The sequence below is a fragment of the Poecilia mexicana genome, unplaced genomic scaffold (genome assembly GCF_051168715.1).
Source record: "Poecilia mexicana isolate PSO_F unplaced genomic scaffold, ASM5116871v1 scaffold_10, whole genome shotgun sequence".
NCBI lineage: Eukaryota > Metazoa > Chordata > Actinopteri > Cyprinodontiformes > Poeciliidae > Poecilia > Poecilia mexicana.
The window spans coordinates 5,388,111-5,460,199 of record NW_028263379.1 but is presented as its reverse complement, the minus strand read 5'-3'; the positions used below and the strand labels follow the sequence as shown (position 1 = coordinate 5,460,199).

The 72,089-nt window shown below is 38.2% G+C and overlaps 1 long non-coding RNA gene across 1 annotated transcript; it reads right to left on the bottom strand.

Moving 5' to 3' along the window:
• Positions 1-39,835: 39,835 nt before the first annotated feature.
• LOC106924985 (uncharacterized) lies at positions 39,836-70,879 on the bottom strand. The gene is made up of 3 exons (XR_001419756.2): positions 70,535-70,879; positions 69,210-69,337; positions 39,836-42,089 (listed from the first exon to the last, which is right to left on the bottom strand). It is a non-coding gene; the product is annotated as an uncharacterized LOC106924985 (long non-coding RNA).
• Positions 70,880-72,089: the final 1,210 nt, after the last annotated feature.

Sequence of the window (72,089 nt, the reverse complement as noted above, 5' to 3'; positions counted from 1 at the left end):
TGGTGTTGGTCACCACTGGAATATCAATTTACATCGAGTTAAATCCCAAGAAATGAAGCTAACAATTTATTCACATCAATCCATTTAATCATAAATTTATAACCAAATACAGTCCAAGCACATTTGATTCAGTTAGTCACTGATTATTTTAGTGTGTATAAATTACCTACCGATAAACCTTTAAATTCAAATCCATTCCTGAATTTAAACAGGAATGAACTGGTTAACAGGTCAGCAACAGTGAAGAGAAAAACGTACTGTTAGCAGAAACTGAGTTTAGAAAAAGACTGTTTCACATTCTTGTTTTCAGTTTTTAACTACATTTTACAAACAGTAATTTTGGAATTGGACATTATTTATTTATTTGAAATAACTGTTTCCTGTTTCTCTAGGAAAGCTGAGGTTTATAAGCAGGTCAGCTACTTGAAAATTCAGTAAACTTCTGCATGAATTCACAGAAGCTGCTTTGGTCAGAATAACACTAGACTGAAATCCACTGTACAGAAATATGAGAGGAAAAAAAGAAAAAGCACCTTGGGCAAATGAGAAAAAAAGCATGCATACCTTCAGCACCTTTCTTTGGGATTTACCTGGAATATGAAAGGATTGAAGCTACAGCTGGCTTTACAGACACTGTGTTACTTTATTAAAGCTCATGTGCCAACTTTGGCACTGTATTAAAAACTGAAAGAGAGGTAGTGAGAACCTGATTCCTCAGGAAAGAAGGAGAGAAATCCCTGGTTGAAGCACCTCGGTCTTTGGCTTCCTGCCTGCAGCTCCTACTGAAGCCCAGCAGGCTCTACTGATATTTAGATGATGCTGCTTTAGTTAGACAGGCATTCACTTTAAAAGGTATTGATTTTAAGTTCAATAAAACATGTATAAGCAGAAGGAGCTAAATCTTCCTTTGGAAGACACTATCTTAAGTTTAAGAATCTCATGCTGATGGCGGTACGTATGTAGATTATTAAAAGAATCCATGATGAAAATTAGGTACAACTGAGGTCAATTTGTCTACAGCCAAAATGTCAAATGGGAAAAATAATATGCACAAACAAATATGATTTTTTATTTATTCTATAAGAAAACACAGCATTGGTCCATTAACACAGCTAAAATGATCAAATGATCAAAAATATAAACAGGGCAAGGGACAAATGCATGTATTTCAGTTCAGCCGGAGCAGCAATTACGAAATAAGCAATAAGCTTTTTTTTTTCAAACCCCTCCTTAACAGGAAGAAACCTCCAGCAGAACCAGAACCGGGCTCAGTGTGGGTGAGTGGTCACCTTATACTGCTGACTGAGAAGACGGAGCGTACACTGAAAAGAGAAACAGATGCACTGATCCAGGAGAACTTTTTATGTTAGAGAAAAGTAAAATAGCAGGCGGAGGAGAACATTATGTTGCTGGCAGCATTATCTTGGCCAGTGCCTTCAGGAAGGTGTCACAGCTAAACCGAACGCCAGACCAGACGCACAAGAAAAACACAACTGAGAGAAAAGTTGGAACAACAGCAAAGAGAATGAACAGAGCGGTCAGCTTATCGTCCAGCAGCCTGAGCACACAGCAGGATAACTACATATAATGTATTGTATTACATGTTAAAATAATAAATACTCATCATAAAAAAATACATGAATTTCACACTTAAAACCACAGATTTTAAAATATCGGGAATAAACCTGTTTTTTAAATGAAGTTCTGCGATCTTTCATCGTCTTCGCTTCATTGGACCCAAAAAATGTGAGAAAATCACAAACAAAAAGTTTCTTTATCCACAAGACAATAGCTTACTTTGTATTTTTATATTTTTAATTTTCAAAACCTGCAGCTTCCAAAAACTAACAGCAAAATGTCTAATATTCACATTACTCATTTCCTTGTGTTTATTTTATTGAAGGTTTCTGCAGCAGGATGGGCAGATCTGAGCTGCAGCTTTTTTGTTTGTCTGTAGTAAATTATCTGTGCGTGTTTGTATGTGTAATAGGTTTCCTCTTACAGCACAAAAAATGCATTCTAAGTGGGATTGTCATTGAGCTTAGGTGTGAATGTGTTTGCTTCATTTTGGTTTTACGTCGGTAAACAGACGACATACAGTTAGAAAGCTGTTATAATACAAAGCAAATCATAAAAGCAGATATTATTTAAATGCAAAACAGAGAAGCTTTCAGTATGAGGATGATTTAAGTCCTGACCAAACAGATTTTCTGTTCATTTTTCACATTAATATCACAAAAATAATAGTTCTAAATCAAACACATCGCCTGAGACTGTTGCATAATGTTTGTACGGAGTTGCAGTCTGTTATAGTCAAAGCCATCAAATAAAAACATAAAGTTGTTTTTTACTGAGATTTAGCAGAAAAGTGAAAACTGTTTTATCCAGCTATTGAAGATTCTTTCATCTCATTTGAAACTTTTGGTTTCTGCTCCTGAATGCCTGAAGCAGCTCCATTTCCTCTCCTCTGTTCCCACTCTGGATTTTTCCCAATAACTTTATTTTAAATAAGGAATGTACAGGAACAAAATAAAAACATGGAGAGTAGAGAGCAATATATAAACATATAGGCAGTAAATTATAATGTCAAAATTAAATTGGTGCTTGATGGCAATAATCTTTGGAGCGCAGATATAATTTGAAGAGAATTTGGCTATTTACCTTTGGCGATTTAGCGTAAGCTTCCACTAAGTACTGTGTGTGTGTGTGTGTGTGTGCGTTTGTTTGTAATACCTTGTGGGGATGATTTTCCTGACATATGCTACGTTGTGGCGACTAATTGCTCCTTGTGGGGACCAAAGCCTGGTCCCCACGAGGGGAAACCCTGTTTTTGGGTCCGGGGTCAGAGTTAGGGCTAAGGTATGAATTGAGTTTTGGTTGGTTAGGGTTAGGTATGTGATGGTTAGGGTTAGGAAAAGGGTAAAGGTCAGGTTTAGGCTGTAGAAATGAATGGAAGTCAATGGAAAGTCCCCACAAAGATAGCGAAACAAACATGCGTGTGTGTGTGTGTGTGTGTGTGTGTGTGCGTGTGTGTGTGTGTGTGTGTGGGTGTGTGTGCGTGTGTGTGTAGTTCTTTGGCAATAGCAGAACTAATGTTTCTGATTAGTGCACTAGGGTTAGCACAGGTAACTTTTTAGTTTGTGGTGTCTGTCACTGATTTCTGTTTATCTCAAAGAAACAACCGTTACTGTTGTATTTTTGTTATGTTTGGATTTGTGTGACATTGAAATGTCTTTGCTAAGTTTTTATCGTTTATAAAGCACAAAAACATTACAGTAGGGAAAATAACTGCATGCTCCATCATCCATAATGCAAGGCAGGTTTGTGAAAACTTTGAGCTCTTCCTCCAGCTCTTAAAGAACACAAGGAGGATCAGCACAAATCAAGCAAATGAGGAGATTCAGCCTGGCAGAAGGTTTTTTTCTGTCTCTGAAGGTGATGCTGACAGAGGGGAAGGAGAGTGAGAGTCCCTCCATCGGCCTCCTTTCTCTGATTCACTTCATTTCCTTCTTTTTCCTCACTCCATCATTCTCTGCCTGGTTCCCTCCATCACGGTCGTCTCTTTTTTGCTCTTCTCACTCCCCGTTTTCCCTCCCCATTAAAGACGTTGTATCTTACAAACTATACATTCACCATATGAGAAACAAATCTGGGTTGGGTAACAGTGATGCATTGAGTAAATGAAGTTAAAAAAACCACCATACAACACACTTGTCTCCATGTAGAGTCTGACTATTCCCAGATGCTGCTGGTTGTTTCTACACAAAGAGGACACACACATGAAATCCCTGTGGGTTTGAAGCGACACCGTCTTTTCAGCGGGTGCCAGCAGAGCTTTCACTCTTTATGACTGACTGTACTTTAACATCAGAGGGAGTAGAGCAGAGAGACTCCCTCCCAATGAACAGTTAGATGGAAAATCCATTTAAACAAGCTGAGTCATGGATGGAGGGAAAAAACTGCTTTCAGAATGAATTATTGAAGAATCTACCAAGTAAGGATGGAAATGTGGACGCCTAGTCTGGAGATAAAACCTAAATCTGTCACAACTTTGCAGACTCTCAACTTGTTTGCATTAGGTGGCAAACAAGATGAAGGATAAAAAAAAAGTTAATATGTAGGGAAAAAAGCTCTTTTGGGTTTCCAGGATAATAAATAAGCCGACAATATTTGTCATTTGAAACAGCAGCGACTGGGTGAAAAACTTAAATGAAACTAGAGCTGCAAAACATGTCAAATTGCAATCAGTGTGCTGCAATATTGATGTGCATAAAGTTCTCCTTGAATGCAATATTTTCTAGGCTTTTTTGTTTCACACATAATGCATTGATGCTTTTCATGCAGTGGAATTAACTTTCACTGTCCTGTATGGATCCTGTATGGATCCTGTATGGATCTTAGTGGAGCTCTCACCCAAAAACCAGTGGACGTAGGCACCCAGCAAGATTTCAAGCTCCATTTTTCCTGCTTGGCGCCATGGCGATTGCTAGGAATGAAATCTAAAGACACTTCCGGTTTTGACAGCCGACAGAGGGTCCGTCTACATCAACAAAGTAGATTTCGTCCTTCGAAGGACAGAGTCAGTCAGCTTTTCACCGTGGTAACTGCCTTTGTTGTTAGTGAAGAGTTTGGGTCACAGTTCCACGCTGTTTTCACACAGTTTTCTATTTTCTATTTGAAAACCGCATGATGGCCAAGAATAAAGAACACCAAGTTCTGCCATGTCTTCAGGAATCTGTGACCGGTGACTGGCTCTGAATAGTGCAGTGGGACCTTTGGTGACAATTCTATCATGAAGGCATTGCCTCATTTTTTTATATTTGTAGGTCAATATCAATGGGTCACCTGAGAATGAAATTAAAATGTTCTATGAATGCAGCCAAGTTGTAAAATACATTTTAGGTGAATTAACCAAAAGGTAGATCATGGAGTCAGTTTCACTTTCAGTTTTTAGCAACCCACATGGCAGGTGAGTAAATCACCAGCAGACTGCTTATTGCCAGGTTTATTATTGGTTTATGTATTATTGAGTCACTGGGGATATTTAAGTTACAGTTGTATTAATTCTGTGGCAGATGCATGCATCTATCTGCAACATTTTTGCAGCTTTTTTTTAAATAGTGATACAGATTTCAGAAATATAATAGTAAAAATAACACAGGAAGGGTTACGAACCCCAAAGTATTCACAGCCAATGTTCAGATCCAGTTATGAAAAGAAAATGGGGTAAGCAGCAGTTGAGAAGAAACAATTTTAAGGTTGAGCTCAAGCTTTGATGTTCACCACAGGACTGCGACAACATCTAATAAGAATCAGATGAATATGAAATGCAAAACATATTTGTCATCTCTGTTGAGCTGGAAAGGCAAACCACTGGAGATCATGAGTTTTTAGAGTGAGTTTGTTGCTTGATGAATATTACAAACCCACTGCTAATAAAAGCCAAAGTGTTTCTCTCTCCATGTGTCTTCAGTTCAACATTCTCAGGCGTTCCTAAACAATGAACCTTCTGCAGAACCACTGACGTCTCCAATTATCCAGTTTTTGAACTATTTTACTGGCATCCAAGAAAATAAAAAAAACTGCAAAACAACAAGCAAAGACAACTAACAATATTGATAAATCGTTCAAGCTGCATCTGATGTGAACCATTTCACCTTGTTTCTGTTTTAATGATATGAGACAGAAATGGAGGCCATATTGAAATATTTTGTTTCATTTTCCTCCATGTTTATAACTGTTTTGCAGATTACTAATAAATACATTGGAGAGGTTATTTTAACACAAATACTGTAATATATTAGCCCTTTCTAAACTCAAAACCATAAAATTTATACACATTTTATTTTTTCAGAGAAGTATGTTTTCCATGATTGTCAAAGAAAGATCTGATGAAATTTCCTTTTAATGGGTGGAAAAACAAGATTATTTATGGTGTTGTTTTTGTTTATGTATTTCCATAATTAAAGCATATTGGCTTCCAAAGGCAATAAAGGAAACAAATTGCTTTGGCATAGCTGTGGCAGTTGGAGGACAGACTCTGCGTATTGGCAGATAAAATGAGATGGGATTTGGAGTCTTTGAAACTACATTTGTGCTTCAGTCGATGTTAATAAGGCCTAGCAGAAAGATATCACCACTCCCAAATATTTAGTCTGTCATTTTGTGGTTATACTTTATGTACATGTGTATAAACTTAAAGTTTTTTTTTTCTTTTTTAATTTTGTGGTTAATTATTTTGGGATGAAAAAAAACAACTGATATAATAATTGTTGTATTTTAATCATAGTTACCTCTGGGATACCTCATTATTGGGTTATGTAAAAGTTTCTGTTTTGTTTTTTTTTCAGGAAAGAAATTAGAGATATTGTCTTTTTAAAAACATTAGTTAAGTTTAATCCATGTTTTTATCTAATGTGTAGCATGTACATGTGTCCTGTGCAGTGGTGTGAAAAACATGTGTGTGAGCTCCATAAAACATGGTTTCAATAGTCTGACTGTGACAGTTTGAACTGGGACCCGAAGGAGAAACCACAAAACAAGCCTTCCTCAAATAACAGCAAGGGGTGGCGATGCACTGCGGAGATAATGGCCTCTTTGAAAACAATCAGGCTTTCCCCTCCTGTATTTTGGAGGGAACACATGTTTGCCTGTCTCTACTTCTGTCAACACCCACCACTACAGTGGCAGAGACCAAAGAGAGCTCTGCTCCTCATGTGCCGAAGGCGGGAGAGTTCCCCTGTCATGGATGGCTGATATAACGACTCATTTCACAGAGATGCATCTGTGCGGTAAACACGGTCAGGCAGGAAGCAGTGAGCTCAAAAACTAGGCAGACAGGCAGAAGTAAATATAAAGAAATGCTGAAGGGCTGAGATTCTGCCTCTGAATTGGATAAAGTTCCTATTTGGTGAACCAAACTCTAATTCCTGACCTCTTCTTGCCCTCTAACTATGAATCTACCCCTTTCTATTCTTCTAGGAGTGAATAGTGGAACCAGATGTTTTTAACAGATAACAAATGTCAGAAGCAATAGCTGCCTGAGCACCTGGTACAGTACAGACAAAGAGCTCTGGACATTTGAGAACAGATTCCTTTTACTGCATATTCTACAAATTGCATCACTTTAGTTTAATGCAAGATACAAAACCATCTAGCTTTTTTTATTATTAATAATAGAACAATGTTTTCCCGCCTGCTTTATTAACAGTGACTGTTGAGAATTTGCCTTTGCCATTATCAGAGGATGATGACTGGCACATCATCCTGATTTTTATAACCGCCTCAGCTGTCATAAAAAATAAAATCAGTAAAACAGTATGAATATATGACTGTTATTAGGCTCTATAAATGTTACTTCTGAGTGATCACATTCGATTGTTTTTGATCAAATTGATGAGAGATTTGTGAAGTGAATAGCTTGGTAAGCGTCGCCACATTCACTTGTTATAGGTGTTTATTTTTATGTCTCTGCTGTAATTTTTGAATACATTCAGATGAAATGTCCTCTCTTTATATAAATAAGATCTTACATTTAACTGGTTTGCGTTAAATAAATGGCGTCATTAAACGGCCATAAACTCACGAGGTGAGGCAGGCAGTACCTCTGCCTCTCTGAAGAGGGCAGTCTTGAGTAAACAGCTTTGCATGTTTTTTCTTCTTTGTAGAGACCAAAACACTCACTATAAATCATTCAGCTTAAAAGTAACAAAACTGGACCTTTAACGTAAAGATGAAGTGAAAATGTTGGTCCCTCCGTTCAGCCCGAGTGAAACACCTGAACCCTCAGAAAGACGAAGCGGAGCGAACTGAGCATCTGAGCCAGCAGCTCTGCTGCTCCTCACAAAGTAAGCCATTAAAAAGAGAAGGGTTTGATCTGAGTGCTGCAATAAAAAGTAAAATGAAAACAAGCCCAACCGTGACTCCACTATGAAGCAAACGTACATCTGTGTAACTAATCCTTAAAACTAACAATCTATCACAACATCACTGAGGTGAATTTTAATGATGTATTTAAAAATCAACTTGAAGCTCTTTAATACCAACATTTTGTTTTGACTGAGACATTTTGGAGAGCTCTATGTAGGTGTTTCTCTTGTTCCTTCTTTTAAAATGGTCACATTAAATAAAATTAAATAATATTACTGTTTATTTAACCCATTCTGATACTTCAATCTACATCCTTTGGTCGAGAAAAACGATCCGCACATCACTGTAGAAGTCTAATATGTCACTTATAATACAAAACATTTGAGAAATCTGGTTGTAAAGTTCAGATTGTAAAGTATATTACTTTATACCTACTTTTTCTTTTGGGGATTTTTAATGGTTAAAATCTTCTGCTTTAAGCATCAGATCCACTGATTTTATGTTGGCTTTTAAAGTTACACTCCACTCTGACATCCAGTACCTGAACTGGGGACCAGTCCACGGTGTAACCTGCCTCTCACTCAATGACCAATGACCACTGGACCCCCAGCAACTGGAAAAAATTAAATAGTCTGATGTATGTTTCAACAGTAAGCAAGCAGTTTATGTGAAGGATCTGATAAAACTCCCTGGTGGGGGCAGATTATTCCTGATCAGATTGGAGGGAGAAGCTTCACGTCCTCTCGATCACTTCGGATCAAACAATCTCAGAGGGGAGGAGAGATGGGACTAACATTCAGCTAATATTTTTAATACTTACTTTTTTGCCTGAGAGTTAAAAAAAATAAATCTAAGAATTAACAGTCTATAATTTTGTCAGACTGCTGGGACTGATCAGATTTCTTTGGGTCATAAATGGTGGAAAAGAAGCAAAACACTGGTTGCTTTGCTCACAACTGAATCAAAATTAGATACAATGTGGGGAAAATTAACCATTTACTAACCAGATTCAGGTGTCATGCAAACATTGTTGAATTGTGAGATTAGTAATTTGAGTCCTGGAGATTATCTGAAGCCTCTTGCACCTTGATGTTTGGACACCAGAACCTCATTCTTTTGTCTACTGCAGATAAAAGGTAGCAGCTCCTGCTTCAACACTATGAATATAATAATTTCACCAGCTGGGCCCTCATTCAGATAATCAGTGTCATGTGTTCAGTAGTTAAGGATTAAAAACCACTTTATACGAACTTTCCAGTGAGTTATTTGCTGTTGATGTTGTGTGATGGCAACTCTGAGGAAACTAAAGAATTTTCATCCTGCTGCTGACATGAAAAAAGAAATAAGGCCTTCATTAATTATATTGAATTTCTCAGCTGAATTAGGAAAAATGTAGTTTGTTGAGCCTAATAAGTTCTGCCTTTAAATCAGTTTGGAGCTGGCAGTGGTTCTGAAATCAACCCGGTTTAAATTACCCTCAGATCTGTCACATCACCAACCAGAACCACAAGAATCATGCAGGTTGTTACAAAAAAAGTGAAACTTTTTTTCTACACTTCAGTTCAGTATGTTTTGAGATGTTGTCGGGAAATCTGGGTAAACCAGAATTAGTCTGAATTTAGACTCTGAGTCATGTCTATTTTAAATGCAAGTGAACAAACATACAACATAATTTCAAATAAATAATAATTCTGACTGGTTGCTTTCGGTCTGACTGCATGTGAGCTGCATGTAGAAATCCATCAGGACTCATTGGGAGACCAGCAGGGAAGGGTGGTCTGGTCCCCCAGCTTCTGATGATTGATGACACTTCTTGTGACACTGACAGAGAGGGATCAGCCGAGCAACCAACCACGTCTGCATAGCTCTGCTTGAGCCAGACGCCAGCCATGCTATTGTGTCATCGACACTGCCGCACACACACAGTGGGACACAAGTAAACACGTCTGCCGACAAGTCAAACACTCATAATGAGTCTCTCGGAAAAAACAGGCTTGATTTATTATTGGTAAAACCCAGGTTCTGATTCATTTTGCATAAATGCAGGACATGTTTACACTAATGCTAATCCACCTGTGATCTTAAAATGCTTCACTTTTGTCTTCAATCCAAAATCAGTTTCTAAGTTCCTGTTTTTATTCCACAGGTTCAGATTTCAGGATCTCCACTGTCAACATCTAAAACATTTTTATTTAAATACACATCAAGGTACATTTTTGACATATTTTAATCATTTTTTACAAATAAAACCATTGCGTAGTTTTTAGTGTCACAGTGAAGCCCACAATTATTCATACCTCTGGCAAATTCAACCAAGAAATGTGTTTCTTCTCTAAACTTAAAACAATGATACAGGAGGTTTTTATGCGATATGCCAGAAGTAACTGATACCCTTCTTAATAATTGGTGCGAAAGTTTTAATTGGCTTTACAACAACCACATATCTCTTACAAGTTCTAATCAGCTGTTTGCATGTTTCCCCAAGAAAGTAAAGTAAATAAAATGTCACTATAAATACTATTTATCTCAGATTCCTAAACTTCTAGAACAACTTATGCCTCCACTCCAGGCTAAAGGTGGCACTAATGCACCAAATTAACAGAGGAAGATGTTGTGTTGGAGGATTCCTTGACTTCACTGGCATTTTTCTTTCTGTTCCCAGTAGCAGTTTGAACAGCAACATGATTGTGTGCAAATTGTGCAACAGAGAATTGTCAAGCCTGGGGTGTGACTTAAATGCAAACCGTGTTTCTGCAACCATGCAGCACTGGCTATGAACGGCTGAGAGCCAAAATACATTCACATACCTTTTAATTGATTCAGTCTCTTGCCAAAATTTATTTACATTTTAAAACAGTGCTTATTGTTTCGAATATTGCTTTTTTTAATTGCCTATGCTGCATATATGTTTTTTATATTTTTATCTTTGTGAAATAGAGATAACACAAAGATTATTTTTATTCCATTCTGTTCTAAATATCCATGATTCATAAAGGTTGAAAACTAACAAAGTAACCCTAAAATAATATGTTTTTTTCATGAATTGTTTATGAATATCAGTTTTTCCCAGTGTGGCTGCTCTAAAATCATAATTTTTCACTTTTCCTCTGCAGCTGTCCAGATGTATGATTTACAGCAGTCTCCAGTCATTTTCATTTTATTGAGTTATCAATTTCTCAGCGTAAAGAAAGAAACTTTCACAAACTCCTGTTACAACTCCAGGCCCACATTGAGATGACATTTAAAGAGCTGGCCGTTAACAATATATCTGGTTGCAGTGAGAAAGCAGGATTTTACTGCCGAGCGCATATCAAATAATGGCGTTTGCTGGCACGTCCGTGTGAACAGAACAATATCTTCTCAGCACCAAGTGGACCGCGGGGAACGCCGTATCCGGCGCCAACCAGAAAGACTGAAAATTCCTGACTTCATAAAAAAAAAATCTGGCCCATCGCAGCGCCTGGTAATCAATATGAAGGGCACAGCTGTCACACTATAAAAAACAGGCCTAATTTGGGAAGAGCCCTTTTCTTTCAGAGTCCTCCTCTGTTGGAGGACATCAGGATCACCTAGATGTAGGTAAGTCATCCTCTGCTTTTCACTACAAAATACTTTTACAACACCATAATTACTCATTAAATGATCCTGTTTAATATTAGAGTTAATAATAAATATAACATCTCTCTTCAGTGTAGGCTCATTCTATGAATTTCATTTCCTGAAAACCCAGCAGTGAAATACTGTACCACAACGCTGCTTTGCAATCTGATACACTGAAGACCTTGAAGAAGGCCAGAACCACATCTATCAGTGACTAAATCTGTCCTTGCATTCTCAGGGAAGACTCTTAAGGATGAGGCAAGTCTTCAAAAGCATCTCTGCCTTTTGATGTAAACTTCTGTGACTGCTGGGTGCCTCTTCAGCCCTGCCGTCTTTTAATTGATTATGTGAGGCAAAGGGCACTGTATTGTAAATGAGGTGCAAGACAAAGACTTGCAACACTCAGTGGCTTTCGCCCTGTTATTTTCCGCTACTGCGGCGGTTGACGGTAAAGACGGACGCAGTGTACCATTCAGGGAAAAGGTCATGGGAACATTAGGTACCAAGAGGGAATAAAAAAAAATATTTTGAGAAAAAAACCGCAACAAACATTTATAACTTTAAATTATTTCAGAACAGACACGTCTAGATTTGTCTGTCTTGCCTTTCCCCTCTATGGAGAAAGGAAAGTTGATTCTCAGAAGCTACAGGAGTGGAAATGAAATAAATCTCCTCTGCTTGCTGCTCAGGGTAGCGTGACATTTGACAGTCTTTTAAGGGGCAGAATGAGGCATGTTTGGGTGCGGAAAAAATTCAATTGTGCTGTATTGATTCGCGGGCGTCTGTCATTATTCCCAGGTTGATTGACAGGTGGAAATTGGTAACGTTAAGTATTTCATATGTTATAGGGGCTGACATTTGTTTGTCTGCTCCCTATGTCAATATTGTTGGAGAGATCTGTAGCGTTATGAGATAGCATTATACACCGACTGTGGCTTTTGTGTGATGTTCCAATGTTTTTTCCGACATAATTTAAGATATATTAAAAAACCAGCTGAATCTCGATGTGTTTAATGCCAATATTATTGTCTTTCTCTAGGGGATCATGTATGTTCATAGTCGCTGGCAGCTCTCTGTGCGTGCACACATGTGTGCACTGCATGCTACACAATGCACACACATACACACACACATACAGAGAACTAAAAATATATCCCAGTCATGCTTTCAGGCAACAAACACGGCCATGACAGTCAAAGGGAGCTATTTTGATTTAACTGTGTCAACAATTAGCATAAGAATGAAGCTCAATGACCCCAGCATGCTGACAGTAGGCTCACCTGTTCCAGTGGTAACTGCAGTATTTCATCCATCCACATTAGCACAGATGTATATTTGTTTTGAAGTTCATGCCAAATTCATTGAAGCGCCAGTTTGTCTGGGTCAGGGGTCCTCAATTAAACTTCAGCGAAGTCCTCTGGTTTATCAAACAAAGGTCCAGAATGTAGAATATTTGCCACATTTATACAGCCAAAACTTTCTTGGCTTCATTTAGTAATAAATATATTTCCTTTTTTTATCACTGAATCAGACAGGGCAGCATTATACCTAAAAACAACAGGCAGTTGGTGTCAGAAAAGTTACGGCTCTCCTTTGATAACTATTTTCCTATTCCAATTTCTAATTTTGGGGTAACTTTAATACACTTTGCTCCCTCAGAACAAATAATGAATACACTCTGCAGAAAGAAAGAACATGGCGTCGATCTTGTCTTAAGGAAAATCTTTTTGTCTGTTTTCACCTTTTTTTTAGAAACAGTTTGTTTTTAATCATTAGTTTTTTCTCACATGTTCTGTCTCTCCTTCCCATTGGCTAAGTTCTCTGCAGACAGGAAGTCTTCTTGTTCTTGCAGTTCTGGAAAAGCTGTGTTTTTTAAATTACATACCTGTAAATCAGATAAAAGATGAGCTTTAAAAAAAAATCAATTTACGTTCAGAAAAAACTGCTTTTTTCCAGCTCAATACTCTAGATATAGGTATTATAATCAGAATCAAAATTAATATTCAATCCAAATTTAAATCTGAGGAAAGATTATGTCCATAATAATGATGAATTATGTTTAAACTGAAATACCACATGAAACCAGATGTCTTGGGATTGAAAAATCAACTATAAAATTTAGAGTGTAAAAAAATAAAATGTTCATATAGTTTTATTATTTCATAAAATCAAACATTTTGAAACAAAAAGCAGGCAGTATTTATAACCTAATAGTGGAAAAACATATGGAAATAAATATAAAAGTAACAGTAAAGTGGTTTATATTATCCAAAATTAATTAATGGTTCAGATTTCTGTGATATAACTAATAAAAAATTAATTCAATTCAGTTTTATAAGATTTGTATAAAACTCCAGTAAAATCCTGAGAAACGGCCAAACTGGACTTACAAACTGTCTGAATTAAAATAAATTAAAATCAACTTTAAGCTCGATGTGTGTCAAGATAAACATCTGTTATGTGAAGATTAATTAAGAGACTTATTCACAATTTAAATAAAAATACAGAATTATTAGTGACGTTGCTACAGTGCATATTTATACTGTTACATCTTTGCCAGTGTTTTTTTGTTTTTGTTTGGATGAAAATAATTTATACTCTTATTCACTGATATCATTAAAAAAGACAAAAACATTCAGCCACCGACGCAGTATAAAGTAATATCTGATCTGTTGGTGATGAAAAGAGTAATTTTACCGGACGGAACGAACTCCGTTCTGTCTGAGATAAAAACACCGGTTACTTCATCATGGGTAGGTCAGCCTGATTCCAGCTCTGACTTCAGCAAAGCTTAGCAGGTTTTACTGCCTTTAAAACACTAATTATGTCCATAATAATTCCTCAGCAGTGCTGGAGGCTAGATACATTATTACTCATACATTCATGCTGGCTGATAATGATCTGACTACATAGGAGTTACTGAAAAATATCAAATTTCCAGGAGCACTTATCAGTCTGCGGCTTGTGATAGAGTATTAAAGAAAAGGACGGATGTAAACCACACATTATCCAATAATAGGAAGAGTTTTATATACAAGAACCATTGGAGTACTAAAAATGTTGTTACCATGGTGCAAGATTAATGCAAACAAATCCATTTGTATCCCCTTCAAAAGCTTAATGCATTTCGTTTTGGCACATTTGTAACTGGGACATAAGTTTTTTGATCCACACAGTAATATTCTGCTGTTCAGAATAATCCTGCTGTTTCAGGATTATTCTGGTAAAACCTAAAGGTAAATGTTTAGATTTTACTCACCCATCCCTTTTGCCACACTAACATAAGCACTGTCCACACAGACTTCTAGTCTTTGGTCAACATTGCATCTTAGCCGGACTTAAGAGTGACGTCAGTGGATCAGTGTTAAGGACATCTAGTTCAATCTGAATTTTATTGTTTAATTATGCAAAAATTGTCATAATGTGCAATAATTGCCCTTGAAATGTTTTGGCAGAAGGACGTTTCTCTTTCGGTACTGATAGAAAAACCTCTCAGACCTTTGTGTACTCTGCAGCTCCCATCCTTAGCCTGCAGCTACACTTATCAGGTCTAGTTTTAACCTGTTTTTCTGACGGACATCACCAGATGCTTAAGAGGCTCAAGGGTGTGGCAGTCTATTCAGAACAACCATTTCCCATTGTTTGAATTGCTATTGTTGTTTTTTGTTTTCCATATGGCCTTAAACTGGAACAAGCAAACTCTGATCACTTTTCTAGTCTTACATGTAAAGCTTTGCTTGGCAATTTGACACATTGCTCCAGTTTCAAATTAATCTGGAATTTATTTTTAAATGGATTACAGTTCCAAAGTAAAACAATTATTAGCTACAAAAAAAGAATTGGTCAAAAAATGACTCCTATAAAAACCGATAAAAAGATGATGAAGGTTACAAAGCTGTAATATGTAGATATATCTTTATAAACCCAGAAAAGCTGAAGGATGTTCAAAGCATAAGTATATTTCAGTCAACCTCATTTTAAAACACATTTTGGCACAAAAACATTGTCTCAGTGGGTATAATAGTCACATTGCTATCGGAAGGTTGTAGGCTGTACATACGTGTAAATGTGTGTGTTTGTAGTGAAAAGCTTTAGTGGTCAGTGTGACTGGAACGACTGGAACGGCACTGACTTGAAGTCTCACAGTGAACACAGAGACAGACACAAACATGGAGCTCACTTTTCTTACATTATGCAGAGAAAATACAGATTTGTTTCAACCAACAAAACAGTCAGGATACGTTTTTGCCCAAGGATTATGAAATATTAAAATCTCAGATTCAGAAAACAACAGTAGCCCAAATCCTAACACAACACAGATAATGTCAAAGCTAGTTAGCTGAAGCAGAGAGTCAACAGTCAGACCACTGATTTGTTGTTTCTAAACCCAAAGTTTATCCAAAAATAAAACCCTCTTTAACCTCATATTTACATTTTATGTGTCTGCTGCCAGTAATGAATGTTTGGAGATCACATGGTAACATAAACCTTCAACTCTCTGCTAAGAGAGCCATAAGTTGCAGCTGTGATTGTTTCTTTTCTTTCCGAGTGTCTGAGCCAAATGAACCTCGTGATAGCCGCTGCCATCTGCGTATTTTAACTTTATCTCCAATGTGTGTAGCTTTAAATGAATTTTTATTGCAGTGTCCCATGTTGTGGGAAAGCATTTAGGTCTGGTGAGAAATTAAGAGTTTGGTTAGAAATAAAGTTTTTGAGTGCTGTGACTGCGATGATAATGTTTTTTGGGGATCGGAAGTGTCCTGATGCTTGCAGGAACAGTTTGGTAATGGTGATCAAAACAGAGCGAAACTTCAGCCTGGCCAGACTTTTATGTTCAAACCAGTTTCTGTCAGAAAAGTTTTAATGTACATAGTGAGCTATCTGCAGACTGGACTCTCATCAGAAAGCTTTTAAATTCATTTGTGGTGTGCCAGTTTGTTAGATCTCCAAACTAATTTTCTCAGACAAAGTTTCTCCTGACTTTCTCCTTCTCACCAGATAAATCAGTACATCAGTTGTTACTTTATCAGCTCAACTTTGATGTGGAGGCTTTGTTGTCCCTATTCTTGTGAACATTGGGTTATGCATAAACACATGGTTTAATATTTTACATGTAAGTTCATCACTCTTCATCAACTTTTGTTTTTCTCAGCTGCTTTTGTTTCCTTTCACACTTTTTTAAACACTTTTCTTGACTTTAGCAATGGATGTTATTATAACTATAGGACAATATGTAAAAGCTTTGATACATGCTCTTTTATTTTGAAAAGCAATGAGAATACATCACCGATTACTAGCACTAGTAAGCTAACCCCATGTGATGGTCATACATCACATGTGTTCAGACTTGGAGCACATTAAAGATTCATGCATGCCTGTAAGACAGAGTTCTGCTGTTACTGCTCCACATTCTGGGAAATGTTAAGTGGGGTAAATGTAGTTGACGTAATCCCTGGATTAGCATAGCTACCAGATAATGGCCAGGAATGGACACACAGCCTTTCAATATTTGTGCCCCTTAACCTGAGGCAACATGTTGGGTGGACTGTTTGGAGAGGGAGGACTTAGACCTCCAGCTGCCATAAGCTTTAGAAAAGGAGGTGAAGAGCAGCTCCAAGCTGTGACTTGTTCCTGCTTCGTCCAATCATTTATAGCTACAATCAGATAAAAACAGGAAAAAAGGCACAATTTTCTTATTTGCATTTTTTTTACTTGTTAACCAAGAACAATGTCATCCTCTCCTGTCTGTACAACAAACAACTGGATTTGAATGTCAAATAAAATAGAATTTAAAAATTTTAATTAAGAAAAATTCAATATAAATTAATTAATCATCAAAAGTTGTTCTTTTTGATGATTTGATGAAAGTAAATGTTTCTGAATCTTCTTCCACAATGGCACACAATTCAACATTTTTACAGGTAAATTATTAAAATGTTTCTTATAGCATTCTAATAACATGTTGTGGTCTGAGATCTAGTGATATTAGAAGCCCAAAATATTTCTCATCAAAATGAAGTCTGAGCTGTTATTGTGGGTCCAGATAAGCAGGTTCACTCCTGTTGTATCTGTGGTTAAAACTTTTATTTTGATGAAATTTTGAACTTCTTGAAGACTCCAATCATTTCTTGGTTCGTCACTAAAAAACAACAGATGCTAAAATTAGCAGCTGATTCGTCACTGAGCTAAAATCCTACAAGCCTGGACTGCTTCTGATCATCTTTGGTTCCAAACCTAAAATACTTTTATTGATCAAATCTAAACTGATTCACTAAACAAGGATTCTTTAGATTTACTTCATATTGTTGCTGTTGTTACTTACCTGAATTTTGTGGTAATTTTCAGCTCATAGTCTTTTGTAAGAAAACGATATAATAACTATAATATGTTCTGCATCCAGCAGCTGTTTTGTTTTGTTCAGGACTTACAGACTGTAAGTCGTCTGGCACCAAATGGTTTAGAATATACAATGCAAAGTATAACAAATAGATTATTAGTTTCAATTATAAATGAAATCAAAGTATTTACTACATACTGAATACAAATACTTTACTCGGCATGGAAGGTTTTGTTTATAAGTACAAAATGGAGATAGGAAATAACAAAATGGTCCAGGTAAATTTGGCTCCCACCTGTTTGAATTTGAAATCAATATTCTTTTTATTATTTTAAGTTTATAGCAAATATTTCTGAAAAAAAAGAAAAAGCCACATTTGAAAGAGAAAAAAATTGGAAGAAGTGAAGTAAAAATACATTATTTTTCTGATTAGTTTACAGTCAGAAATATCTTCAATGATTTAAAAGGCTAATTTGGCAGAACAGTTTCATATATATATATATATATATATATATATATATATATATATATATATATATATATCTTTATTTTATGCGTGATGATGCTAATTCTTCATCACATTCCTCAGTGTTAGGCCAACAGAATGCAAATTGTGTTTGAATGTTGCTGCTATGATCTGGCACTCTGCAAACCTGGAAAAGTTAAATAAGCAGTCTCTCAACTTTTTTCACTTGAGTCGTCAAAAGCGCCCAGAGACTTTTCATCACCAATCACCACAGCGATCGCTCTGCATTCACACAAAAACCAAGGGGGAAAAAAAAGAAAATGACAGTTGGATCATGGCTGTCCACAAACGATGCCTCGAGGCTTGAAGTGTGAGTTTGACCAAGCGTAAAATGTCAGACAGGGAGCTTCCAGGGAACGCTTGTTGGCAGGACGAAGTGGAAACCCAGCTTTATGTGAGGGGGGGAGAGGACGTTCGGTTTGTACTCTGCAGCATGTGGATGGCTGTGTGCTCCTCTCAAATGTCATCCAAGACGGCCTTGCAACAGTCCAACCAGGAGCTGAAGTTGTAGCCTATATTTTAAGAGGGTGATTATTTATGTACCTGCCATGAATTTTCACTCAGGCTCACCATGTACCGAAACCTCCCACATCTCCCCCCAAAACCAGATGGAACAAGGCAGAGTAACCGCAAAGAGCAGCAGGCTCCAGAGATTTTCCCTGTCTTGAGTTATGAATTCAGCATATGCTGCGCAAAATTATACTTGTGAGTCGAAAGGCTGAGGTTTGTTTGTGAGAAGCTCTGTGAGAATAAACACTGCAATCCCACTCTAAGACCTCAATCAATCTTATCGGGTGGTAGGCTGGATTTGCATGATAAAAACAATCAAATTTGTGGTTTTCAGAGATGATTGCTCGTGGTATCCAGCACCCACTGTTTTTCACAGCCAATGCTAATGCATTATCCACAACTGCAAGAGCAGCATCACACACTGGCTTCAGAATCCATTAATACTATATTCTTACTGAAGAAAAAGAAATCTCAAGCATCGTAATGTTACTCCACCAGCTTATCCCGTTTCAGCAAAGCAACGCGGCATACTGAAAATACACCATCACTGACAGAGAGCCTAATCCAGTGATTGGTTTTACCTTATCACACAACTTAAGGAGTGTACACTTCTAAGCTGACGGATTGAACCTCTGTTCGATACAGGTTTTCAAAACTGAATCTGTTGAGCCTCAAAGATTTGATATGGGTATTTAAAGCTCTGCGCAGCATTAACCGCAGAGCACAACAAATAGCCTGCCTTTTAACAGGGCTGGGGAATCCCGGGGCCAGTTGGGATGCAAATTGAAATGATCCAAGAGTGGATTGAGAAGGTGAGGGTGGGCTCGGATGGGGCTGCACAGGCTGGGTGAGGAAGGTGGGGGCAGATTGAGACAAGTTGGTTGGAGGCTCGTGGCGAAGGCTGCCGGGGCCCTGAGGGGTTAGCCATGATTAGCCTCAAACTCCGAGTTCATCATGTGGGTGACACCGGTTTTGTGACAAACAGCAATAAAAAAATGTCAACGTACGTTTTCCACCTCCTCTCCACAGTCGGTCTGCTGCACCGCTCCGGTTCTCCCTGAGCTTTGTGTAGCCAACCAACTAAATGTTGAGATAAACAATAAAAAACAGGAGTCAAGATCTTCCAAAACCAGACTTCACTGAAAGCATTTTCCACAAATAAAAGTCAAATACAAAGATCTTTATGCGCTCTTCTTCATTCACTAGAAAAACAAGTTGGTGTTTTAATTCAAAGCCTCCAACCCAGGCTGACTGTCTTTAATGTAAAAGTTGAGTAAATCATTTTAATAGCAGATTGTACCATCCCAGTTTTAGGATTAGCCAGTGATGCCATCATTTGGGAACACTCCTCGGCTTCCCCACACACACACACACACACACACACACACACACACACACACGAGGCTCGCTCATTTTCCACCAGCAAAAATCCACCGACTAATTATAAGAGTGTAACTTGCATACTTTTCATCATTGTAATTAAAATGGGATAAATTAACACAGTGGACATGAAAAGAAGAAGACTTCCACTTCTTGACCTTGTTAATCTGGGCTGGAATGATCAACCTAACTGGGATTTAATTGCCTTCTGCTGCTTTTCTTGCAGCAGTAATTTGGTTTGCCGGGCTGCTGAGGCAAGCCAGGCGCTGTTGGCCCATTTAAAGCACTAAAGCAATCTTTTTATTTCTTAGTTTTTTTTCTTTTTGTTGGGTGAGATGAGACAGGAAGAGGTTGGAGGATTGACAGAGGGATGGATGGCAACACACACTGGGCGACTCATGATTGGGAGTCTGCATGGAAGTCAATGTGAGACTATAAAGAAAGCAGCTTCCCTCTCTAGGGTGTGGTGAGGTTTAAGGGCTTTCGCATACAACTTTAAAGAGCCCAAGTTTTAAATCCTAGGATATACTGTTAAATCACATGGGAGGCTTATTGTTTTCAAGGCTTCACATATAAGCACTGTTAACCCTCTAAATGCCATTGAAACCAGTTCGATGTATGCTCATTATAGAGTACGAGCAGTCATCAGCCGGGCAGGTGTGAGTGAAAAGCATCTGTGATCAAGGGTGGGGTTTATGTACTGCTTTGTTTTACTATCCAATATCACGTTACCTTCTCCTTAATAAGCGATTGTCGCCCTTTACTCTGGTCTCCCTCTTCCATCTGCGTGTCCACAGACCAGCGGGCGGATGTCTGCGGCAGCAGCAGGCCTAAAACACCGGGTTTCTGAGCTTCTGCTGAAACATCCACAGAGCCTCCTTCACACCTCCAACAGATGCACAGCGCTGCCAAAAACAGATATTTCTCTAATCTATTCAGTCAACATCAACAAATTTTCCTCCCAAGATAGAAGTTAATTTATTTTATTTTTTAGCTTATTTTCTGACGGCTGAGTTTGGAGCTTAGTGAATGTCACAAATACTTAAAAACAAAGACATTTAAGTAACCAACAGCTGATAAGTGGAACATGTGAACTCCTGCATGTAAAAATAAGGAAAATAAAACTAGAAAAAGCTGAATATTCATGTTGCTCTGAATACCAAATATGATGACGGAGATTATTTCAATCACAACTCCGAAATAGAAACAAGTTAAATTTATTTACATCAAGCCGTTTATTCAAAATGTTCTAGTAGAGACTGTAACAACTCTTTACAATATGTATCAGTTGTGTTTTATGTGGAAACCTCAAGTATTCCTGATTAAAAATGTTCCTCATGGACACGAGGGTCAAGCAGGATAAAGAGAGAGAGAGACGGAGCGACGTCATCGTTTCAAAAAGATGCGTCTCGCTTGTAAACGGAAACATGGAACCACCATTCAGAAATGAATCCTCTCTGGGACCCAGACTCAAAAATGATTGTTTCTGCTCCCCCAAAACGCCGGAACAGTGAAGACTCACAGCCTAAACCACAAAAACCTTTATGGGAACACAAAAAATATGTCTATGTGGAGGGGTCTGAAGCAATTTAATAAACTCCATACTGCCTTTGCCTTATTAATTTGTACTTATTTATATTCTTACTTTGGCTTTTAGCCAAACTTTTCTGTCAACTTTTAAAGAAAAGAAAAATCTTCACATTATTCGGCCACACTTTGCTTTACTTCTCTTCCAGTTCATTTAGAGTTGGACCACAGTGGACCCCGGTATTCATGGAGCCATTTCTAACCATCCACTAACAGACTGAGCTCCCATCTAAAAATGATAACTGCCTATTTTAGTAGTTCAAGAAGTAGACATGCTCTACAAAAACAATCACAAATAGGCAAATGTTCTGCAAATAGTTTGGAGTTATTCTACCTGAATTTTGTGTTGTTATTCTAGGTGTGTTTTTAAACAGAACAGGCTTAGACCTGAAAAAGGTCTGAAATAATGCAGAATTTTTTCATCTATTATTTATATTTTCTATTTCAGAAGTTGGGCTGTAAGCTGTTAAACTCACTTTTGTTATTTCAAGGCTGTCAGGTTCTGTTGAAATTTGACCACATTAAATACGTCTGGCATGCTTGGGTGTGTAAGGCATGCAGGCACCGTGTTAACCAATCAGATGTTGGTCTGGTTTTATGGTAAAAAAAACAACAACTGTTTAGAAGAAAGTGTTCCAGACAACATGGTTCATTTTTACATTCAGTAATATAAACTTTGCCAGACTTCATGTTTCTGTCGACTGAACTTCCAAACATTCAAACTCACGTCATTTTTTCAAGAGTTTAAAACTTTTTAAAGTCAGTTTATTTGTTGCTGAAGCAGCCTTCATAGTCGCTGTGGCTGTTGTTAAAACACAGGATGGAGCTGAATGAACTTTCCTGACGTATGTGGCTCACACACACAATCCCTGCAGACTGCAGCCGGGAGTTTCCTGCAGAGCGCTGTGGAGATAAGCTGTTATTTTCATTGAAAAGTTCAAGAAATCTCATGAGACAAATTCACAAAAAATGTTTTTACTGTAAATATTGAAGTCCAGAGAATTATTATAGTTGACTAAAGAACAGTTGGTTATTTTTCAAGCTGCATAGCAGTGTGTATATGTTTCTAAATTAAAGCAAGTTGTGCAAAAACACTGAAAAGATTTAAAAAGCATCTGGTGAAAGCAAGATCTTTGATTTTTGCAAACTAAATCTCAATATTCAGATAATTTTACATTTAAGCGTAAAATGTCCTCAAATAAAGCATCTTTATTTGAGGACATTTTACTGTTGCAACAGAACATAAATGTCACTAAAACCTCTGGAGTGAGCAGCTCTGCTAACCTCTCCCGTATTTTCTTGAATAAAATAAATCATTCCCAGAGTCAAATCCTTATTTTCCGGGTTGTTTTTCATTTCATCACCCGGCGCTCGCCCTCCCTCGCTGTGCCGTTCAGCGAGTGTCAAGAAGTAAGATATGATTGTATCTTCAGATATTGATTCCCGTCCCAATGTGCTTCATTGCCTCATATTGATTTCTCATGCTGGCGCTGGGGGCCTGAAATTGGTCTGTGCAGTGAATTTCACCTGTGCAGTGTTTTATTTGTCGTGAAAACATTCATGCACTGCTCACCCATGTCAATGCTCCCTCTCTGCCTGGTCAACTGTCTGCCATCTTGTGATGTGTTCAGCGTTATGTTCACAAGTCTTCAGCTTACATCCGGTTTTCTGCAGAATGTTTAACTACGTCTAATGACCTCTGTTTGCTAAGTTTAAAGGAAAATGTAATTTCAGCCTTGTGATTATTTGAGTTGACATTTTCCTTCAACTGATTTGAAGCATCTGATTTAATGTTAGAGCTGTGAGCAGTAATTATTGCTCAGCTCTGTTTCTAATTTCCTCCAAGAAAGGGAGGATGAGAAATCTTCAGTAATTAAAAAACAAATTGATTCAAATATCTCTGGTTGAAAATATTTATCAATTATCTGTATCATACAAATGGTAAAATATAAAATCACAAATGCTTTTTTGCTCAAAAGCTAAACAAATGGGATTTGACTTTCTTTGTACGAGTGGATGAGGAAAAGCGTAGAATGTGATTTAACTAAAAACACGAGTCGGCTCAGGGACTCCAGCTCCAGTCAGTCAGAGCGGCTGCTTTGTGCCGCTCCCCTGCTGATGACATCAATTTATTTTGAAACACAATTATATGGCGATTTTCAGGTCATAATTTGTCTGATTTGAAGCTGAGTTTTGGCTGTAATTCTGACTCTGTAAAAACCTCTCATTTGCTGTTTAAGGGAATATTAGTGAAAGTGTATTTTCAACAGGCTGAAATCTTTTACATCAAATATTCAGCTGTCAGTTTCTACTTCTGTGCTTGCTTTTTGTACATTAAAAGATCCTCTATTTAAATATAGTTTGAGTATCCTGTCTTATATAAACACATTAAAATATTTAAGCACTATAATGTAATTATTATCTAAAATGTCGGTCTCACTCAGTCTTTCCCCTAATTGTGCTGAAAACTTGGCTTCAGCAGCCTGTAATCCTCCCTGACAGTGGCAGGGCCGTCATGCAGATTATGTGTTTTCACCACTGCAGATAACAGCCATTATTCCAAGGAACAGCCATCTAAACAACATGACTCAGCTCAGTCTAATGAACTCACTAATTTAATATGCCACTGTGCTTTGGTGGCAATAGATTCAAAATCTAATCTGGGCCAAAACTGATTAGGCCTATTAAGTGGTAATGGAGCACGGGGCACTTAGCATGCTTGGAGGTTAAGCACCTCTATCTAAGGCGTGGCTGCTCTTTTGTTGTCCTGCTGTTAAGCTGATTGCATGGCCGCGACCAGCTGCCTGCTTGTGTGGTCTTTGGTTTTTGGTCTTGAAATCCGCTCATCTGGAACTTGGAGATTTTCTCAGGGAAAAGTGAAAACTCAGACTTAATTCTCAGAAATACCAAATCAAAAGATTCTTATTTTCACCACATTTGTTGTTCAGTATATTTGTTTAAATTCCCCGTGTATCTAAACACCTGCAGCCACAGATTAATCCAGCTAAAGCAAAACAAATGTTTAAAGACAACAAAATGCACATTTCTTACTTAAGAATATGTTTGTTGGACAAATCAATTCCTAAATATCTCCATCTTAATCAAATGTCAGAAAATGAGTATGTGCTGAAATAAAATCTTTCCAACAGCCTATTGTGTCGAACATAAATAGTGGTATAAGCTGAGAGCATCTTTTGAAGTGTGAGTGATCTGCAGAGCAGCACCACCAGAAGACATTCCTCACCAGGAGAACTGGCTGCGGGTCTCCGCTCCCAGCCAGCGCAGGCTTCTTTGCCACGGCACGTTTTCCTCTTGCTCGCTGAGGGCCCTGACACTTTTCTGGCACGCCTGAGCGATGGATCACAGGACGTAAAAAAAGACAACGTCCTGCAGCGTTGAAAATTTATGGCCTCACTCACCCATATGTTAAATCTGGGGAGATGGGGCCCGCTCTGAAGGCGACAATCAAATACATCTCAATTAGAGCTGTTTGCTCCTGTAATACCTGCTTTAATTTGATGGGTCCAAGACAAATGAGCCAAGCTGTGATATGAAAGATTATTTCGAAGCGTTTGACATTAAGCTTAAGTTATTTTTGGTTCTTTTTATAATGCTTATTTTTTATTCTATTTTTGGAGGGCTATTTTTATTTTTTAAGAAAACTTGATTTTTAAGCGGGTCGTAAATGTGCTGGGTTTAATTAAAAGCTTTAAGAAAATGTCCTAAACTTGGAGAACAAAAATATTAATCAGTCAGGAATAAATGCTATATTCATCTTCTTTAAACAAAAAAAAACACTTTCCTAGTTATTATCTAAATATATTGTTAATTTCTCTTTTAACTCTTACAGAAATGTATCGTTATGAAGGTAAATAAAAAGACTTGAGCTGCACAAAAAGTGACGGCGACGGTCAGGCATCTAAAGCGGGGATCAGACGCCATCTACTGGTGACTCTGGGTATTTCATTTCTGCACAAGGTGCTAAAAACCATATGGAATACAAAAAATGCAACATTTAAACTAAAAGAAAGGTGTAGATACTGAGTAAATTATGTTATATGATGTATATGTAATAGTTGGTAATGGTAAGTATGTATTTATTCTGAAGTCAAAGAGTCTTAATAACCAGAAATCATTCATTTTCCAGTTGCTAAAGCTCCACTCAGGACCGGATCAGCTGCCGTTTCAGTGCCGACTCCTGACAGCAGCGACACGGAGCAGCTGCCACCATCCTGTTGGTGACCCTGCAGCCCATCTGACCAGATGGACTCCTCTCCAGCCCGCCTGCCTCTGCTGCAGGCCTCTTCGCTCGTTTCCCCGGGTCTCTGGGCTGCAGGCAGCTGAGCCGCTCTCCGATCCTCTGATACCTAAGCGAGCCGGGTCGGGCCAGACCTGGAGTCAAATTATGTGTGAGTTTGTTTTGGGTTTGTTTGACAAAACAAGATTCGCATCCTATGAAGCCTAGCCATGTCATGTATTCTGTACTGTAAGTCACAGTGTTCTGGTATATAAGAAATATTTATTTGCTGATAATTCTTTCAAGCTTTTTTGAAGCTTATTTGCACATCAGAAAGCAGATGGTCCTCCCTTTAGATAAAATTACTTCTGAATCCCATAATTTGTCTTAAACCTAAATTCCAATCATGTTTAATTGAATAAAACATGTAAAATGTGATGCTGGAATAAACAGCTCGATGATGCAGGAGACAGATTAATGTGCAGGTACGTAGACCCATTGGGGGTTATTTTTACAGATGCCATTTCCCGTGACCCGGCTCTGTAAGACGACTCTGCCTCTCAGCAACCAGGTGGGAGTCTTCCCTCCTCAGGACCACGCCTTCGACGTGGAGGATCTCCTTCCAGTTGTGTTCTTATCGTTCCTGGACTTAAGCGTAGGCCACTTAACTATCTAAGCTTTCGTAGTGATCATCCCATTTATCTGGGATTATTGCAGTGAATTTACTGTTTGGTCTTCTTCCAGGCCTAAAATGTCAAGTCCAAAGTCATGTATGCAGTAGCTTTATTCGGTAAGACCTTCGCAGATCCGTCCAAAGCTGGTAGCAGTTGATCTTTGGATAGAGCATGAAATAAATAAATCCTCTTTAGCAGATCAATATTCATCCTATTTAATGCTGGATGTGAAACTGCTGGATTTGAGGTGGTAATGCTGATGTACAGCTAATCGTTGGAAAATAAGCAGCGGGGCTTTGTGATTCTCCAGCAGATAGTTTAAACAGGAAGACGGATGAGTAAATGCCGATTGTCTGGGCAGAGAAAAACCTGATGGTGGCTGCTTGTAATTTATAGCCTCTAATTAATACGCAGAACTTCTCTGCTTGAGTGGGATGTGATGGAGTGACGAGTGAGTTATTCAAGCAGGAAAATGAGCCGGTGACACGTTTCTAGCTGCAGCTTTGCAGCGAAGACATGGAGCCCTAATGATATTAGTCGACACTGCTTGCATAAACAGAGAGACAGGAAGTAAATTGAGACAACAGAGGGATGTGAGCGCTCATTATTATCCTGACTCCCTGTGTGTTTTATTGTATAAAGAAGAAGCAGGAGGACACGACCTCTGGCTGAATCAGAGGGAGGAAACATTTCTTCCTGTGTGTAAATCCAGTCTGCAGAAACAGCTCTAAAGCATACCTGTGACAGGCTGTGACAGTCACTCCTGATGAATAGCTACTGTTAGCTAAGTTTGCATTGCAGGGCCGGTTCTCATAGCATGAAGCAAAGTTATTGAGAACTCCACCAATATTATTTATGGGTATGAGACCCACCCACTCAGACTCCCAGCATTTCTTGATGAAGATTTACGGCACATGCAGCTACGAAGAGCTGAGATCTGATGTCTGCATACCTGCAGCTTCTAACATTAGCATGACTGCTGCAAACACTCAGCCGCTGCTGTTCATCGCCTGTCTGGACTGTGGAGCCTTTTCTACAAGAAGCAGCATTTTAACAACAAATAGCTGAGGAGAAGAAAGTCACACTGGCACTAAATTACTGCTTCATTTTACTTCATCATCAACAATGGCTTCCCACTCCAAAACCTTTTATAGGGCTCAACAGTCAAATCAAAGAGGTTTCATAAAAAGCCTCTTTTCTTCTCTGAGTCATCCATTCAAGCGCCTTAAAAATGTCCAACAGCATAAATCCTTGCTGTGTCCTCAGTGGGACACAGTGATGGGAGAAGCCATGGATGGTAGAAATTCAAACTGAAAAAACATGGTCGCCCGTCAGGACCTGCGGTGTTTTGGTAATGAGGGCGACAGCCACAGGTGATGCACCCGCAGTAAAATCATCTCAAATGCTGATGGATACAATTCCTACTTAATATTTATGCTTTACTTTCCTTATTTTATTGTTCAGAACAGGTGTGTTATTATTAATGAACATAAAAACAAACTAAAAAACTTTTATTCATTTAGTTACAGATGGATACCAGGAGACATGGACAAAAAAAGCGTCCTGCTGAAATCTGTTTTTCTTTTTTTTTGTTTTGTTTTTTTACAGTGTATTGTGTGAGGCCTAATAAATGGTCATTGATTTGAAATATGAATATGGACGTCGTGTTAAAGCTGTGCCTCTGTAAGGCAGCTGGTGGTTCCAAGCTGAAGCATCCGACCCCAAAATATCTGACTACAATACACATCAAATAACTTCCCAATATATTTATTAAAATATGGCTTCTAATTCTAGTCATTTTAGGCTCTTATAGATTTAATTCGGGATTCAACATTTCTAACCAAATAAGAATAAGAATTGTGTGGCAGCCATAGTTTTAATTTGTTGCTATGGTTTCAGGTTTTTTTAATAAAAGCCAGAGGAAGAATTTGGATGAATGGACTCTTCCAAAGTATAGAAATGCAGAAATGCCCCTCCCCCACTTGTTGCTTCTCTCAGTAATATTTGTAGCTGCTACCATTATGGGTCAGTGGGTTATGGGAACTAAAGGAACATCTTCCATCAATCTTACAAACATACTGCTGTTTTAGAGTCAGGCTGCCTGAACCGACAGCCTGATTAACTGACCAGATAACCATAAAAACATGATGATATTCTGTGCAATAAGCCTTTACAATGCAACACCAACTCCAACTGGTGTTAATTCTCCCTCATTTTGCCCAAAGTAAATTATCATTAATCAGTATTCTGTCACTTTAAAAACCGTGGGAATAATTTTCTGTTTTAAATTAGCATAATGTGATCATGTTAGACTGAAATATTTGTGTAAATAAAGTGAATCTGAGTTCATCCATCTCATAAGCCTACATAAAAAACCTTTAGACATAAATATAAAGTCTGTATATTGGAGAAATGTATTTTTGATTGGGTCATATGATGGTCTGCAACAAGTAACTCCCCTTCCTGTAAACAATGTACGTCTAAACCAAGTGACCACTGTGTTCATCAAAGTCCAAGAAGTCGTTGTGATATTTAAAGTTTTTATTGTTATTTCTGTGATTATGTGTGATGCGTCTGGGATTGTTTAGACATCAGATGAGACATGGACTATAAATTCACATTAGGTTAGTGAAACCGCTGAACACCAACCATCCCAGAGCAGGCGGGGGAGCTGAGGGAGAGACCGGCTCAGTGCTACAAAGCTGCCGGACCGGGATGTTTACCAAGGATTTTTGGCTCACCAAGCCGAGAGCCTACGAAAGAAAAGAAGAAAGGCAAGACGAAAGAGGATGAAGATGAAAAAAAAAGATATTTGGCATTTCTGACTTTTCCTCAACAAACACCCGAGGGTCTAAGAGTCTCATTTAAATAAACAAAACCAAGGGGGCTGGATCAATTTGTGGACAATAAGCTTTGCCTCGGGGCCCCGTGCTCTGACGAGCTTTGAAAGTGGCGCCGGACTTTGTCTCAGTGAGTCAGAGGTAGAAATCCCATCCTTCAACAGGCTGTTGTGAAGAAATGTTCACAGGCTTCACTGGTGGCCTCGCCCGTCTCTGCAAACTTTGAAGTTTGTGGAACCAGACGCATGCTGCAAATAGGCAAATCTCCATGTACAAAATGGCCGCTAGCCACAAAGTGTGTTGGAGTGGTGAAAAAAAATCAGATCCTGGTTGAGAGGAGAGGAGCTTGGCTGTAGAAATCAACGCTTGGAGCAGATTTAAGGTTGATGAAAGTGTCTGGATCGCCTGTAGGGATCAGCAGCGTCTCTGTCTCAAAGGTCCTGATCTCTGTTCAGAGGTAGACAAAAGTGTTTCATCATGACTGTTTCCTTCACTCCACACTCCTACTGTAAAGACTGTGTGCCTGCCTGTTGTAGTTACAACAAATGCCCAGCAGATGGCAACCACAACACAAAGAAACCCCTTAAAACTGGAACGAGGGGTTTTAAAATGTTTAGAAAAAAGCCAAAAAAAAATTTCTACAAATATTTCAGCTGTTTGGATATTTGATAGACATGTAGCATTTATAAGTTCATTATTTTTGTTTTATGATCATGAAGCAAGGTTGTAAAAATAAATAGCATTTGAAACAAGATTTGAGAATATCAAACTATCAGAAGTTTAATCTGTACTGAATTTAAAGAGATGAAGTCAGAAAAAAATAAAATCTGCTTGAATAAAATAAAACAACACAAATATAACTCTGGTGTGCAGTTTTGTAGAGAGCTGTTATAAGTACTGCTTGAAGTACTTTTGAAAACACTGATAAATCTCCTCTGCGTTACAAGCAGAGATCAGCTGTTGTAGATCTGGTGAGACCGAACTGCAGCTTCACGCTACAAAGAAACTAAACTTTCTCTGCTAACTTCCTTAGTTAGCAAAGAAAACCAGCACCGTCCAACTTTAATGTCTCTCAACTGAAGACATTGTATCTATTTTTGTTCATGTCTGTTTTTCATCTGCTCACATCATTCTTGGATCCACTCATTAAATTCCTCCTTAATCCGGTCGCCTCATGCTGAGCTCCAGGCTGCTCTTCACCTGAGTCTCATGTAGAAGTTTTATGTTTTTGCAGTCAGTTGACTGTTGATGAGGATAAATTGTGGACAGTTAATCATGATATGAAAATCATTGGCAATAATAAGGTTGTGTAAAAATATTTAATCAAAGACTGAAGAGCATAAAGCTATGTTAAGCTAACAGTTGATTTAAATTGAATTCACATACATTTACTGTAACAAAAAATACAGAATGAACACCCATTGAATTAAGCTGTAATTTTTAAAGGTTTAGTCCATTTAATATTGTACTTTTTTTGGCAATTGTGCCCCTTCTAGAGGCGCTCAGAGCCTAATCTTAAAATAAGGAATGGGTGGGGCTGCTCCAGTTTTCACAACAGGACGACGTTTCACAAATATTTTCAGTCAAATTTTCCATTTTCAGAAAAATGTAGGAGCCTTTGAGGAGCCAGCTCTTTGACAGTGTGCAGCAATAGGTAAGGGAGGGGCAGCACTTTGTTATTGCATTTTATTATTGGAAAACGAGAAAACCCCAATGACATCAGCAACTTTTGTGGCATCTCAACAGAAGGCTTTGAGCCACTGGAAAATTATTGTTGGTATATTTTATAAAGGTGTGTTTGATCTTTATAAACCAAACTGGATTTCTAGATAATCCTGTCTGATTATAATTACACCAGGTCTGGTTTCTGTTTCCTAACTGCTAAAACTTTGCATCATACTGCTCCTATGGTGGAAAATTATTTGATGAGAAGCCATGCAAAGCATCAGACTGACTGGAGTTTGCTGTAGTTACACATTGAGTAACACTGTGCTGCCCCTCCCCAACCTGCTGATGCATGGTCCAGATCAGGTGACTGAAATAACACTTTTCCATCATTTACAAGGAAAATAAAAGCAATTGTTTTTTTTTATTTATTTATTTCTGATTGCAAACCCAACACTGTTATTAAGGTAAACCCTTTTAATATAACTCCAACTAAATGCAGCATGTCCGTTACATTTAATTGTAACAGGTAAACCTGTGCTGCCTTGGTTAGCTAGGCAGGCTAACTAATGCATAGTTTAGACATTTTGAAGGTAAACGTTTTGTTTTGATTGACGTTTAGTAAAACTCCACTGTGGTTTTACTGGGAGGCTGAAGCTAAAAAACCAACCAGTGAAAATCTGACAAGGTTCATAAAATTGTGTTAAAGTTGCTTCAAGATGCCAACGTCTCTTCTAGCCTTTAGCTTCAGCTTCCAGAATCGGACTCATCTGAATTTATACTACATGTTGACACCAGTAGTGTTAGCCACTGCAGGTAAGATAGTAACTACTCAGAAGCCTCCAACAGAACCTACCTGAAAAGCCTGGACTTTAATACAGTAACTGTTTATGAGCTTTGAAACTGTTTTCATGTTTGCCACTAACAATCTGTACTGTGAGCTTGATAAGAAGCTTCTCTGCAGGTGAATCTGTGTAAAATTTTCAGATTTTCACATTAGATACATTTTATTTACTCTGACCAGAAACTATTACCAGTTTCATTTTGCTGTTTGTGTTTCACCTCGGGTTTATTAGTGCATCATATCATTGTCAGCAGTATAAATTAGCCTTTGCTTGAAAAGCCAGGATCATTTTGAGACTAGAAAGTATAAGATTGTACAAGAATACTGCAATATCTTCAAGTAATCAAAAATGACATGTTTAATGATTTTAAGTATTTTTTTAAAACTAAGCTACAAATATTCAGGTAAAGATAAATATTTGTTGCTTTGAAGGCCAAACTTAACCCAGATCAGGTTGAAATCATTAACATTAAATGTAAAGTATTTGGATTTTGGTTTGTACCTGCACAGGGAGCCGTTAGGATCTGGTACCTGGGCGTTTCTACAAGCTGCAGAAATAAATAAATCAACTTATTACAGAAAGTTTTTTGTTGTTGTTGTTTTTTTAAAGAAGATCAAGAGGAAAATTGTACAGCTGAGGATTTGCCAAGATGCTTGTGTCCACATTTTATTATCTGGTGTTAGTTATGATTCATTTCTTCATGAAATAAACAAAACCCACTCAGAGTCCGTTAAGGCCCAGTTGCATAGGTTGCTTCATTGGCTTCATGTTAGATATGAACACTGTCACAGGGGAGGTATCTCTTGCTCTTCAGATTGTATAAATGAAGGACTTCAGAGTCTTAATTTCTTTGATCCTATGGCTTCCTGAAATTACAGGCTTAAACATTGTTCTGCTGTTCTCCATCTTCCCACAGGAGACTTTCCATCCCATCCCAGACACAGAACGAGCTAGCCTAAGCCTCGCTAAGTCACTCTTAGCTCTGCCGCCACAGCTTGTGTGAGCCAATTCATGCTGAATAAGACCATGTTAATCTGGGGTTTACAACGGGACTAAGTAACTTCGTTTCTATCCTCTGTTAACCTGGAATCGCTGCGATGGCCAACTGGACTCAGAGCCGACGCCTCCTTCTTGTTACTGTTCCCAAGACAAGCCACCAGCATGAGCGCGTGTCCAAAACTAAGGCGTCAGATCCAACACCTTGCTTCGTTTCCTGTTCTCTTGGATAAATTCCATCAACATATTGCATTTGAGATTCATTCTTGTTATTATAAAAAGACGCAGGTTTTGTCTCTATGCTCTGCAGGATTATTGTTTTTAGCAAACTTTTGCAAAAATATTTTAAAATCTTTTAAAATCTGGAACTAGGTACATCTGCATGTTTTCTATTTAGGAGTTCCTTTTATTCAGACTTAATAAAAGTTACTAATATGTCACTTTGAGGTACGTTTATACTCTGACAAGCAAACTGACGTAAAGTTGATGCCGACACGCAGCTGTCATCTGCAGATTTGAGACATTGCTGTTTGTTTTGATGAAGACCAGAGTCATCATCAGCTGTCAGCTCATCCTGATGCACAGCAGGACTCAGAGGTTCAAATCTGACACAAACATTTCTATTAGCTGTTTGATTTTAATGAAATCACTTTATGAACCAAAATGAGATTTGTTTTAATTTTGAGAGGTACACTTGTTTACCCCAAAGAAAGATGGAAAGCAAATATTCTAATTTACAATTATCTACATCTACAGATTCAAGTTACTTTATATTTTATTGTTTACGCCAAAAATGGAAAACATGCTTAAAAAGAGAAAAAAAACATTTAAAACAACCTAGCAGCTCTTTTTATAATCCTGACAAAGTGTCTGACATTACTCAAAGCACAGCCATAAATGCAGCTATCAGAGGCAAAGTACAGTCAGAGAACACCCTGCCTGCTGCGGCGTATCTCTGCTCTCTTCAGCCGGGTGAATGTTTTCCACAGGGAGATGGGGAGGCAGATAAGAAGCGCTCTGACGGGTCGCGGAGCCTCTTGTGACTGGGCAGTGTCAGGTGGGGTCAGCAGCACGGCCGGCCCGCGCGCTCAGGAGGAATGCAGTCATCTTATCAGTTATAAAGGAGCTCTAGAGCCTCCGAAAGAAAAGCAAACGTCTCCGCAGGATGACAAAGATATTTTTCTTGTCCTGCTTCGCTCTGGTTGGCAGATTTAAAGCTGGGCTGGAGATAAAAAGTATTCCAACTGTCATGAAGGGTGTGATTTAAGACATGCTTCCTTTTTATCCACGCTGCCTCCCTCTATGTTAATGTTCAATAATCTAATGACATGCAAGCATTAAAATGCATTGCTAATCAACTATTAAAATCAACCAGAATGAGGGTTGCCACTAATAAGATTTATTACTTATTTACTGAAATACTTTAAAATGTATGCATAAAATGAATTATTCAAGATTATCCTGATTGTCAAAAAGAGACAGATGTAGAAATAACAAATAAAACAGCCCTTAATTCAGACATGATTGTAACTCCAAAGGGAAGTGAATATTGTTTATTATACGTTTCATTTAAATATAATAAAATATTCTAAAACACTCCATGCTCCCTATAAATCACTTATTTATTAATGAAATGTATTATTTATAATTTTGCTTGGTTTAAAATACAGTAATTTACATTTACTAAAACCACGTACACTGTTAGATGCACATTAGCACCTTCAGGCAGAGAGTTTATAACATCTGAATGTTTGGGTTAAGACGTATCAAGGAACCTGTAAAGCTTCCTTTCATCAAGGAAAAGGTCTGAGCTACAGTAATTTGTTTCATTCAATTTTAATTTATTGCTGAGCAGGAAAAAGAGAAGAATTCCTAATAAAAATTTTTACAAAAAAACATTATGGCCACCGAGAACTTTCAACTTTCTGACTTTGGTCTGTGATAGAAAAGTTTGGACGCCTCAGACTAAAGTGGCCAACAGCTTGTTGAGCAGCTCTGTCCTGTTATTTCATACACTGTTCATATTTATTTCAGCTGACAGTTACTCTGATTCGTTCTCAGATGATATGCAGGTAGAAAGAATTTTGCACTTTTTATTTTACTTTTGGAAACCATGGCAACAAGGTATTGTTTATACAACTGACAGCAGGTGATTGAACTTTGACCCCAGTTCCTAAAGGAGGAAGGGAAGAGAACCAAAAAGCAGAGAGAGAAGGAGGAAGTTCAAACCATCAGGAATCACATCCTCAACTATAACATCTTTCTACCTACAGCCGGATGGAGATTTAAAGAGGAGTGGCAAAAGCAAAGGACATGGATTAGCAGCTTAACAACTGATTGTGTTAACCAGGACATGTTACTGTGAAATGTCATGTTTGTTGCCCAGAAATTGAACTGATAGCATATCATGACAGTCATGAAACTGAGCAACAGAGTCTTCAGTCAGAGGCCTCTTCAGATTCATTGTGAGACTGACTGCTACCAGAGATCCTTCCTGATCCTTCCAGCATCACCATCCACAACGCCTCTCTGAAGATACATGGATCATTTGAGTTATGACAATTAATTTTCCTTTGGGGGAGATAGCTGGTTGTTGAATTAAACTGAATTATTCTAGTCAACATCATTGATGACCTTGACTAACCGACTTCTGTCAGTTTTACTAAACAGATATTAAATTATGTTGTAGAGGATGATGTGTAATTCTGAAAATTTAAACCATTTAATGAGTTAAATATCTTGGTTAGACTTTCAGGGTGAAGTTCCTGTTTTCTGGTTGCTTTGTGGAAAGTATATTAAAATATTTAAATATTAAAATATACATTTTAAAATGTGAAAAAGTGACATTACGCTTGAGTCTTCACATTTTACTTTAATTGTTACTTTTGCTTTCGCTCTTCTTTGAAGTAAATCCAAAAACCCACTTTTGAAATTTTCAGTCATGATTTTGGTCAAATATTTCTAAATCCAGTATCGTTTATTCTTTCTAAATAGCTCGACTCAATTTTAACCATATTTACCCCAGATGCCAGAAAAATGTCTGAAAGCACCAAATAAAATGGCTGAATCAACTGTCACCAAGCTGGTTGTCAGCAAAGAGAAAGTATTTTTTTATTTTCTTGAAGAATTGTGCAGGATTTTCCATCAGCTGTGAAGTTGCTGAACTCAGAATGCCTTTTTCTCCAGGGCCATTTCTCATCTCCTAATCCCTGCTCAGTCTCCTCCTCTACTGCTTAGAAAGCCGGGGCCAATCAAACACCTCACCGGGACGGTGATAGGGAGCTGGATGAACCAATTACTGCGGCAATGGCTAAAACCCTCCCTGCATACAGCCAAGTCACTAAGTCGGAGACTTGTTGCTCAGCGGGAAGCAAGTAGGGGTGGATTAACGCTGCCACAAACAGGCACAAAGGCCAACATGGCAGGGGGCTGTGACCCCATGAGAAGGGGTCTGAAGCCCTCCATGCGGGCCTCATAAAACCTCCCATAACAAGGTGGAGCACAGCTCCATCAGGCTGAGCTGACCAGCAACTTTACGCCGCATGGACTGCCGCTGCGATGCATTCGGGTGGTCATGACCCCGTCTCCATGGCGCTGAGAGGTTGACAAACCAAAAGTAAATCCTGGAGCTCAAACAGAGCAGACTTATATATAGACTCAGTCTGCTCTCTGCTTTAAACTCCTCTCTGCTCGAATAGAACGGGGCCATGTGTGAAGTCCATGACAAACAAATCTGTGTTTTTTGTGGCAACAGTACCAGCTGCACCTGCGCTGGATCAGGCTGATGTTAGGGCAACAAAATGGGGTCAATTCTCACACATACTGTCTACTGCAAATTTAGAAAGTTCAAAGATGTTTGCTTAAGTGAATCAGTTTTAAACTGCACTGCATCTGGAAGATGATGGCAGTCCAAAATTATCAAACCCCCAACATTTAAACTCAAACTATTACTTCGTCAGCAACATTGAAAGACAATTTAAAATATTTTAACCATATTATTCATTCACTTAGTTTACAAACTAAATATTTAGTTAATAAGCTTTCTATTTAAAGCCAAACTAAGTATTTAGCTACCTCACACCTAACTATATTTAGTTTGGAATTTAGAAATTTGTTGTTGAACTCTGAATTTTCCTAATAACTATATGGCTTTGACAAAATATTACTAATAATGTCTGTCATATTTATTAAATGCCTCCCTTCAGATTCAAAACCATCGTCGAGCCAGGAAGAACAAATGGTAAAACTACTTTTATAATGGATACAAAAAGAGCCAAATGCTGTCTCAAAGCTTGAAATTTAGGTCTGTCTGTACTTTTGTTCTTTTTACAAAAATATGTTGTATTTTAGTTCATTTTGATGACAATATTTAACAGAAAATGTTAACCACAGTTTATCGCGAACCCATTTCCCATATCATTGTTTATGAGAAAAGAAAAAACTCTAAACAATAGAAAACAAACCTTACCCTGAAGATTTTGAAAACAGACTGCCTTTCTTTTAATAAGGCAAATGTTTTAGATCTCGATCTGCAGATGCCTTTTCCAGAAATATCAGGTAAAAATGTAAAAATCATAATAAAACTAGTTTTGCATTATAAAACTGAACTTTTATGACCTATAAATTCCCTCACTGTGGTGATTTCAACCCATTAGGGCAAAAGTTTGGACACCACTGATCAAAATGGTCAGATCATGATTTTACCCAAAAAGATAAATGTACAATTCAATGAAAAGTATTATTAATGATATCGGTGGAAGAGTTTCAAAATACATTTCTTCCAACGATATCAAAAATAGTGGATAGTTTTGCACAACTTATGTGAGCTAGTTATTGCCAAACAAAAAAAAGGACATATATTTCTACACTCAAGTAACATTTCATCACTTTATTTTCATGTATATGAGAACAAATTCCTTTTGAAATAATAGCTTTCATTCTGCTACAGTTAAACATTGGATTCAAATTTTTGATTTTGCGACATTTTATTCGTGATAATAAAAATCTGCAGACATTTTTCTCACAAATCACGTCTTTGTGACTCCACTTGTGCACGCCACACACCGCTCGCTGCGCTGCTCTCAGGAGACACAGATGACACCAGACAACAGAGCACTCTAAACAAATTGCCCTTTGGCTGACCTCAGGAGACCGAACATGTAAACAACCAGAGAGATGCTTATGTTACACATTCTCCCTCTGCCTAATGACCATCAGGAGATAAATTGGAGGGAGACACGGTTATATACAAGCTTTATATGCACAGATTGATGTGGAATGAATTAGGTGGAGCATCACACAAAGACTGTGTCCAAGAAAATGTTTAAACTGCTTAAAGGTGAGATTTCCCTCTGCAGATCAGGTAAATGATTAGTTGTAACATTATTCTCATAGTTTAATAACTCAATACGCAAATTTAGTACGTCCAAAGGTAAAGATACACACTTCTTTGTAAATGTTCAAACAAGAATATTTCCCCACTTGACAACATAACCAATCAATTAGTTTATTCACCATTTCTACTAATAAATACACAGAAAATTACAATTGGAAATAAATATCATTCAAGCGAGAGTTAAAGTACAAACGTTAAAGACTCCTTTCTGAAAAAAGAAGTTTTTCCGCTTAGTTGCTAAAGCCCTGATCTTATTACAGAACACTAACAGAAGTGTTGTGCACAACATTTGGTTCCACAATGTATGCTAGAGTTTGAAAGTGGCGTGTAATTCTGAGGTGTGCTGGTGCTGTTCTGCAGAGCCAACAGGCTGAGAGCGATGAGCTGCAGACGCTCCGCGGTGAGCTGGGGCCTCATCTGTGACTGAGTGGGTGCGAGAACGCCAAGCAGAGAAGCAGCAGGTCGCAGTAAAGGTTAACAAAATCAAGGCGGGGAATTTACGATCGTCCGTGCTTCACAAGCGATGTCGCCAGCAGCAAGAGAGGGAGTGTAAAAGACAAGAGTGGATGAGAGGATTATGGGGTGTGTGTGTGTGTGTGTGTGTGTGAGACTGTGTGCAGAAGTCAATGTGTGTTTGTTTGCATTTGCCAGTGAGATTTTCTCCTAGTTTACAAGCAATACATTGTGACAGAATGATTAGGGACTTTTACTGCGACTAAGTGTTCATTTCACACACTGTTGGGCTGCGTGCCCTCAGTTAACTGGCTGAACCCGAGACAACGCCGGCTTCAGAGGAGCTTCGGTACGGCGCTGTCTGTCTATCTGTCTCTAAGGGTTGGTTAGTAGTAGTTAACCTTGGTTTTATCTGAGAAACAAATTATGTCTCAACACTAAACCAGACAGTGGATGTCTTCAGTAATCTGATCATCTAACCAAGGAAGTTAAAAGAACTTCAGTTTCACATTTTAATGCACCAGATACTCTTCACCATGCCAGGGTGCTGAATTACATCGACAGTAAATGCTGCCTGGCGACGGAGCCACCAATGATGGGGAATTTCAAATAATTAAAACATGCTAAATGTTAAAGCATTCTGGATGGTTAATGAGCCAACAATGATTTTAAACAAAGTGGAGGGAGGAACTAACATCTAAAGAGTGTTTGAAGGTGACCACAGTCCACCAGTAACTACTTCATGAGATTTATTCAACCCTGGTTCAGTCACAAACACAACAAATGATTTTGTTTATTAGTAAACAAGATCATTGGTTGATTTATTAGACTGATGAAAGTTGTCAGTTATTTAAAGTAATGTCCCATTGGGTGTTTTTGTTCCATTATCAGATTTACACTGGGAATAAAAGCACTGTTGGGTTTTAGAGTTTGGATTTTAATCAAAATTTTACCAAACAAATATTCAAACAGAAACATGTTTTTAAAAAACTAATTTCACAGTTGGTGAAGAGAGGTATGAAAATCAATCTGATCAGTTAGCAATGATAAACTGATAAACTATGTTGGCCTGATAATAGTTAAAATCCTATTACTCCAGACCCCCTATAAAATTGACAATTTTATATTCGGTATAATTTATAGCTCAACTATAATTATACCGTAATATGCATTAATGGAAACCCATGGAAACCATCTTAACACTACCACAGAATCCAACCTCTACGGTCTCCTTGGTACCTCCATGTACCAAAGAGGAATAAAAAAAACTTGTACTGGTTGGTGTTGGTCAACCAGAACCAATATTCTGGTTGACTTGTTTATACCACGTATGATGTTCAGAATAGGGTTTACAGCAAAATGATTAAATGCTTTCCGAACCACATCTGTCAGGGTCTTAAAGCCAGACAGTGGCTATTCTACCTGATTGAATTTAGGTTTCCATGCATGTTGTAGAACAGATTCAGGTAGAAGTGTCCATAAGGGCTAAATGATCTATCAAAACATGAAAACCACTGAACCTAGCTGAAACTCAAACTCACTCACTGAAACACCACCAAGGTTTTCTCACAGTACCTTCACACAAGACTGATGTGTTCATAACAAACCATTTAAAAACTTTCATTATTTAACTTGGACCAGCGGATACAGACGGGTGATAATGTTAAAAATACACACATCACCGACACACACAGTGAAGCTCAAACTGTACAGATAAGATGTCCTTCCTGCGTCTTGCAGCCACCTATAAGTGGAATTGAGCCCCTCGATTTTAAGAGACAACGTAGTGATAGGACACTTCATCACGGGGAAAGGTCCTCCCCCACTCCGATAGCTCCAGTTTGTCTGGAAGAAGTTATGCTTTGTGATAGTCTGGCAGAATCATGGATTTGTCTCCTTGAACCAGTTGGAACGCATACAGTGTATCAAGTTTTAGCAGCATATGGCTTTAATTTGACCCCCTAAAACCTGCTTTCATTTCTCTTGATGAATGCCAAGGAGTTCAAAAGTTATTATTCTATGCATTATCAGAGAAACAACACAACATAATTTGCAGATTTTCAGCCGGGGGAACCGTTTAGGGCCCATGGGTTTCCTGCTGGCTCCTCACAGGCATCGTTTTGTTGCTCCATGTGTTAACACATTCATCATTCTCACATTTAATAACACAAAGAATTGAATTTCCTTTTTTTTTCTACAGTTACTCTTAGGCTTGATTCGCAGTGGGCATCCGTCTGCCTGTCCGCGTCACCCACTGTGTGGATGAAGGCTGATCTAATTCAAGCATCGCTCTGTTTCCACTGCGCCGTGGCGATGGGTGGGTGGGGGGAGTCCACAGCTGATGGATCCACTCTGGGCTTGGCACCGTCCGTTTTTTTCCCCGAACGTCGCCCACTGGCTTCTGTTGAAGTTCCATTCAGAGAGCATATTTGCTGGATGACAGCACAGTCTGTGTATCGTTTGGTGAATACGTTGTCGTCAGCAGCTCCTCACACTGGCATAAATCCACGGTCAACAGTTAGTCTCGACTAGGTCAAGTGATTTATACACAGGGGCACGCAGACTTACTTTTGCTCGTCTCTCCACAGACTGCTGCAGAGAGGCATGTTCAAACACACATCTACCTCGCAGCTTCCCAGGGCAAACGATGGAAACCTGTTACTGTATCCTTGAGGGCCGTAATGGGAGTCTTGTTTAAAGTACAGAGGAATCTGGTCTGGAGGTCACTTCTGAGGAAATGCAGAGCCCAAGGGAGTGAGTGCTAGGAGTTTTCCTCTTCATGTAGGAGGAGGAGGTGGTACGCACAGACACTCTTATTCTCACACATGCATGCATTCAACATGTAGGCAGAAAGCTGCACGCAGGCAGGAGAAGATGAAGTGCAAAGTGGGTTGGTGGTACTTGACCGTAATCTCTGGAATAGAACTGAGAAGGTGCAGTGTGTCTTCGAGGATCATAGCACAGTTTCAACGTTTTCATCAGAAACAAACTTTACTGAGTTTTATGTGTCACAGCAACAGAAAGTATAGAAGAGGGATGGCATGTGGCTCAGTGTTGGAGAAGGTTCACCCAGATGAGGTTTGCCCCTCAACGCAGCTGCCCTGGGTTCGACTCCCACCTTTGGGTCATGTGCTGCATGTCTTCCAGTCTCTCTGCCCTACTTCCTGTCAGGCTGCTGATGAATAAAGGACACCAGTCAATCAATCAATCGACACTAGTGCTAGAAAAAGAGTGGAGCAGAATTGTGATAATTCAGTTTTCAACAATGTTTTAAAATTAAAAATCTGAAAAGTGTGTGCTGATTCTGGTTTTAAGGAAGTTTCTGTGGAACATAACTCTAAATTATTTGTAGAAAACCCACCTATTTGAGGATTTTTTCACAGAACATAACTAAAACAGTCAAAAGACAATGTAGCTTGAGAAGCTAAATACTATTGTACTTGACATTTCAATGGTTGCCATTTCCAACGCAGCCAAAACAAGCTGCATTCATCGTTTTTACCATGTATTATTTTACTTCACAAATGTAGTTTACTTTGTTTTGGTAAATTAAACAAACAACCTGAAAAATGTACAAAATTTAAAGGGTTTGAATACTTTATTAAGGCACTTCATATATAACAGCTGTGGTCAATCCCTGGAAGTGCATTATAATATTCCATAGAGGGACATTTCATATGAGTCAATTGCATTCCCAAGGCCGGGCTGGTGTTAAATGCTTCGCCTGCCACAGTTGCATTACACACTGGACAATTTGATGCGACATTTCATCAATAAAAGGGTCAACATCTGCACCATAACTCTCACAGGAGTTTTAGAAACTACAATAACAACAATATATGGACACATTCTGGGTAAAATCTGGATTTGCAGCGTTCCTCAAAGCTGAAAGACAAGCAGCTTGGCAGAACTATTAGAAATCTGTCAAAGTCACATCACTGCAGGGAAAAAGTCTGATCCTATTGATATTGCCTACTGTCTAGACTTTGAAAAATACATCTGACAGCTGCTTGTCTTAGCCATAGCCCCATAGTGTCCCTGTTGTACATCATCAGACTTCAACAATATTGACTTCTGTTGAGGAGATTAGCTGTCAAGCTTTTATTTTGTTAAGGGATCAAGGTCCTTCATGTTCTTACCTAAATATAACTTTACTCCATTGCAGGATTGAAATTGCTGGTGCAGGTGGTATTTCATTTATAAGAGCCCAGAATGCCTTGGCTTGACCACTGGGCTTTGGGGGGATTATGTCGTGAATTTGTGTTTTACAGCAGCTGTTAGTGAGAAATCACCAGGGGTCTAAAAGTGGATATGAATGCCCACAAATTGGGCCCTATGCTCACTTTCAGTTTTTACTTTTCTGAAACTCCCCATTAAGCTGTTCATTTTGAACACTGCCTGCCTATTTGAAGCAACTAGCTACATGTCAAATGTTTGGATAGTGAGGGAATGGAAAAAAAGAATGCAACACCAGAAGAGCACAGCGGGATAGGGGCTGTATCAAACTACACCCAAAATTAAACGTCCTTAGCCCTGTCTCTGAGAGCACCGAGTTAATCGTGTTCATGTCTACATTAATAAGGATCTTCTGCAAGACAACTATGCAACACCTCTTTGGTCACTGGAGATATTGATTTATGAGGGGGACGGGGGCACAATTGATGAACTGTTAATGCCTACTTGGATGCTTGGATTGCTGCTGCCATTAAAATGAGACAAGCAAATGAGACCAGGCTGAAAATGTCACCTGGGTGCACAACCTTTTACGCCCCAGAGCCCTTCTCAGAAGTGTAAACTCTATCTTACACACCTCTGACCACTTCCATCGATGGCTTACGGCAGAATCCTGCCAGCAACACAAACCTCTCAACACTTTGCTGTAAATCAAATAGCTATCTAAAGCAGCGGGACTCGTTGTTACAGAGCTGGACGGCAGCAAGTGGGAAATCCCCAGCACTTGGAGGTCCAACAAGATCCGAGGGGGTCACAAGCCTCCGCTGGAACATGGTGTGCCGTAAGAGAGGAAGCCTATCCCCCCTTCAGCCAGATTAAGCCTTGTTGACAGAGAGTCAATAATTAATTCAATAACATATGTATTTGGAAATTAATAGTGGGTTTAATGTGAAGTTATTCAAGTGCTGCAGAGTTTCTGGATCTGATTACGTCCTAGTGTAGGAATTAAAAACACGTAAGCAAATGTTTATTACAGAAAACAGGGATGAAGAACAGGAAGCATTGAGCTAGAAATGCACCAATAATTTATCTGGCGGCTGGAACCAGCCCATTTTCACCTTGATTGGCTCTTATTGATGATTGGCCAGTCAGAAAGTGAGAAATCCAACAATTTTCTGATCAGAGAAGGCACTATATGTGATATGGAAAAAAGCAACACTGGGAGCGAGAGAGAGCCAGACTTTTAACATGATGACAAAATGTAGACAAAAACTGAAGGTTGGAAAAGCCACAAAATGCTAAAATGGTCATCTGGACTTTCCAAAGTCAGTCGTCTAGAGCCGGTACCTCAGATGTTTTAGTTCTTTCCCTGGGTCAACGTACCCGACTAAAATGAGGTGGGTGGATCATTTGAATGAGCTGGCAGGGACACCAGCTCTTCTGGTCACATATGATCTAGCTAAATGGGGGATTTTTAAACTAGAGCGAGCCTGTGTGGTTGACATCAAGCCCTCTGGATGTCAGGCAACTTGTCAAGGGTTTTATATATTTAGTTTTAATCACTAAATATATGTGTAAGACCCTGTTAATTTTATGACCTTGATTTCCTTACGTGTGCCAGTTGGAGGACTTTATTACACCAAGTGTCTTCAGTCCCACTGAGGTAAATCTTTCAGACATGAGGCCTATTGGACCTTTGGTGTGTTTCTACACATGGAAGCTGCTCTTTCCTCCATCTTCTTCACACACGCACGCACACACACAGTCAGAGACACAGGTTCCCTCTGGGAAGCCCCTGTGAGTAATGAGACGCGCCTGTGTTCAGCGTCGCATCACTTAGTGTGACATGAACCTGCTTCACTGTGTGTGATCGATCTATTTATTGCCCTGTTTATGTAAAGCCAAGCAAAGTCTCCTGACAGAATTTCATCAGGCTGAAATATCAATGGCCATCACTCACTTTTTATTGCTTTTTTCTTGTCCTTTTGCTTCCTCTGACATTTACCCTGTGACGTATGAAGGACAACATATGAGATGTGGAACATCGGGGGTGGATGTGACTCCTCTCCCTTTTAAATTTTATGTTTCCAGAAGACCGGAAGCCTTTTACAGGAACTCTGACAGTTACAAGGTAAAGTAAAACACCAAACTGCAACAGAATGCCAGGATTTTCATATTATTGTTCATATTGCGATGGTGCTGCATGTTCAGGACCTAACCTGCTATAAACTTCTCCAGAACTTCTCCCTGACCTGCTGCTGGGTTCCTGTGTTTCCATGATCCTGATATTCTCTGAAGAAATCCTTTAGAGAACTGAAATTATGCTGAATTCATACATGATTAGCATGTTTGAGTGAGATCACATCTCGGGTCTATAAAGAGGAAGAAGAAAATTTACTATTTTGAAATACCTAATTATAAAATATAAGATATATCTAAAATAATGAACTATTGGATCAGGAAGTGTAAGTACAACATTTTTTGTGTATTATTACCGTAAACACTGAACTGAATACTTTTGAATGGAGTAGACTGAACATTTCAATTTTTGGCTGATTTTAAAGATTTAACCTTTTTCTGTCACTTTTACTGTAGCTTAAATATTTATATTTTTCTGTCTTTGGAAAAACATTAACATTTAAAATACAAAGCAAAACTACTTTTTTGATTTTTTTTATTTCAAGAATTTTAAAGAAAAGTATGCCTGATGGTTTCACAATGTTTTTCTTAAATTAAGATTAGCTAAATATTACTACCGATAAATATGTTCATTCTCAGCCTTGTTAAGCACTTATGCAACATCTAGTCTTTCTATCCCTCATAATCTTCAGAGGTGTGATGTTTGTAAAAACTTTCATCCGGACCTGTTGCTTGCGACAGTTGTTGGAGCCTCTGGGTTTTTGCTATCGCTGCAGATGCCAGGCCTTCCTAAGAGGGCTTCTCGGGGCAATCCCAGTTACAAGCTGTGGTGTTAACCTGTTGGAGGACTCTTATCAGCGACATGTCATGTTCGCATTTTCCCCGCAGCTCCACCAACCACCTCACAGCCATCTCAGCTCTCTCCAGAGCTCCGCCCTGAAAGGCCACTTTTATCTGGAGTTTAAGAGGGAAACATATTTGTGCCGAGCTTTCCCACAGTCCTGGAAGCTGGAAAAGTGCAAATAGCAACAGGAGTGGAAGACAGTCAGTTTCTGTAGGCTGCTTGGTGCTGTTAGCATCTACCGATATGTTTGAGACACTTTGATTCAACACTATACAGTACGCACTGTAGTAAAACAAAAATGCAGGAATTTTACTGGCTTTGAGAGAACAGCAATTCTGACATTTTAACTTAAATGTAATTTATTCATCTGTAATCAGTTAAGACTCTCAGAAGAGTCTCACATATTAAGAGAAAAACATTCATTTTATAATGGAACTGAATGAAATTAGTTTACAGTGAAGATGCAGACGTGCTTTCGCTGTTTGAGGTAACTGTTTGGATTGTATTAAATATAAAACATAATTAAAAATGTGAAAGTGACAGAGGTTCAACGTAAATTTTTAAAATCAGATTTAGAATAATTTAAAAAATTATATCATCTAAAATTATTCCATTAGCTCAATGGATTTTTCCCAATATCATTCCATGCTACTAAACAATTTTAAAAACTGTATCCAAACATGTTGAAAGAAAAAGTTTGGTACCAACAGGAATTTCAACTGAACACATAAGTAAAACCCTCTAACATTTATCAAAAACAGGAAGTTTGAAACATAGTAAGTATTCAGAGATGCTGAATATGTTTCTAAACTTATAACCAGTTGGGATTTGAATCTGAATCTGGAGTTGCATTGTGACTGGAAGCTCCACCTGAAACCTTTGACCTCATGCTGGATGCAAACCGTCATTCAACTCCGACCTCACAGCAACATGAAGTCTCACTGGCTGTTATCCAACTCATCCTCATACGACTTAGAGATATTCAGAAATGTCAATGTCCGTAGCTCTAATGCAAAGTGAATAATTATTTAGTGATAGTTTTGATTCTGTCTGGGAAAAAACATAATTGATAAAACTACAATAAAGATTTTCCATCAACAGTATTAGAGGTGAAAATGGTGGAAATAAAAGCTTTCAGGCTGATGATGTAGTTTAAACACAACAGCTTTTGAAATATTCTAGAAAAAACTTCTTTTTTTCCAATTGAAGAACAAATAAATGTTTTAAATAGAAAATTCACTAGTTTAATTAACTGATGATAATGTTTGACAGACATTGACAAAGTGGACTTTCGGTTTTTTCCTGCTGAGATCCGTGACCCGAGACGCCCACCTACCGCAGGACCGTCAGTAAATAATCACAGAACGGGCCAGAGACATGTAAGAAAATAAATGCTTCAGTGCTTGTGTTATCTGACTTTCCTTTTTAGTTGACTGGAGGACTTTGCTTTGTTAGGCTTCCTGTGACTCCTTTCATGCTGTGAAGGTTTGGGTTCAGAAACAGAGAAAACTGGGATGAAGTTTGTGGGAGAAAAAAGATGGAAAGAAAAGAAGAGATCTGGAAAAACTTCTTTGGTGCAGTTTAGGAAAACATGTTCATCCCAACAGAAGAATTACTTATTTTTTACTTCTGCCCATTCAGTTGTGATCAAGCATCCTTGTATGAGAGACACTTTATGTTTCCAGGTGACATAATTTGATGGGAAATAAAGAAATGTAAAATCATTAAAGTATATACTTATTGTTCAAAAATGGCGCCTCTCCTGGTATCAGTATGTTGGAGCAGCTCTGGTCCTTCTGATTTGTTCCTTTTGCTCATTTATTTTTTATGAGTTTTTACATGCTATGAAGTTGGAAGGAATTTATTCTTACTTTAAAAATTTAAAAATGAGATTTAAAAAGGAGTGGAAAAAGCAAAGAAGGTGTATTAGCAGTGCTCGTTGACAACTGATTGTGTCATCCAGGACATGTTACTGTGGAACAGCTGCTCTGCTGCCCAGACGTCAAGCTGTTAGAATATCAAGAGACCAGCTGTTTCCATCTAATTGTCATTCAAATTCTGAGTTAACTTTTAAAATGTCGCAAAAAACAACAAAAAAACCACAAAATGCAAATTAGGCATGTTTCCAGGCTAGGCAAAACTTGATTTCTTTAGATCTAGTAAGCAAGACGTAAAGGTTACAAACCAGCATGGAGAGTCCTCCCCTCTGAGCTGGAGGTTTTAAAGTTTTCCAGAGGAGAGCGTTCCACCATTCCCCCGTGTGGAGCGCCTCTGGCCGGCCACTCCAGGCTGACACTCCTCCCCACCGCGTTGGAAGTCTGGATCCCACCAATAGATGAAAATGTTCACAATACCAGAACTTATTTTGCAAATGTGTTTCCATCTTCCTGCTAGCTCATTTTTGGAAAAACCAAAAATCACCCAAGCAAGCATTTGTTTTTTTTTTGTTTTTTTTGTTTTTTTGTTTTTGCAAAATTGAGGAAGTTATCTTCACTTTTGCCATTTCCATAGAGCAATATTTTAAAATGTGCATTAAAAAAATGGCTACTGAAATAAAGCAACAGTCTTCAGTCAGAAGCCTCCTCAGATTTGTTGCAAGACCAACTTCCTGCCCTCAGCATCACCATTGTCCTGCGCCACAACATCATCTGATTTCCCTGTGGGATAAATAAAGTATTTTTATGTTTTCAATCAATAGCAAACTCCTTCATTTGGTGACATAACCCCCTCATGCTGGCACTTCTGTCCATCTTTGTGGATTGGAAGCCATCGATGGGCCCCTCTGCACCACATGCACCCCCATGCACTGCACACACACCACAGTACAGCTCCTCAAATCTCTAGTTCTTAGAGCGCTGTGTATGATAGTGACTGGGCAAGCTTGGGGCTTGATTAGTGCAGTTAGCCCTTCTAAGGCTCTGGCTGTTTACAGTGGATTACAGGGAGGGAGGCAGGGGTTAAGTCTACCCAGGCACAATGCTCCATCCCCCGCCCTCACGGGAGCCGCTGCAGCAGGGCTGGCAGCTCGTCTGGGCTCCACACCGCCAGGCCAGGCTGACAGGTAGCGGGATTTGGCAGAGCACTTTGCATGAGAGCCAACATGAAAAACTGAACACGGCGGATTAGCTCGGGATTATGTTGTCAGAGTTAGCCCTGACGGACAAACTGCAGAGGAATAAATTGCAATCTGTTTGAGGAGCACGCTGCCACGCAAACGGCTGAGGCATCAGCTTGTTGCAAACTGACAGGGTGGACGAAGGAGGGGCGGGGGGCATTAATAATTTATAAACAAGGACCACGGCCGTTAATGACGTCTGGCCACTCTGGCCGGACAAGACGTCTGGTTGTCTAACCCCTGAGACCAGGAGCTGGTTCATGTTAAAGCTTAAAAGCAGAAGTGACAGCGAAGGCACGCTGATAGGAGAAGGTCACACTTGGAGAGGTTCTAAGAAGACCCAGCTACCACTGCGTTTCAACACTATCGCTCTGGTTCTGATTATGATGCAAAAAGGAAGTTCACCTCTTCTGATCAGCCAACTCATTTTCCAACTACAGTTATGAATATTTCTGATAACTGGAATTTAAACTTGAATATTAAAAACATGTATCTGCAACAGCTTCTGATGAGGGACCAGTAAACAATTAATGATCCAGTTGCATATTCTTTGGATCCGAGCACACCATTTTTGACTTTATATTATAATTTTATCCTTAATGTACAGTATACTACTCTCAATTTAGTTTTGTGTGTGTGTGTGTGTGCGTGTGTGTGTGTGTATTTACTTTTATCTGTCTAACACACTTTGACTGCCTGTCACTTTGTTGTTGCCCCTGAATTTTCCGAATGGGGGAATAAAGGAGATTTCTTTTCTATTCCACCCAATGTCTCTGAAATGTTTTCAAATCTTTATATAAAATCAGATTTTTTATACCATCAGTTATTAAATATATACAAACTAAAACATGTCTTTCTAAAGTGAATTATATACATTTATACATAGAATAAATACAGATTTATATCACTTAACTAAAATGTTGTTTTCTTGAAAAACTGCAAATTCTACACTTAAATTAATTTTAATCATTTACAGAAATAAAATAAATGTAAATCACATTTATAGGTGAAATATAAGTGAATTTCTGAGAGAAGGATCTAATGGTATAAAATTCATAAAACAAATTCTGGAGAATTAATCTCATTTTATTTCTGTCTGCAGTTTTTTCTCCCTGGTGAATAAACTGAGCTGAATTTGAAGCCGTATGGCAGCGTTTTCATTCCGAAGGCTGACTGGCATGGTGAGACGCATTAATGAGCTTTATTCTATTCTACTCTCCCCTTCATCATTAGGAATGCATGCCTGTATGTTAAACACATGAATATGCATCAGCATAGAGCATTTGCTCTCTGAGTTCGCAGTGAGTTGAATGATAATCTGCCTGGGAAATGGAATGAACTGCATTTCTTTACCCTCCAGCATGTAATAAAAGACTCAAAGCTGAGAAAAACCTATTAATGTGACATTGTGCTTACATTGCAGTTCTGTTTGCTTATTGGATAAAAACTACATTTTCTCTTGCATGACTACATTAATTTTTATTGTTTCTAATAGATCAATTTGTGATCACAGAATCTTACAATTGACTAGCAAACAAGCAGAATGAATTAGGCTTTCTGTATGTTAATTGCATTTTTATGATTGTGAGCAAATACATTAGACAGACATTTGGTTCATGTGTGTTCCACCAAACAGATCTGACGGTGTCGGCGCTCAGAGCCACGCCGTCAGGCTGGGGGTGATTCAGAGGTCAGCGCAGATCACCAGATAACGGCTAACAAATTACCATGATGCCTCGCACTCCTGAATGACGCGCAGGGAGGGGTTCATGTGGAGGATGGGTCGAGATAAACTGAAATAAGATAATAAGAAAAGGCTCTAATGATGACACGCTTTAACTTCATGTCTAATTTTATGTGAATGACTTATAATATCTGAAATTTATTGAAACTAGAAGCAAAGATTTATTGATGCAGCTGCCCCTCATTAACTATTGATGCTAGTTTGTGCTACAGCTTTAGCTCCGATAAGAACTTTCATTGTCCACACGGCAAGGGCGTAGATTCGGTCTAAGTTTTGGTGGGGACCTTGGTGGGGACCTTGACACCCCCCCGGCAGCACAGTGAAATGCCCAAGAGCACCGAACATTTTTGAGAAGGGGGGGGAAACCACATTGGCTTAATAACCCCCTCCCCCCAACCATAACCATATCATACATCTTGTGTATACAACCAGATACAGTCATACTCAGCAGATCAGTTCAAGAACACTTTACTTTTTCCTTTACAAAATTCAGCAAACGTTACAAGTAAGATCAAAAGAAATATCCTCTGGAAACAGCAAACACAATTGCAGATAAGAAGAAATCAATAATAAAATAAAAAAGAAATAATATTACATAATTAACAGACCTATTCTACCTCACATTCAGTGCTGACCTTACTAAACACCGGACTTTACAACAAATGCGTTGCGTGATAGATATCTAACTTATGGGTCCACTCACTGTACTTACAGCCGACGTAGCGAAATAACTTCTAATGTCTGTCCTTTTCTTTTTTGGTGGCGACATGGTCTGGAGACTCAGAAGGAGACGCGTGTGCCCAGCTAGCCGCTGCCTTTTGCAGCTAATCAAAGAACGTCCGACGATTCAACTGACTTCCCCCCCCCGACAGCACCGTTCCGACACGGTCTCGGAGGCTCATAATAAATGTCAAACTAAGAAGCTTCCGTTCCGCGCACCGCCTGTTGCTGCTAATCAAAGATCGTAGATCCACGTTCTTTGAGCCAATATGGCAAAAATTGGTCGGGACTTTTTCATATCCCGTGAATATTGGTCGGGACATGTCCCTACCGTCCCTACCCAAACTTACGCCCATGGCACACGGTGCAGAAATGGCCGATGCCCGACTAATCGTTGCCCATTTTATTTTTTATATCTTTAAAACTGTTGTAGTTTAACATTAAATTGATGTTTAAATCTGAGTTTTCCTTTCAGAATCAAATGGATTAGGGGTCTTCAACCTGTGGCTCCGGAGCCACAGGTGGTTCTCTGGACCATGCACCATGGCTCTTAAAGAGAAAAGAGCCACTTTTCTGCCCTGAAACTAATGTTTTAAATATAAACATTATAACAAGTCTAAGTCTGAGCAGTTTTCCTGTTTTTTCATAGAATAGTTTCCACAGAGTGATAATAAATATATCAGTAACAAGTTTTAGGTGTATTTTTCTTGCTATTAAGTTGGAAACTATGTGGGTTTATTCCACAAATAAACACTCCAAAGAAGGAAATTTATCAATCATCTTTTTGCACAAGTCTTATGATTTTTTAAAAATATATTTTGAACCCAAAAATTATAAATAAACTGTGGGTTTATTAAAAATTACAAATTTCCTATTGTAGATATTTATTTTAAAAACATTTCAAAAGGTCAAGTAATGTTTGTGGCTCTAAATGAGTTTTATTTAGCCAGACTGGGAATAAAAAGGATCCTGTGAGCAACCAGACTCATCTAAACATGCTAATGTTGGTCTGGCACTTCAGAAAACTGAACAGCATAAAAACAGCAGGAGCAAAGAGTAACAGAGCATCAGGTCTGACAGAAGATGGATGCTGGATCCCAGCTGTGGACTGTTTTATCAAAGTGTTTCTACTTCTGAATAGATTCAATTTCACTTGTTTTAAAATACAGATATAAATACTTTTGACTTTGCATCAGTAAACTGACAGACAAATTGAAGCATACAGAACCTGTACAGTAAGCCCAAACATGAAAAAATATGCAGCTTTAACCAGTGACGTGTGTGTGCATACAGCAGACTCTGCAGTGACCCTGCCTGAAAACGCCACGTGTGTTTGTGGATCTTAAATTTCCTAGTTTAGTTGCTGAGCTGTTTTTATTTTATTCATTTTAACTTAAGCAGTGGTAGAAATGGTTAATCTTGGTTATGGCTGACACTAAGGCTGTAAGTTTCTAAATGTGTCATCTTCCCAGCAGCCATTTTGAAAATAAACAGATAAGTTCCAGTTGTACTAGAGTTGGCCTGTGGAGAACATTACATTTTCCATTTTCCAACAGTATTATCTTAGCTTTCATCTGCTGGGAGGTCAAACAGTAGCAGTGGAGAGTCCCATGTCTCTTTAAATAAACCGCATTGTCTGATGATGTTTTAATGGGCAAACCTCCGTCCCCTGGGCGATGGCCTTTCTGACTGCTTCAGTCATGTAATCTGCACGGGGCACTGAGATGTAATTGCTGTGTACATATCAGCCTTTTCTCCAATTTCTGCACTGTAAAAACTGAACGGTTAAATAAATCCTCCTGGCATGAGTACAGAAAACAAGAAGCATTTCTGTAGAAATCCTTCATTCTTTAACCTTTTACTGTAAATGTTATCAACCCTGAGGAGAACACACTTGTGGAACAGTTAAACTTATAGGGGAAGGGGAACTGGCCACGCCTAAAAATTAGCTTGCCCCTCTCTTTCTACCCCTCCCAGCTTGAACTTTGACCAAGGTGCACTGTGAAGCCGACAGAAGATATGTGGAGAAAAGCTTCACTCTCTCTCACCTTTCTCTACCTTGATTTTTCTTCCTCTCCATCTCACTAGCTTTTTAGTTTAGACAAATGCATCGTTATACTATACACACAGAACATAACCATTATCTACTTATTTTAAAATAAGTAGATATTTCTCCAAACCTACAAGATCACCATTGACGACTGCATTGAGTTTAGTCCGTTCTACTTTTGGTCTGAAACACACATTTTTGTGAAAAATTAAGATCAGACAGTAGATAGTAGATCTGTATTCTAATCTGTCATGATGGCTCCTCTCCGAGGTACGATATGTAACACGGATCAAAAAAACAAAACACTCAAGCTCAACCTGTGAAGCAGTAGATCACAACACAACTTTTTTTAAACAAATCCTCTTTTTATCAAAGCACCCAGTCCAAGTCCAAAGGTAGGGCTCACCAGAATATCCACAAACCAAGAACAGAACCATCTGCATGTCAGTCGGAGCAAAACATCAGCCGTTCGTGCCAAAATGCTCCCTCAGCCTCAGCTTAGAGACAGGAGTGAGCAACCAGGCTGGACATCTAGCTGTTCTGTAGGTAAGGGTATTTTCACACCTGATAGTTCTGTGGACGTCGTTCAATTGGGGAACAAAATTAAAACATTTTCAGCTGTTGCTGTTTGCTTTCACACTGCATTGTGTCAAATAATCCCAACCATTTGAAAAACCTGTTCCCCTCCTCGCCTGTGGTGGCGCTGCACCAACAACCACAACAACCACTGTATTTGTAACAAGATCTTTCAAAGTGAAGGACCAAAGTTAATCCTTCAGATTGAGTTAAATTTTTCAGATTAGTTTTGAACACTAACGTAGTTTGATGTGGATTGATCACAAAATCAGTGCTACTGATGAATAAGGATTTATCCAGAGAGCCAATATTGTTGTTGAACTTAGACATTTAAAAAACGTTTACCAAGTAAAATTTTACCCACTTTTGAAAAACTTAGACCAATCAAATTTTGACCTTAATTTGTTGAATTAGTATTTCAACAAATTATTTTTTACAGTGGTGTCCAAGTTTATGCATTATGTTCCACCCACTTTATTCCCACATGGGGCTCCAGTTCCAGTCAAAACAAAGATGTCCTCTAACCAAGCAGACACCAGCACACAGACTCAGTGTTTTAGAGAGAAGAAGCAGAAACATGTAGAATTAGGAGATGACAAAGGGCTCAAGACGGGAAACTTTATAGAAAAAACACAACAGAGGATGTTCATAAGTTTGAAAGAATGAGATGGAAATGCAGACAACTCCCACGTTTTCCTTCTGAGATTAATGAATTTCTGCTCAGAGAGGAAATGCTTTAAGAAAAGGTAAAAATGTCATCAAACAGCCGATGTGTGCGTTTGATTAGTAATTCAGACCAAAGCTGTCTTTGATAAGACAATATTACGAGAGGGCTCAATGAAACAGCTAATGAGCGGCTAAGCTAACTCAGTCTCGGTCCAGAGTATACAGTCATCAGATTTTCTGGGCGTTGAACTCTAATTGGATTGTGGAGACATAAAGAGACCAGGAACATTTACCGTTCAGTCATCAGGAATTCATATCTTAGACAAATTTGCCAGCTTGCGTTACCATTTGATGAAATTAATTATTGATGAGAGAGAAATGTTTGTCATTTCGTTCTTCTGCTCCTATACAGCCAGAGGATAGATGCTGGAAAAATTCCTGGTCCTTTCTGTAATTTCCCAGTTTGTCTCGGTCGCCCTCAACACCTGTCTCCCATTAGAGCGCTATGAGCAACCTTTGACTCGGTGCACAGGAAGCGCCGCGGCGACGTGCCGGACCGTCTAGAACCAGCCTCGGGCCGCCACTGGGGAAGCGGCCTGATGAAGATGTAAAGTAATATCCCAGCAGTACATGAGGTCACTCAGACCCCTTTTACAGTCAACATGAAAAAGGTTCGGGCGGCGGTCACGAGACAGGGCTGGGTCTTTGTGATTCAACAGGGGTTCATCAGTTCAGAGAGCATAACGTGAGTCAGGCTGCTGCTTCAGGCCATTTCTAATCTAATTAAATAATCCTGCATCAATTTATTGACTTTTAGAGACACGCCTGACCTGTAAAAACCATTTGCAATACTGGAAAAAGGGGTAAAATGTAGCTTGAGTACCTTAAAGGTGTTTATGCCTCCTAAACTTCTTCTCATTCTGTCACATTTACCCCTAAAATTCATTTTATTTCATTGGGACCTCAAGTAATAGACTAGAAGTCTATAACCTGTTGTTCTAGGGCCAAATGTGGCTTTTGGGTTTATTCTAGAAAATTAAGATGTTTTTGTTCCTTTGTAAAAAGTTAGATGTTTCATTTTGTTGCAAAATCTCAAAATACAAATAAAATTTAGTAGAATTTCCTCAGCTTTCAAAATAAAACACTTAATTTAGTTATAAATAGATTTTTCAGCATTATGGAAAATTATGAGCATCTTCATTTAACTGCTTTACAACAACACAGTTTTTTTGGTCAGAGGCCTCTTCAGAGCTGCGGTAACACAGACTGCTAGAGGAGATTCTTCCTGCCCAAAGCCTTTAGCATCTTCAACTCTTTGAACGGCTTTAAATAATGAGTCATAACATTTCATTTTCCTATGGAATTAATAAAGTAATAATTTTATTAAAATAGGCTGTTGACTTGTGTTTCTTCCACTACTCTTATCTCTTTTCTGTATAATCCACTTCCTCACCTTTCTTACTTTTTGTCTTTGTGTCCATTACGTTTGAAATAAACCCAAAGCAATTTCTAGTAAACATAAAACATATAAACATAAATATAATACTTTACTCAAGTGATTTACTTATGAAAGTAAAAAATAAGTAAATCACTTAAATCATAAGTGTCATCTACAGTAGAGACAATCTATGTATATATAAAACAATTTAACTAAGTTAATAGGTAAAATAATCTTCCAGTGGAACTAGTATTTACTTATCAATATTAAGAAATTACTGACTTGAAAAAAGCCTACATTTGTTGCTGAAAAGATACTTGTAAGTTTTATTTCTAGTGTACAAAGATGTTTGAACTAAAACAAGACAAAAACACTTTGTAAGATTTTGTTTTTGCAGTGGATATCCCAGCTTTAAGCTGTCCGTCATCAACCAACTAAGACCCGGACGCTCACCCAGACTGACCGGATGAAAAGGGAGAAGCAGCCAGAAGGCATCAAGGAGGAGCTGCAGTGATCCACAGCTCAGGTGGAAGAATCTGTGGATGGGACTCTCCGCAAGACTTTTGAATTATTGAAGGAAACCCATAAGCTTTCCCCTCTGCAGGCCTCCACAATAGGACACAGCAAGCCGGTGGAAGGCAGATGGAAGCTTTATGTTTCAGAAATCAGTGATGTTTGTCTATCAGTTGTGTAAAACGACAAAGTTTGGAGTCATTTAATCACTAGATGGATGAAACATCCCACTTGGGAGGTGATTCACCTCACAGTCATATTCAGCCCTAAATGCTCGTCGATGTTGGGGAATTCACAAGCAGCCTAGAGGAAATAAGTGGGGGAGGGGCTGCAGAGGGTTCAGGCATCTTCTGTGAATCGCGCTGCGTGGCGTGCAATCGGCACACTGCCCTCCTCTTGACTCCCCCATAAGCTCTGCTACAATAACACACTTTCCTGTCCTAAACACAGTCAGCACCAAGATCCACATGGCTGAAAAATTTAAAAAGAAGAAAACGAGTGCGTACCTACAGTAAGAAGATAAAATCTGAGAGGGGAGCTTACTTCAGCCCCTGGTTGCCCTCAGAACTCCTCTATTGTTGTTAGTATAACTGTGATGACAAAGATAATCTTTGTTATCATCATTATTATTATCATTCCCCGTTTTAATTAATTTTTCCCAAGGGCTCAGAACAGTAATGAGAACCAGACAGCGAATGGTTCTACTGGACCAAAGAACGATCAGCGCCGAGGTCCAAACCCGGTTCAAGTCAGGGTTAACAGTGCCATCTACAGTAGAGACAAAAGCAGTCCATCATGTCTCAGGAGGACGTCAGACCAGCAGACAGTCAGATATGAAGCATTCTGGAGATATTATGGGATATTCAGCATAAACTAAACACAATCCAACCGGAGTGTAGAACGATCCGTTTCTTTGCAACAAGTAGTTATGGAGCTATACACATTTAATTAAAATGTTTCTAATAATTGTTATATTTTATATAATTTTACTGAATGTTTTGAGTTTCAAGGTCAAACTGATCATTTTGTAAATACACATGTTCTGGACATTTACTAGGACAACTGTTTTGCAAAATTAACTAAAATAAATATTTTACACTTCCTGATATGTTTTTAAACTCTTGATGAATTTCATACACAGATGCTTCAACTTATTCTGGAATGACATACTTGCTATGAACATTCATGCTATTTTAATTAATGTTGGTGTGTTTTAATTTGGTTTTATCAAACAGATAATTGTAAATTAGATCTTGGATCAACCTGTATAAATAAAGGTCAAAATTAAAATACAAATCTGTTAAATCTAGAGAAGTTGTGGAAAAAATACTTAAAATACTTAAAAATACTTAGTTTTTTTATGTAGCGATTTATTCAAGAAAAAAAATAGGAATTTGGTTTTGATTCCTATTCTGACCTGATGAAATTATTCAGCTTATGTTGAATAAAGATACACAGGTAAAATATAAACCTTGATTTTAAAATGCTATTTTTAATCACCAATCTAAACTTATTTATTATTATTATTATTATTATTATTATTATTATTATTATTATTTATTATCCTCCAATACAAAGAAATTCTCAGTAAATTAAAAAAAATCCAGAAACCTATCTCATTGTGACTGGTTAAAATATTTATTGCTCCCCAGTTTAATCTTGTTAAATTCTATAAACCTCTTCATTACTGACTAACTTTGCACATCAGTGCCAGAGACCCATTAATACAGAGATTTAATTATTTGTGCTGACTAAGACAAAACCTCGCTGTTTATCCTCAGTCTTCTCACCCCTGGCAATGGGCTTGTAAATATTATCCTGTTTTCTTTAATCCAGCGCACAACGCCACGCTCGCCCACTTACCGGAAGCTCCGACATTTACTTCGGGATTTGCCGGGGCTTGGGCTAGAGTGGCTGTGAGAGGGAAAGTGCTAATCTACACAGCAGAATCAGGATTAGTGTGGTGAGCCAGGTGACCCTGGCCTGATACCTTACAGGCCACAGGAGAGGACGGCCCGCGGCGGGGGCCGGGGGGACGCAGGCGAGCGGAGGGGACGGGGGTCCCCCAACGCTGAGGCCGTCTTGTTTCCCTCCTTTCATCTCGCTCATTCTCCTGCCGTCTCCTTTCCACACACTTTCTCATTCTGTCTCAAGGAGCCTTGATGAGAATTCCACTAATCATCTGAGGATTAACAGCGACTCAGACAACACTACATCTAATTCCTCCTTCATCGCCGCCGCGGTAACAAGAGGGCTCACACAACCGCACTCTCACACATACAAGACATGTGTGGAGCTATTTCTATATGTCAAATATGTTCTGCATGATTTCAGTACGAGATTGCATCTGCAACAAAATAAATCATGTTGGCCCTGTGCAAGTCTTACATGGAATTTGTTTTATTTATTTATTTTTTTTCATTGCTTTCTTTCTCCTTTTCTAAAAAAGAACAATCCACTCAATGCAAACTTTGTTTTGATGAAAAAAAAAATGGCTGTTAATATTTGTCAAAGTGCAACACTAACCTGCTGACTGGTCATTAAGGAATACTTTGATTTTTTAGCTCAATCAAGCTCTGACCTGCAGGTCAGAAAATCAAGAGCCCAATCTTTTTCTGATCAGTGAAAACAACTATCAGGTTGCTCTGACAACAACACTCTTTAGTGTGGAAGGTGCTGGTGAGCAAAGATGACTCAAAGTTAGTTATGTTTAGTAGAAGTTTAAACGAAGTTAGAGGAAACAGAAAAAGACATTTAAGTCTAACTCTGACATATCAAGACTTTTATAGTTCACTGAGGAAGCAAGAGAGAACAAGTCTCAGCAGATAACAGGAAGGCTGAACAAAGCACTGCAAAGTTATGTTTGTTATCCTTTTGGACTTTTAACTTTGTCAGGAAACATGCTGGATCTGGAGATCTCAGTATTAAGGCCTGAACATGAACCCATGAGTCCATGGAGCTGTGAGCCATGACTGCATCAACAGGAATGGTCTGGAACCACCATGTTCATCCTGAGGAGAGGCGCCCAAGTCTTTGGGAACTAATGTCCTGCTACTTCCTGGGTACATTTACACAAAGCAGGCAAATGTGACCCAAATCTGATATTTTTGCCCAAATCAGGCTCATATTTGACATTTTTATGGCAGTCAGAAGGGCCCAATTCCAAACTTTTCACCACTCAATAAGTCAGACTTGTGCCACAACATGTGGTACTAAATCTGATTCGTATCTGATAGTTTTCAAAGCATCTGATAGGTCATGTTGCATTTTATTTGATTTTTATGTCATTGATGTGAGAGATGCGTCACAAATCTGCACCAGAATAAGCAAGACACAGTAAATCCTGACATAAACAACTGAAGCCTTTAACTTTCTCTTTCCTTAATCTCCTTCATCTTGTTATGGTCTTGTGACAATATTGTTGGCTCTTATTGCTCAACATCTTTAAAATAAACCATAGACAGCAGCATCCTTTACTACCTCAGTAAACGGAGCGCTGCTATGTGACGTCTACGTTGTTCTGCAGAAGCAGATCGCTTTGGGGTCTGAAAGTAAATAGTAGTATGAATGTCCACGTAAAAATATAAAAATAAAAAATATTGGAATTGAGTATCATGACCCCAAAGCCTTTGCTTTAAGGTCATTGAGCCTCAGCTGCATCAGCTGCTAACACGACATTAGTCTTATTCAGGTGAGTTGGAGAAGAAATGCATCTAAAGTTGCAAGAAGGTCATTTTACTAGTTTACAACTTAATTTTTGCCACACTTTTCAGATTTTCATTTGCATCAATTTTGTTTTTAAGTTTCATTATGGTGCACTGCATCGTGTTTGTCTCTGACATAAAGCTAAAGTGAAATACATTAAGCTTTGAGGTTCTAGCATGATAAAATGTGTAAAATAATAAATTCACATTGCTACGCTTGTATGTGTTATTTTAATCTTCCAGAAAGATAAAACAAGTTATAAAAACAAAGATAACTTACTGCTGGCTTACAATAAAATTCATTGGCATTAAAATCTCATTCATTTTGATAACAACTTATTTTCTTTCAGGTCATGATCGGCCACCCATACGGACGAAATAAAAAAAGATAAAGAATTTATTTAGATCAAGGGTGTGTAATTTCACACCAGCTGCAGAAAGTTAATTGAAATAGCTCTGAAATGATTATTTTTCTCCATCTATTGAATCTCATTGACACAAAATGTCCACAAAAAGAATTGATGACAATATATTAGAGGCATCAGAGCTAAGTGGCTTGCAGTTTCAGTCTGGTTAAGTACATTCTGGCAGCAGTCTTGCACTGTCTCAGAGACAGGTTGGCTTCCCAGCCTCCCACAGTTTTGCTGTAATGAAGGAGCTGTCTTACCCAAACAAACAGGCACTCTAGAGAGGTACCTCAACTGCCTCCTTAATCCAGGAAGTCTCTCTTATCTCCACACAAATGGCCCTGCAGCACATTACAGTGCCATCCATCAGGTAAACCGCAGGGCGACGTGCGGGTACGCTTGCATCATACTGGAAAAGTGAAAACGCTGTGATGGAGGAGTACATCAGGGCTCCAACACATGATTTGTTGACATGTCGTCATATTATTCTTTTTGTTGGTTGATGCAGATTTAAGGTTGGTTGGTTAAGACTTTTTTTTCCTTTTGATTATGTAATCTATGTTTAAGATGATTAATGTATAACTTTTCATAACTATAAATATAGTAACAGCTTGTTGTTACTGCATAAAGTAATATTTTTCTGCATGTTTTGCTTCAGTGTTAGATTTTTTGAAAAATAGCTACAGATCTGCTAAACTGCATTATTCTAACCAGTTCATTTTTCTGAGTTTTCTCCTTTTTGCTTTCAGTCCAGGTTTGGCTTCACTGCACTGATTTGTCAGACATGAAAATAAAAACGGTGAGGAATTTACAAAAAATATAAAATAAAATAAAAATTATTTAACAATATATGTATTGTTTTACTCAGATAAATTTTAATGTGAAATGTTTTTGACCAATTCTGCAGATGAAACAAAACTCTGTCTCTGTAGAGCTGCAGATGCAGACAAGCAGAACATGATCTAGTTGTATCTGTTGCTGGGTTGCATAATTAATTAAATTATCTCCTCCCATAAATATTTCATAAATATTTCCTACAGTCTGTTTGCTTTAGTTGTTTTTAATATGTGAAACGTCTGAATTAATTTACATAAAAACAATATGAGTTTTATGATCTGATGTTTACAAAATAAAGAACATGAATTATGATTTCCATTATAACTTCAAAAATAAAGTATTGATTCTTCGTCCTTCATTCAAATCTGAGATTCACAGCTGAGATTTTGACAGATTTCAGAAAAACGATGAATTGTGAATTAATGTTTTGACTTTTCCATCCACTGATAAAAAGAAACCCAAACAATAATCACTGTTTAGTTCTGGTTATAATTCATTGTTTGTAGGTAAAAAGTAAATTGATCACAAATTAAACCAATTAAAATCTAATAAGTTAATAGGAAAGTTTAATACATAGATTGTTTAAAGGAGTTAGAATTATAAGAAATTTTACAAAATATTTCAGATTTTAATATTTTTTTAATGCTTATTTTGAGAAGAAAAATGTTCATCAAGAGTTTTTTTCATTGCATTGGTTGAATTCCTGATGACTAGGACTTAACTAGATGAATGTAAAACTAGATGAATATGGACTCATGGGTTCATGTTCAGGCCTTAATACTGAGATCTCCAAATCCTGCATGTTTCCTGACAAAGTTAAAAGTCCAAAAGGATGTAATTACAAACTAATTTTCTCTTGCTAATTTTTCCTGTTTGTAATCAACCTTTTTGTCTATTTTCTTATTTTCAGGTCTGTGTTTAATGGGAAAGCTGTTGTCTTCTTGCTCTCCTGTAAGTGAATTGTCTCCCACTCTGTGTTAATATGCGTATGTGCTAAATTGCCAAGCAGTTTCCCATTACTATCAGTTACCCTGAGGCAGCTTTTGAGCCAGTTGCTAAGAGCTTTCATCCAACAGTGTTGATCGTTAATACTGATCTGTACATTTTCCCAACTAAAGCTCTTATAAAGAGCTAAGACCATAAGACTGTGTTTGCGAGTCTAGTGACTATGCCAACAAGGCAACAAGGAGCTGGAAAGAATTGGAGACGGAGCACGCAGCCGCTTCAGAAAGCTAAAAACAGCTGTGTTTTTACAACCACTGAAACACAACGCTCCAAAGGATTTTTTTCCCATTGGCTACCCATACTGCACCTGCCATTTCCATCACAGCCATGTGGTCACAAAGGCAGCAGTATATCTGTCAACAGGATCAAGTCCTCAATAGACCCTGCAAGCCACTCAATCCTCCAAGACACCCCCTCCTGTGGCCCCAACAAAGCCTCCAAACCCCTCAACCTGGCCATTTCAGCCCAACTCATTTTACTTCCTGTCCTCTGTCTGAGCGTACCTGAGGAGCACAGCGTTACCAAAGCAGAGGTTTTCAACTTTAAATACTTGCTGAATTGTCAGTACTACCAGTTTCACTTCAGGTATAATTTATTATGTGCAGAAAATCATCTCCACTTTTTTATGTGCTGTAAATCAATATTTAATCAACATAAAAATCTCCTCCTAAAACAAACTTCCACATCTCTGGTGACATCATGAGGCATTACACAACTGATCAGAGATTTTCTGACAATATGCAGTTGTTTTTCTCTTTTTTTATTAATTAAAATGCTTGTTTAATCTTGTTTTCAGATAATGTGTTTTGGTCAGTTAAACTACAGTACAGGCTACATAAACTCCCACCGAGTTGGAATAGTAGTGATATGAATTAAACAGGATTATGAATAAAATCACACCAAATAAAGCAGTGAAGCTCATCTTTGGTATTGTAACTGTTTGCTTCAGTGAAACCATCCAAGCCTACATCGATAATGTTTTTAGCAGTCTAACTCTGGATCAAACTAATAAGGTTGAACCCTTTGCTTTTCCATTTTAATTCCAGTTGGAATCCACACATTTAAATGAATCCATTTCATCCACCAGTCTTTTTAAGTCACACCATCCTTCAGCTCCATTTTAAGAAGACAGAGTTAGGAAATAAACGCTACAGCATCTTCCTCCAACACATTCAACACCGTTTAATCACCAGACAAGCAAAGCTGCCAAACATTCTGCCTCACAAGCGCCACTGCTAATGAGACAGAAGAGACACACCACTGTGACAAAACTGACATGACTGCAACTGAAATATCTAAAAACAATTACTCAATAATAACATTACTTAGCTCACATTGCATACAGAAATCCTGCAAAGCTAACAATATTTGATTAATAGTTATCTGACCACTAGGGGGCTTTCAGTGAGAGATGAAAATTATTTCCTAAGCAATCAGTCGACCCGTTCGCAAAACAATAGCAATAACAACCTACCCACACTGTTGGTACCACAAGAGAGAAACCATTTAAAAAGTAATCTAAAGATGTCACAGGACTTAATGTTGCAGCTTTTCCAAGTGCTTCCACTTTTATACATGTTTTTTTAATACATCAGTCTACACAGCAAAATAAGAAACGGTCTTCCAGCAGCTCAAAAACAGATTCAGGATTTTACAACATCTTAAACATAAGAGAAGTTGAATGTAGGTTTGGATCAAATTCTGTCTTTAGGTCAGACTTAAAGACAGAATTTAAAAGTGTCAGGTGACCAAAGATGGAGAAATGAAATATGAACAAGCTTGTAAAGAAAGTTGTCATCGTGGCTCAGCTCTGAGCTTGTGAGCATTAAATAGCACGAGTCTTGAGTGATTTTCCTGTGTCCAACTCGAGTGTCAGCATGGGGTATTCGCCCTCTGAGACAGAGACGCAAGAGAAGATGAAGGAAACTGAGAGACCGGGTCGACCTGCTGGGGATTAAGGACGGGTCACAGTGGATCAGCTATGTCTTCCTCTCCCACAGAGGAGAGAAAACAAATATTAATCACCTCTAGCACTTCACACAAAGGGCCCCAAGACAAGGGCAGGAGAGCCAGTTGAGAAGACGACACGGGCCTCGACAACTAATGAAAAGACCTCTTATGGGCTTTTCTGTGGTGGGCCCATGATCTCAGGACACCTCACTGTGGAAATGTGTTTTCAGTGTTTGAAGGAAAATCTAGTTGCACTTCATTAATATGCCGTTGAACATTCATTCTTTGTGGATTTAATGTCCATCACTGTGCACAAAGTATTTATAATCCTGTGAACTTTTTTGCATTTTGTAACTTCAGTGCGTCGAGTAGCGTGCCATGGGATGTTTAATTATTTATTCGTTTAATCTCCATGAATATATGTAGCATAAGGGTTTTTTCACACCTGAGAGTCCGGTAGATGCGATTTGATTAGGGATCAAAATTGCAACATTTGCTACATTTTCAGCTGGTGTGGTTCTCTTTCACACTGCACTGCGTCAAACCAACAAAACCCTTTGAGCAACCAGTTCCCCTCCTCGCCTGTGGTGGCGCTGCACCATAAACTACTGAAGGAAATTACACAAGAAGAAGACGACACTGAGCACAACTTCCTTTTACACAAAATGAAACTAAAAATGTAGTGGTGTCAGATTTTACCAGTTGTAGTCTTTTTCTTTTGCCTTTGGTAAAAGAATACAAGACAGTTTTTCTGCTAGAGTTTGTTGGTTTTGATTGTATTTTCCCAGAATGCCCTGCGCTGTAGTTGGCTTCCTCCAACATCTAGGTGTATAAGTACACCATTAACTAATCAAATAAAAATGTACACCACACTTTTCAGATTTTTGTAACAAAAATGTAAACCATGTTCATTTTCACAATTCTGCATCACTTTGTGTCAGCCTGTCACATACAGTAAAGTCCCAGGAAAATAGATTGAGTTTTACAGTAGTAATGTGACAAAAGGAGGTAATAATCTGTACTTATTCTGTGCTGGATATCAGGACAATATTGATCCCAACAGAAAAAAGCTCTGAAGGTGACAGGAAAGACTCTGTCTCATCTTCCTCTCGCTGCAACACAAACTCGTCCGTCCTCTGTCCATGAGGCAACTCACGAGTGACAACAACGGACCCCACCTGGCAAACTGGTGGCGGTGCCATCTGGTTGCGACCAAGACTCGCCATCCGGCCCACAGTCGGTACCCGATGTGCCAGTGTGGTGTTGTTTAATGAGCGCATATGAGCAAACATTTGACTGCCAGGTGGCGTTGCAGCCACGCCACGCAGACCAGGCGGGGTTCAGCCACTGCCGTTCAAACCCGGGGCCATCAAAAGGGGGCCTTGGATTTCTAAAGTAACTAAGCCATAATCCACCCCCTTATTGGTCCCATTCATATTGAAATACATGATCAGAGGAACTGCAGAGGCCCTAATCTTGCCAATGAGCGGTCCGGCACAGCTGCAGGGATAAAGTCAGAGTATGAGACTGCCAGTATATTAGAAAAACTCAGGCCTCACTGATTGGATTAGGGGAGATGAGGGAGGGGAAGGGGTAGAAAGGGTCTCAGGGGTGAGGAAATGTCATCTTCTAGCGTTAGCTGCAGCGTGGTGGTCTCTGAGAATCAGACGCCGGGACAGACGCACTTTTGAGAGTTGTGCAAGCTACAAAAGAGAAATCGGAGGGGGCGCGAGGGAGAATAGCAACAAGAGAAAGAAAAGGAAAGGCTGAGTGTGCAGCGATGGGCCTCGATAGCACCTCCCAGCCACCTAATGTGATACCACGTCTGGTATTAGCAGGGCAGTTTTTAGGAGGAAACAAACTAGAGAAAAAGAGAGAGAAAACTAAACCGGGCATTAGCTGTCGACTTAAAGGTTTGTTCTGGTTCCTCTGGTAGGAAGAGCCGCCCCGTTTAAGTGCGATTGAGCGTGGCTTAGCTGGGGATCATTGGTTATCCTCTCGACTGTTTTGTTTTGAGGTTTCTTTTCTGTATTTACTGCGAGAAGTAGGAGAAGCCATTTTGTCTAACAAAGCAGGAGCCAAATATTTCCTTAGTTGTGCATCTGGCTCTAAAATGTAATTTATTCATTTAAACTGGCAAACACAAACTTCTCTGCTTATTACTGTTGCACACACGATACTGTTTTATCCTTAACACAGATTAGAAAAGAACAAACTGTCAAATCCCTTCTGTAATTTTAGAGAGCTGGTGCATCAGTCGAGGACGCCGCTCACCAAACGTTACAGGCTGTTACTGCTGAGCTCAAGTAAATCTAATAATAATTACCTTTTTCCCTGTTTTTACATATTTCTTACATCATTGACATCCACACACATATGTCTTAGAATGCATTTAAAAATGATGGTTTTTATGTAAAATTTGTGTATATTTCAGCACATTTTATTTTGGAAGATAAATCAAAAATTTCTTAAAATTTATGCAATAAAAAAAAATTTATTATAAGGTAAATTTAAGCATAGTGTTATGTAGAAAGGCTAGTGTATATATTTTTATTTAAAATGTTTGATTTTAATGTTATTTTAGTTGAAGTTTGACTAGAAAAATTGAAATGTTGCAAAACAAAATAAAATACAATTCAAAGTTCTAGATGCCCCCAAAAAATTTTAGTAACTGAAAGAAAAATATATTTTATTCATATTTATTTGTCAGTTACTAAAAAAAAGAGAAAAAAATATACGTTTATTTTTCAACTGAAAACAAAAAGTAGTAAAAAGAAGACTGTCACTATATGAAAGATTATAATTACGGCTGCAACTAGCAACCGTTTTAGTTTTTTATTTTTCTATCAATTATTCTGAGGATTAATTGATTAATCTCCAAAATGAAATTGGCATACTCCAGAAATTTTTCATTTAAAGTGTGTAAGGCTAAACTGTTGATTGTTTTTGAATTAATAAATTAATTGATAATAAGCGGTGCTTCTTTTTACAGAATTTGAACGAGGTGAACGTCTTTTGAGGAGCTTTGGATCTTTTTATTTTAAATGTAAAATGTATGTTCTTTACACAGTTTTGGTTTAATTTCTATTCTCAGTTTGTTGTTTTAGCAATTTGCCTTTTTACATTCTTTATACTCGAGTTAATTAATCAATTACTAAATTAGTTGACTATTTCAACAATTGATTTACCAAGATTAATCTGATTATTCATTTCTCTTTCTAATTTTGTTATTATCATGCCATTAATGTGAGAGATAGTTGAATGCTTCAGACATGCACAAAACCACAGGTGGGACATTTTTAATTAGACAATTCTAGTTTGTAGTCAACAAAGTTTTGCTGCTTCTCTTTTTAAATAAAACTGTCTCAATCTGATGATTCAGCAAAAAGGGAAAAATTATAATTTAAATAAAAGACTGCTTTAAATCTAACCTCTACAATAAACAAAGCGCTTTAGTTATTTGCATCATAGCAATAAAGTTATGTGAAACATTTTACTTTTTGCAGTAGTAGTATAGTTCCATTGTTTTATTTTTTTGTTTTTTTTTAGCTGAATATTGGATAGAAAACATGAAGACATTATTGGCGTATCGTCCACACACTACTGTAACATGTTATAATTATGGAAGCTCTAATGTGCCAATATAACAAAGAGCATTTAACACAGTGAGTTATAGATAGAACAATATTTAAAACAACTTAATCTAAAATGCAATACAAATGATGAATTAATTAAAATTAATATTCATTTAGATAATAAGTAAGGCAATAAAATAATTAAAATAATTAAAAAGTGAAATATATGTGGAAACCAAATCATTAGTAAAGACTACTTATTAATTACAGATACAATCAATCCTATATTAATTTATTTTAAATTTTGAATGACAAAGCATTATACAAATAATTGCTTTATGTTTTGTGAAGCTCTTGCATTTTCACAATTATAAGAATTTCATCATTTCGTGTAATCCTGATTATCTAATTGGATCACATAAACAACTTATTGTTATCAGCTGCAGCTTTAGTTCATAGCTTGCAGATGGGACCTCTACAGGGGTTCTGTGTATTTTTCTGTTTTTTATAATGCATGAAATTCCTGATCTGTTCTTTGTAACCAGCTGACAGAGCACCGAGTAGTTCTGGTCTGACGGGTTTTCTGGGTTGAATTCATTAGAGCCACATATGTTCGGCCTTTTAACATTTCAGAGATTTTGCTGTTTATTCCTTCCGTCTGTTGTTCATGCTAATAGACAGGCTGAGTATGCCAAACTTCATTCTGCAGCTACAGTGATCGCGGTGCGTTTGCTGACAGCTGGGTTTTTATCAGGAAGCACCTGCTGTCTCTCCTCATCTATCTGTGAGGTGGTTTCCATTTCTCTATCAGAAAGCTCCTCGCTAACGGGTCTCCTTACCGGTGAGCGGTCCCAGAGCCATCCATCTCTTTGGAACTGGAAACATCCAGGTTCACCGTTGAGTCCTCAGACATCAGCTGAGTCGCCCTTGTCTGGCTGTCGATGTCGCAGTTGTATATTCTTACAGGCTGAAATAACAGAAAGAGCACTAGTGAGTGAAAGAGTGTTGAATTTGTCCACCATGTTAACTCTGGAGTAACACTTTAAAAATACACGTTGCACACAGTAGTGTAATAGCACAAGGATCAAGTCTCCAAGCAGGCATGAACGACACCATAATGGACTTTGAAGTGGATGCATTAAGTGAGCTAAATTTGTCATCTAAATAAACCAAAAACCATTTCAGGCTTAATTTAAAGTCACTTCAAGCAACATCAAACTTTCAGCAAAATCAACAAAATAAATCCTGACTGATTGCCCTCTTCGTGGTTGACTTAAAAAAATAATTGTTATCTTTGCCCCACACAGGTGTTGTGATTCACCTTTTGTCTGACAGTTTGTTTTCTCTATGGTTTTTTGTTTTATCTACAGTCTAAAATTTACTTGAATATTTCAAACAAGCAAACATTTGTCAAGATTATTTAAACCCAATGAACTGGTTATTTTTATCATAGCATTTTTCATACTATGTAAACAACAAAGATACAGCAAACAAGAAAAAAAGGTAGAGAGATGTGTAGGTAAAAGGAAACAATGAGTTGAAGAGTTTTTTGCAATTGTCTTTATTGTTTTGAAAGTTCAGTTGTGTCCTCTCTGGGCTTTAATAAAAAAATAAAAATAAAAATAATTAAAAGGGAGGAGGGGGAACGGGGGAAAGGTCCTACCAGCTGGCCATCGGTTCGGTTAGGTCCTGTTCTGCTCATTGGAAGGTAAGGGGGAAAACCTGACCTGTGAAAGGCCTGAACAATAATCAGCAATACAATCATTAATTTAAATCACTTTATCGATAAACACAAATAAATTACACACATTACATAACTAAGCAAGCAGTTCAGAAACCACGAGGCTTCCAAAGCAGTATTCCTTAGGAAAACTCACTAATATTACCGCGCAGTTATATCCAAAAATGCTACTTCCGGTTAGCATGCCCGTCATCAAGAGTACTAAAATAAAATACATAATCAATTAGAAATCATAGCCGAATAAGCCAATACATTAATTTGCACAATACGCACGTACAAATGAATTATAAAGGTTTAAATTAAAATTAAATTTGAAAAACGTTTTTTTCAATGGAGTTCCGCGGTGGCAGCGCCACAACAAATGATTTTAAACTAGACAAATCGAATACTGCTATAAACAGGAGAAAAAAATACAAATCTTACTGCTCAGTCAAGCGTATAGCCACGTATTGTGTGATAATGGATTCTGAAGAGCGACAGATTAGAATGCCAAGTTTTCATCTGGTAGCAAAACAGACGCGAAAAAACGCCAACGCTCCCTTATCAGCTGACTTCCGCCAAGCAGTGACGACCAATCCGGGAAGGGTTTATTGATCATGTGACATTTCTTAGTTTTTCTCTTTTTTTTCTTCTGTACTTTAGTGACGCGTAACAGCCCTCGTATTTCAACGATGCACAAAGATAACCAGTTGGGTAAGTTACTTTAAAAAGGTAATTAGTTATAGTTACTAGTTACTTTTCAGAAAAGTAAACAAGTTAGTTAGGTAGTTATAATATTGCACCATTTACCAGGAAAGTAACTATTGTGTTACTTAAAAAAAGACATGCATAAAAGCATTCAGGTTCACCATGTAATGAAACTTCACAATATGTTCAGATGTTCAATGGACACAAGCAGAAAACTCTAATTTACACTGCTGAAGCATTACTTTCTACATTCATACACTGATCACCTCCACAACCTACACTGGTAAAAATCATGGAATGTTGGATTGAAGCCGACTTTCCTTGGATCCAGTCCAACTAATTGTGTTGGTTTATGAAACCAACACAATTGGTTGTTATATGAAACTTCAGCATAGCAGACCTAAAAATGACATACAAATCATATATACTGCTCAAAAAAATAAAGGGAACATTTCACTTTAATTTTGTGTGTGGCTCCAAATCCAGGCATCCATTGGTTAATAATTTTGATTTCCATTGATGATTTTTGTGTGATTTTGTTGTCAGCACATTCAACTTTGTACAGAACAAAGTATTCAATGAGAATATTTCATTCATTCAGATCTAGGATGTGTTATTTGAGTGTTCCCTTTATTTTTTTGAGCAGTGTATAATACAAAGAGGACTGACTTGTTTGCAAGAGAATTAGAAGCTCTATTCTGACTCTTTCCCTTGTTACTCACTGCTGTTGGCTGACATCATGATGATGGCTGGCTGTTCTGTAACTGGAGGTGAGGTGTGGTAAACTGGTGCAACTGGACGAAGCATGAGTCTGTCTGTCTGGTGGTGACTGTTGGCAGGTGTGGCTGATGTTGCAGTGGTTTTGCAGGTTTAGACACGACACATAATTGGTTCTAAAAGGTCCAACGTGGTCATTTCAGTCCGCCCTGGTTGTCATAAACTGGCATCCATAAACATATGCAGTTCTCATATAAAGACCAAAGCAGCCTGATTGGAGAACAAATGTAATTAGAAACACAAAATAAAATAGAAATAGTCTTATTTAGTTCACTTTAGCCTTACTTAGCAACACTTTAACAACTTGCATCGAATGCAAAAGTTGGTTTGCTCTCAGTTCAAACAGTTAATATATATCTCCATTACAAAGGTAAAAATCAAAACTTTTGTCTTTTTGCTTTATACTAGTCAAGTTTATTTGTATAAATTTGCCTTACATGAGAAAAACATATCACAATATCCAATTATGTTGAAAACTGCAAACCAGTAACAAACATTACATTTTGTCAAATAC